Source organism: Aristolochia californica, unplaced genomic scaffold (assembly GCF_029961685.1).
Source record: "Aristolochia californica isolate CCGP_79_NKW_82.1479 unplaced genomic scaffold, dmAriCali1.0.hap1 SCAF_3, whole genome shotgun sequence".
NCBI lineage: Eukaryota > Viridiplantae > Streptophyta > Magnoliopsida > Piperales > Aristolochiaceae > Aristolochia > Aristolochia californica.
The window spans coordinates 6,489,443-6,547,935 of NW_027181992.1; the positions used below are offsets into that span (position 1 = coordinate 6,489,443).

The 58,493-nt window shown below is 39.3% G+C and overlaps 6 protein-coding genes across 8 annotated transcripts in view; 2 read left to right on the forward strand and 4 right to left on the reverse strand.

Moving 5' to 3' along the window:
* LOC137960394 (uncharacterized) overlaps positions 1–6,291 on the reverse strand; it is a 17,942-nt gene extending 11,651 nt beyond the window's left edge. For all 3 annotated transcript variants that reach the window (XM_068808008.1, XM_068808006.1, XM_068808007.1), the window contains exons 1-6: positions 6,135–6,291; positions 5,069–5,364; positions 4,825–4,933; positions 3,238–3,320; positions 2,795–3,018; positions 2,543–2,678 (exon numbers count right to left, since the gene is read on the reverse strand). In XM_068808008.1, coding sequence (XP_068664109.1) covers positions 2,543–2,678; positions 2,795–3,018; positions 3,238–3,320; positions 4,825–4,933; positions 5,069–5,364; positions 6,135–6,249 — 963 coding nt within the window. In that variant the 5' untranslated portion in view covers positions 6,250–6,291. The remainder of the gene's footprint in view (positions 1–2,542; positions 2,679–2,794; positions 3,019–3,237; positions 3,321–4,824; positions 4,934–5,068; positions 5,365–6,134) is intronic.
* A 7,261-nt stretch (positions 6,292–13,552) lies between these two features.
* On the forward strand, positions 13,553–16,546 carry LOC137958747 (patellin-3-like). The gene is made up of 4 exons (XM_068805849.1): positions 13,553–14,965; positions 15,046–15,170; positions 15,663–15,804; positions 15,894–16,546. The coding sequence occupies exons 1-4, from the start codon at positions 13,709–13,711 to the stop codon at positions 16,152–16,154; spliced, it is 1,785 nt and encodes a 594-aa protein (XP_068661950.1). The 5' UTR covers positions 13,553–13,708; the 3' UTR covers positions 16,155–16,546.
* Positions 16,547–18,519: 1,973 nt separating this feature from the next.
* LOC137960263 (uncharacterized) lies at positions 18,520–22,979 on the reverse strand. The gene is made up of 3 exons (XM_068807826.1): positions 22,536–22,979; positions 19,881–20,170; positions 18,520–19,156 (listed from the first exon to the last, which is right to left on the reverse strand). The coding sequence occupies exons 1-3, from the start codon at positions 22,752–22,754 to the stop codon at positions 18,631–18,633; spliced, it is 1,035 nt and encodes a 344-aa protein (XP_068663927.1). The 5' UTR covers positions 22,755–22,979; the 3' UTR covers positions 18,520–18,630.
* A 37-nt stretch (positions 22,980–23,016) lies between these two features.
* Positions 23,017–26,067, reverse strand: LOC137960262 (pentatricopeptide repeat-containing protein At4g37170). Its single transcript, XM_068807824.1, has one exon. The coding sequence runs from the start codon at positions 26,055–26,057 to the stop codon at positions 23,856–23,858; it is 2,202 nt and encodes a 733-aa protein (XP_068663925.1). The 5' UTR covers positions 26,058–26,067; the 3' UTR covers positions 23,017–23,855.
* A 10,009-nt stretch (positions 26,068–36,076) lies between these two features.
* Positions 36,077–38,462, forward strand: LOC137960094 (cytokinin hydroxylase-like). Its single transcript, XM_068807574.1, has 5 exons — positions 36,077–36,409; positions 36,513–36,742; positions 36,868–37,109; positions 37,368–37,743; positions 37,893–38,462. The coding sequence occupies exons 1-5, from the start codon at positions 36,118–36,120 to the stop codon at positions 38,313–38,315; spliced, it is 1,563 nt and encodes a 520-aa protein (XP_068663675.1). The 5' UTR covers positions 36,077–36,117; the 3' UTR covers positions 38,316–38,462.
* A 17,249-nt stretch (positions 38,463–55,711) lies between these two features.
* Positions 55,712–57,581, reverse strand: LOC137959718 (3-ketoacyl-CoA synthase 6-like). The gene has a single exon (XM_068807053.1). The coding sequence runs from the start codon at positions 57,518–57,520 to the stop codon at positions 56,030–56,032; it is 1,491 nt and encodes a 496-aa protein (XP_068663154.1). The 5' UTR covers positions 57,521–57,581; the 3' UTR covers positions 55,712–56,029.
* Positions 57,582–58,493: the final 912 nt, after the last annotated feature.

Here is a 58,493-nt window from a genome sequence, read left to right on the forward strand (position 1 = left end):
GAGTTACCTCGATTTATTTCCTTTGGGAGAAATAAAAAATCTTAATGTATTTGTTCAGCTTTTTAATGAAATAAAAACTCAATTTGGTGCTTCAATTTGTATTTTTTTCCATTTAGATAACGGTCTTGAGTTGAATCATAAATTTGTTTCCTTTTGTGTTGCCCATGGGATTATTCATCAGTTGTCACACGTGTACACTCGGCAACAAAATGGAGTTGCAGAAAGAAAGAATCGTCATTTTTTGGGAGAGGCACATACTCTTTTTTTTTAAATGGATGTCCCAAAATTGTATCGGAAGATGCGATTCTAACATTGTGTTACTTAATCAATAGAATGCCATCTTCGGCTTTGGGAGGAAAAATTCCATTGCAAGTGTTGAAGCTAGAATATTATTTGTTTAATGTTACACCTAGGGTGTTTGGTTCTTTGTGTTGTGTTCATTCAACTGGTCCTCAAATTGATAAATAATCTCCTCGGGTTGTAGAGTGTACTTTTCTGGGTTATCCCCAAACTCAAAAGGGCTATAAATGTTATGATCCTGTCAACAAAAGACCCTTTATTTCAATAGATTTAATATTTTTTTGCATCTACATCATTTTTTACTGTTTTACCTAAGTCGTTGTCTACTCCTATAGCGGCTAATGAACCCCCTCTTCCTCTTTTTGTTATGGATAGTTCCACCATACCTTCTACTTCTATTCAACAGAAATCTGCACAAGTTTATCAATTTAGAAAGGTGCACAAATAACAGTCTACGCATGACATACAACCTTAAACTCGTGATATGGCTCCCTCTGACATGGTCGAATCATCTTCCTTCAAGCCTGTAGGTCCTATCTTTGATGATTTACATCTTCCTATTGGCATAAGAAAAGTTACTCGTTATCCTATTTCCAAATATGTTTCTTTATATAGTTTATCTCCTTCATTTAGGTCTTTTGCTACTTTATGGTCTAGTATTTCTATTCCTACCAAATTGCAGGATGTCTTGTGTTTGCTTGAGTGGAAGGAAGTTATGGACGATGAAATGAATGCATTACAGAGTAGGAAGACTAGGACCTTGGTGAATCTCCCTAGTGATGCTACAATAGTTGGTTGTCATTAGGTGTATACCATCAAATATAATGTTGATGGAACAATTGAAAGACATAAAATATGTTTGATACCAAAAGGTTGCACCCAGACATATGGTGTGGATGTCTTTGATACCATTTCCCTAGTGGCTCGCATGAGTATTGTTAAAATTTTAGTATTCATTGTCATTACTAAGAAATGGCCTCTTATTTCACTTTGATATAAGAAATGTGTCTATTGTGACTTGCAACAAGAAGTTTTATGGAGCAACCTCCTCATCATGTTGCTCATTGGTAGAATGAGAAGGTATGCAAGTTACATAAATCAATATATAATTTAATGTAAAGTCCAAAAGCCTGGTTTGAAAATTTTAGTAAATTGTTGTAGCATCTGGGTTACCCCATATATCAGAACTACTAAACGGATTGGTGATGTATTCCCAAAACCTCTTGAAAAGAGATATTTCAATAAATTTTGTACCAATCTTGGATTACTAGATGTACATGCTCCATCTTGAGGGAGAGTGTTAAAAAATAGGGGTATTTTAGTAACTTCTCATGTTTGTAATTTGTTACCAAAAAGGGTACAAGTTAGAGCGCTTAAAGAGAAGTGGTTATTGTGCAAATCTAATGAGGTTAGAAGGGCGTTTTACAAGCTTATATTTAAGTACTTAAGGGGGGAATCTTTTTGTAAGAGAACTTAAGTGAGAAATAAAACCTGATGGGGGGTTGATTTTTCCCCCATCCAACGCAAGTTGTATGTCAGCCTCTTGTCTCTCCTTTCTCTTCTTCTTCTCTATTTTCTCTTCAATTTCTCCTCTATTTTCCTTTTTCATATCGTATTAGAGCAAGTTGCGTGTGTGGGCCAAGATTCAGTTTGTGCTCCCCAGGTTATTTGAATTATGGGCTCCATGAGGTATGAGTTTGTGTGTTGCAGGCTCCATGAAGTAGGACTCTATGTGTCTCATTGAAGGCTTGTGCCCATGTCTCAAACCCTCTATGTGTAAAGCCTGGACATGAGGGGGAATGTTGAGTGGGAAAAAGTCTCACATTGAAAAATGGAAAGAAGAGTTAATGGTTTATAAGGTTGAGCATTAGAGGCCTCCTAATGGTTAGTCATATTGGGATGGAACTTGGCTCAACCCAACACCCAACAAACTGTCATGAAGGATGTGCCTTATCTGTGAGCCAATTTATTATCAACATAGAATCTCTTTTAATAACGAAGGGAGCAGTGAAAAATTGCTTATAGAGCCTTAAAACATGGAGGAGAGCACAGCTCTCCAAGGAAAGGAGAAAAAACACCCCGGCAATAGACTTCCAATAAACATATTAGAGGAATGCTCTAAACACACTAGCCTCCATAAAGGAAATGAGAGATGACAATGATTAACAATGATTACAGTACAAAAAAAAAAAAAAAAAAAAAAACTGAAATGGGACTAATACTACCAACATGTAATACTTACGGAATCAGAAATATAACAGTCCCAAACTCTGGCATTATGTCCAAACAGTACTAGATCAGCTGAAACGTCAGTGGCACTGACCTCCTTCAGACAATCAGAATACTCCTTTTGATCATTAACATGCCAGATTAGGGCACTGTTCTAGCAATAAAAAGCTCAAGGTCATGGTAAAATTTAATCAAGAACTGAGAACAAAGATAAAGATACACTGTAAGTTTATGAAAAACAACTCAACATTAGAATACGGCGTACCTACGATCATCAGAGACAGATATGACTTTTGATCCATCCATGGACCATGATATATGAAAAATTGAACCTTCATGTCCCTTGAGTCTGCACATGTTAACAGCCTTGTACTGTTGCCCAAGAAGTGTATCACGATTTAAGGAAAAAGTGTTTGAGTGACCAGACTTCTCTGCTGAACTTGTCAAATCTGTAGGAAGTTCTGAAGCGACCAATTTCCAAGTAACTATCTGCCAGAAGAAAAGACGAATACTTTGGTGCAAGTACTAAATAGAGTGGACAAAAAGGAGACATTTTCAGAAGGCTTTTCAAATGCAAGTCAAGTCAGTAAGAGCAAACTTCTATCAGAGGAACATGCACAAGTATTTTTGCATTGTACAATGCTTTTACTGACTTTTCTGTTGGATTTGACTTTTCCATGCACTTCAGCAATAAGAGACTGTACTCACATCATTAAAAATGGTACCAGAGGCAACTCGAAGAGATTTAATACTGTTGCCCCAAAACCGCATCGAGTACAGAAGGCATCTTTCTGACAATGATAAAGAAGACAATTGCAAATAGTTGTCAAGAATCACAACAACACAAAATATAGATGCTAATTTGTAACTAAAAATGATTTACAATGAAAACTAATCCAGAACTTTCTAACAAAACAGCAATTTGAATAATATATATAAACTCTCCAAAAGAACTGTATGTGTTCCAAGTTTTAGATGCTTCTGTCTATGGTTCCTAAGTCCTAATTATCTTTACTAGTTTATAGACCTCAACCTTAAGGGCATTTCTCCTAATGGAAGGTTGATTTCTGGATTGGTTCCAAGTTATAAAACTGATACAGTAAAATGTTCTATCTTTGTTGATGACATAGCAGGTAAATTTGCTAGGAAAAGGTTACAAAGTTCACGTAGCTCTGGGAGTGGGAGTGGGAGTGGGTTTAATGCAAACATTGGAGGCACGGAGGCCAATGAAATTCTGTTTTAAAAGGGAAAGAGTTGCCAATTAAGTTGTTAGCAGTAAGCTATCTTTACCAGAATTTCACATCTGTTTTGGCTTGGAGCCATGAAGAGCACTTAAAGGTAAGACAAAGCAAAAAATTCATCTACAATTAGCAATTTGTAAAACTCTAAGATACATAAACCTGCGTCTTAGCTAGTTTCCATGTCAATCAAAGTGTTCACGCAATGGATGCTGAAATTCGTCAACTTTTGAAAGGAGCTCAGATTTATATTCGGCAATTTAATAGCGCTTTGACTGTTGAAGATAATTCTTCCACCGTCATATAGTGGTGCAATGGCTCCTCTTTACCATCTTGTATTTGTAAAGAATTTATTATTAGTTCAATGTTGCAAGATAAGCAAATTCTATTGCTGATGAATTAGCTAAAGTTAAGTGTTTCCATATCTGATTTTGTATTAGGGGCTTCTCTTCCCCTTGGAGTTTGAACCTTGTCTTTAATGAATATCACTATTTCAATAAATAAAATCTTAATTTTTACTATTTTTTCCTTTGCAAGTTGTCTCACATGATTGTCAAAATCCTAAGGCCAAGATGCAAATTTACTGCAGACAGATTCATGATTTGTTTGCATAGCTCTAAGTGAAAAATGAGTTCTAACTTTTCCCAATTTTTCCTACAGTTACACCAGGGTCCTCATATTGAGTAATATTATTTGTATAATACCGATTACTATGGAGACTTATGAACATTAAATGCAATTGGAAGCTCTAGATATAACATGTTTTCTGAAAGAAAAAAGCTCTAGGGTACTACTTTTGAGAGAGTTCTGTTATTTTCTTCCACAGAAAGCTCCAATTTTCTATTTTCCTAGTCCCTCAACTATACATCCAAAATATATGGATTGATGGGAAAGGAAAGACGATTGAAGCACTACAATCAATTGAAGATTATCTGCTAGTAGATTACTGAAAGTCATAGTTGGTCTTTACATTCACATACAAACATTAAATGTTGATCACTATAGAAATTCTAACTAAAACAGAATCCAAGTTTAGGTTCATGTGGAGATTGACTACCTGGATTTTTCACTTCAGTGAAAAGGAGCGATCTACAGATATCCCAGAACCATATTGAGTTGTTGCTCAGCCCAACAACAAGATGATTCTTCTCAAAACATTGACCATCCTACAAACAGATTACACCAGATATAAATTAAAAAGGAAAAGGTAAAGAAATAGAACTTTCACTGCTTGTTTATTTTAAGACATAATAGAAGAAGAAAAAAAAGAGAAAAGCTCATGAGAAAAGTTAGAATATTACCTCCATAAAGCAAATGTCCATCACCCAATGACTAAATCTGGGTAATGATTCAATCAACATCAATAATGCTGTAGGAATTTGCTGCCTCTTATTCAAGTTGAGATGCAGTCTAAACAACTTTACTCTCCTCTCCCCAAACACAGCTACTCGGAAAGCATGTTCTGTAAATGAGTCGGAGTTGGCTGAATCAAGAGAGCTACAGGAAATTCCATGGACTCGAATGCCCTCAAATACTTTACATGAGCTCAAGATTTTTCCTGTCTCAATGTCGTATAACAATATCTGTGACCCAGTTCCTACACAATAAATTCCACAATTTGAACTAAATAAGAAGCCTGGAAAGTACAAGGAGGTCACATATGATTCGAGATTAGACAAACACACCACAAGTTTTCGGTTTATGTGAATATGCTATAGAAAAATGTCAGTTCATTTGCTTCAATTTGCACAGAATTTCAATAATCTTATTTTTGTCATTGCTGAATCTCTATATGTCCAATCTCCAAAGTTAAACCACAAAATTCTAGCTCAACGTAAACTACTTTGCATGATAAATGCAGCTTCAATCCGGACTTTTTTTTTTTTTTTTGAGAAAGGAGAAGAGCCAAAGAAATCTTCGGGTACAACATAGAGTACAACATAGGATACAATCTAGACCAAATCTAACTAGAGGGCTAGAGAAGGTCCGAAACTGAGGGAAGCTTTAGATACACCAGCTTTAGCAAGGAGATCAGCTGCCGAATTGGCTGATTTAGGTACTTAGCTCCAGGCAAAATGTCATTCTGAACTGGCTTCAACCCGTACTTCACGCTGGTAATTTAGTTTTTCATTCTCGAATGATCAGTATCTTACATCAACATGATGAATAAACCCCATGGTTAAATCGGTAGGCCTCATACTCAAATGGAACAAGGATAAGCTACGGTTTCTTTCAGTTGTTTTCTTCCTATTCATGGTCATAATACAAAAATTACAACCATCCGTTGTCAACAAACGAATTTTTTGGGTACCATAAATAATTGCAATTTATCCTTCTCATACAGGCAGACAAGGAAGAACTGCTTACCAGCGAGGAGAAAAGGAAGGGAAGAGTGCTCTGGGAGAGAGAGAAAACAGAGAGCTGATATCTCCCCAAGGTACTGGCCACCGAGCAAACGCCATTGAGCATGCTTAGTAGCCATGAGCACTCAGGTCTGTTTTTTTTTTTTTTGCGCTCAGACGGCTATGACTTCATCAATTAAAGTAGTAAACTTTGAAAGCTTTTTTCTTTTGTCATAAAAAAAAAAAAAAAAAAAAAAAAGTTATAATGTAGGAGCTCTTCCAGTTCCCTAGGGTAGTAGGGTTTAGGGTTCTGTATGCACAACACGAAAGAAGGATCTCTCTGTCATTTTGATGAATCATGTTGAATCATGTTGACTCCTGACTGGGCCGGCCACATCGAGAGGAACACAGAGGGCCGACCCGACCCGCTCATTGGAAGCATCCTCAACCTTTAATTTTGTAGCTTATAAATATTAAAATATCAAATTAATGATATATTTATTATTATATTAATAATAAGGTCATTCATACTAGCCAATTAGATTCAAATTATAAGCTCAAGTTTGACAATAGAGGTTCTTATCATATCACCCACTTTAAAAAAAATAAAAATTAATTGATGCTTACCTAAGGTAGTGTATTTTAAGTATTTTTATGTATTTTAAGTATTTTTATGTATTTAGAAAAAATATTTGAAATTTACATTTTACGTGGCATTTACCTTGATTGCATTTTGAAATTCAAAACCAACACGAAGATTTCGGAAGACATGATGCCCTTAGTCGATTGTGACCTTCAAACACAGAGATACAAAACGAATGGCAAAATGAAGAACATCTTCACTATTTCACTTCTCATTGCCACCTTCTCTGCCGCTATCGTGGCATCTTACTGGGCAGATGATATGTCGGAATAGTGACATGGTAGTCGATGTGTCTATATACTAACGCAATACTGATGATGTGGTGACACGTAATCGGTCAAAACTTACGTGTTACCTTTGATTGTACACGTGTACAATGGACCGGTCATAGTTGGGTATTTTTCAAAACAAGTTTAAACTGATGTCATTTATCCAAAATAAGTTTTTTAAAAGTGGATAATTTGGTAAAAATCCCAAGAGAAAATTACTTTATTTTTTGGCAGATCCAAAGATAAGGCTGCTGATATGAATATTATTGACACGGAAGGAGCGAAAGATGGCATTAAATAACATAGTAGATAAAACCCGAATTTGATTTGATGGGGGAAGGACCCCAAAGATCGCAATGAATAAGATCTAACACACGAGATGACCTATGTTCATTTCTAGAATAGAGCAATCGATGATTTTTAGTAAGTTGGCAGGTACTACATAGTGAGGGAGAAGGCAATAAAGACTTAAGAGAAAGATGTCATTTTTTATTTAAATAATAAATAACAGAATGATTCACATAACCAAGATGAGCATGCCATTAATCATATGAAGCACGTAGAGATTTATTTTTAAGGATAGAAAGAAAAGCAAAGTTGCCGCGCTCCAGCACATAAAGCCCTCCATCTCTTTTACCGGTCGCCATCAACCTTCCTGTTTTACGATTCTGGATAGTGAAAAGAGTATTAGTAAATGTAACGGAGAGAGGAAAATCAGACGTTAATTTACTAATTGAAAGAAGATTTTTAGTGAGATGAGGGACAACCAATACATCTAATAAATGAATATTTGGAATAGGAGAAAGAGTACCAGTGTGGGTAATGGGTAGAGATGCATCGTTTCCTACGATCACAGAGTCTTTACCTGTGTAATTTTTTGACCGATTCAAAGTAGATGGATCAGTGGTCATATGGGTCGAAGCCCCAGTGTCAAAAAACCAGTCAGCAACCTCGGGTCCAGAGAGAGAACAAGATGTGTTGAAGGCTTCGACAAGATTAGCCGAGGAATTAGTTTGAGCATACTACTGATTGCAGCGGTCAGCATAATGACCCTCCATGCAACAAATTTAGTAGCGGGGTAGACGACGACCCTGACCAGAGTGGGTGCGTCCTTGGTTGGAAGAGTTGCTATCGTGGGAATGAGAACGACCTCCTTGGTTACCACGGGAAGCAGAGGAAGTTCCATGGGTATTGGTACAACCGCGATTAGTGGCTGTGAATGCCGCAGTGGTGGCAGAAGGCTTAAGGGACCACTGGAACAACTCAAAACTTTTTGCCTTATAAACTAAATCTGCAAAACAGGGGAGATTGGTGAGAGCCATCTGAGTGGTAGAAAAACTGGAAAAATCGGCACCCAGGCTACGAAGGAACCAATGTACTTTGTCAATGTCCTCGATAGGTTTCCCAATGGCATGAAGCTGGTCACAAAGGGCTTTGAAGGTACCAACGTACTCAGCAACTGGTTTGCTGTCGCGTTTTATCAGTTGCAAATCATCCTTGAGTTGCAGTTCATGGGCTTTCGAATGATAGCTGAAGGTATTCTCCAACGCGACCCAGACATCGCAGGCAGTGGAGAGGCCAACAACGGTAGCCATGGCTTCCTCAGTGAGAGAGGAGAGCAGTAAACTTAGAAGCCGTTGATCGGCTGATTTCCATGCCAGAAATTTGGGGTTGAGTGTGGTAGAAGTGGTTGGTTCAAAATGAGGTGGCGGGACAAGAGTTCCATCGACATAGGCCACTAGTTATTGACTCTCAAGGAGAGGAAGAAATTGGCTTTAATTGGAGGAAGAAAGCGTGATGGTGATCAAGTGGATTAGAGTGTTGAAAGGAAGAAGATGAGAAGAGGATTCAAAAGCCATGGGAGACGCAGAGCGATACGTGATCTTCGTTCTTGCGGTTTTCCTCTTTCTGCTCGATGGAGCCGATCTGATTCTTGAAGGCGACGGCGAACGATGGATGAACGACGGCAAATGGCGACGACAAACGAACAGGGGCATCGCGGTAGGAAAAAAAAAGAAAAATGAGCAGCAAAGCTTGATGGAAATTTCCGAGTGCAACAAAGATAGGGTAGAAGCTCAGCAAACGGTGAGAGATAACTTCGTTAAACATTTTTGAGAGCAAAAAAATCTAAAATCTCTAGAGTGTGACATAGACAGGGTAGAACGCCTGCTCTGATACCACGAGAGTATTTGATAAAAACCACCACACAATAAGGGTGAGTGTATTTCATTTATATAATCTGTTACAACCTAATTGTAGATAGTACGGAAGATTTGATTTTACAATGGATGGAAAGAATTGATCTGATTGAGCTAATTGAGCTCCTGAAATGGAGGGCCAACAGCATCATGTAAGGAAGGCGAATCCTTAACAGAGAGCACAACAAGTTATGGGAAAGAGTCGGTGGAGAAGGCCAAAAGGGTTGGGAAGGTAAAACGGAGAATGCGAAAAAAGTCGGAGAAAATCAGTTGAGAAGGCGAAAGGAATCGCAGAAGAATTGACAGCAAACATGAAGAAGAGAGGAAGAGACGCTGTGGAGAAAGTAAAGAACTTTGGACAAGACACTGTCAACAAGGCGAAGATTACTGGAGAGAACTTGGCGGAAAATATGGAAGAGGCAGGTAATCGTGTTCTGGAGAAACGAGCACATAGGAGAAGAGGCAGTTGGTAAGACGACGCGAGTTGGAGAAAAACTGCCCGAGAATATAGGAGTTAAAAGAGCCGTTGGGAAAGCGAACCAGGCGGTGGAGAAAACAAAGAGCAAGGGAGAAGACTTGGCAGAGAAGGTTTCAGATACGGTGGAGGAAGCCAGTGAAGGATTAATATAAGAAATTGGATCTCAGGTGGCGGAGGAGGTGAAGCGGAACTTGACAGAGATAATTCATCGCGCCCAGGACATGGTATATGATGCATGGATGTACCTCGTGTCTCCGGAGAGTGTGAGATCATTGATGGTTCATCTGTTGGCCTTCGCCACTACGTATGGAATATGGATTTGGGTTACCTTCATATCGAGCCATGTATTGGCAGGAGCTTTGCCCAAGCAGCAGTTCAGTATGGTGCAGAGCAGGATCTATCCCGTCTCTATTTCAGGACTGTGGCTTATGGAACCGGTTTATCGTGGCTGGGGCATTTCTTTGATCGAAAACGTAGCGTCGGCGACGGCTTTCAGGGTTATAATCTCCCAGCTTCACTTGCAATCGTGCTGGCCAACATGTTCTAGGAGACTCGGGCAAACAAGGCGAGTTCTTTAATAGTATTTTCCTGTTATCGTCTCTTTAGTGATTGTCCTTCCGCAGGTAATCTTTGAACAACTGAAACTGTTGAAGGAAGAAGGGAGAGGAAAGGACATTGTGGACATGACAACGGAGCCCGTCACCACCAGGTCCACCACCACTACAACTACATTCTCACCCGCTGAAACTAAAAGGCAGCCCACGACAACCTTCAGCACCGCTTCCACCACCGCAACAGTGACCCGGGAAGGAGAAGCACAGGAAACAGCCAAATGTCGGGTAATGAAGCTGAATCGAAGGATGAAGAGCCTCAACATGTACTCCTTCCTCTATCGTTCTCACCCTTATAAATCTGTCCTGGCACCTCGTTTACTTGACTCAGCGCCTGCAGAAGAGTTGCTCTTGAGTGGATACTTTCTGTTAGCGAGCGTCAAAACTGCAAATTAGATGTCACTTTGCTGTCCTGTTCGTGACTGAATTATCTACGAGCAGCATCGTTTACCGTGTTCGTGGATATAATTCCTACTTTTGACATTGTGACTTGTGAACTGCCAAAACTCGAGCTCTCCACTACTTTCTACTGTAGGGGTAAAGAAGGTTGTCTGTCATTCATTGCATGGACATGGTGAATTCAATCTTATACGGAACTTTTCGCTTTTTGGTCGATCCAGACTAGAGTATTGAACAAAAACTCGATCGATCGATGCCTCCTTATAACTATTATGAGACCGACAGTCATCATCGATCACCGAAACATCAATTAAAAGAGTTTGCCGCGTGATAGTAAATAACGGTGGTGCGACCAACTGCTTTCCGATTGAATCGATTAAAGATGGCTGAAAACCTTATTTAAACAAGTGATTCTGCGCCTTTGAAGATCAATTCGTTTTTCATCAAGGATTTGGGAGTGAATCGTGTTACTGAAATATGAGCTGGGATGATTACTTTTGGCCTTAATTCGTGCACACAAAAGTAATATGAACTGGAAGTGTTATTATGCGGTTTTATTGATTTTATGGGTTTCTCGGCGATGTCTTTAAAGCGGAATTTTTTTTTTCTGTTTAAATTCGCTGTAATGTAAAGAAAAAAGGATTTGTCACGAACACATGATTGATAATAATCATTGCCATCCTCTCGAAACGTGGACAAGAGACGACCGAGTTACGCCTCAAATGGCGGCGAGCTCGATTTTATCCGCTAAGCACAAAATCGCGACCGGTGCTTCCGTGCGCACACGATGGGTGGGGGTCCATTTGATGGCGGTGGGCCCACCACTTCCTATGCCAGCTCTCTCCCTCCTGCGACATCTCACATTTCTTACGTTGCAACTAGGTAAAGAATGTCCCGCTTTATGCGATGTTCATCATTAGATCAAGAAAACGGAATCTAATCCGAGTCGTGGTTTTTCGATTAAGGTTCCCTTCCGGTTGGCCCACGCATCGAACGGCTAGAACTTGGTTGGACCCCACGTAAGAGACACAGTGGTTGGCGGAAGAATCCCAAAAGCCAAGGAGCGATCCGATGGGGCCCGCGTGACAGGCACTATTATTATTAAGAAGAGGCCGAAGGTGCTGGTCACATCTTAGTGAGAAAATGTAAATTAATTTTTTTATTCAGGTTTCTAATTTAATGAGAAAAAAGGAGGGTTAGAGTTTGATATGATTCCAATAATAGAATCCGTGACAGCTGGCCAACGTTACCTTCTTTCCATCGATGACACCTCATTCTTTAAGCCCGCTTAATCATTGCTTCGCTCCAATGCTTCCCAGCATAAAAATAAAACTCCGCCCTTTGATCTCAGCCGTTGAGTCACCGAGTCTGTCGGACACGTTCCATGTGATCGCCGCGACTCGGGACAACCACGTCAGGGTTTCAAACAAGCCGCGGAGCACGCGAGTCGTGGCTTTTCAGTTTGTCGCCGCTGGCAGCCAGAAAAGATGGACTTGCAAGCGACAATCACGGGCCTGACCAGCTGATGGGCCCACCATTCTCTTAGGATGTAACGAAGGAAACGGCCAAAAGGGCCACCAGCGGAAAAAACGCCGTTACGTAATCATTTGGGGGGTGTCGACCACTAATGAGCTGGCTTTAGTGGAAAGACGGCGGTTATCAATGTGGGTTTTCCTTTTCCGTTCTATCTGACGTGGCGACCTCCGTTTCGTACGGCACGCAGCACCACGTCTCGACTACCGGGTGCTCATCTAATCCCATTTTAATCAACAAGCAAAAGGGTACTTCGGTAATTTTATAATTAAAATTAATAGAGAAGTTTTTCTTAATTCTTTCTTATTCTTCTGCAACACGGGGAAACTCCTTTCACGAACGTTGCTCTACGGTTCTCCATAGACGAACCAGGGAAAGAAGATTTGCTTGAAATGTGCGATAAAGAAGGCGAAAGAGCGAGAAGACAAATCGAGTAACGCAAAACTAGTTGCCCAAATTTTCGACGACAACTTCTGACAGGTTTCCGTAGATTCCAATCATAAAGAGGGGTAAAATGCAGCGCCCGGCGTTTCTCTAATTCAAAGTTGCAAACTTGTAAATGCTGATCAGTTATTCTTTATGCGGAATTAATAAGGTTTAGTGGGCGTTATCTTCAGAAAATATTTGTCCAGAGATTTAAGTGAACAGAAAAAAGAATTAATAGAGGTTTTTCTTTCTGCTGAAGTAAAAAAAATGGACTGGAAGGACCAAAAAGAACTTAGCTTTGGATGCTCAACAATGACGACAATACAACTCAGTGTAGGAAAATTCCTTTTTTTTTTTTTTTATACTGAAACTGAGTATTTCTAGACACGCACCGACTGACGAGCTCCTCGTTCTTCTCCATGCTTCACGAACAGGAAATCCCGGGCAGGCGGGCAACTGTGACTCTTCGAGGCAAATATCAATCATACGGAAAAAAGAGAAAATGAGGAACTATAATGACCAAGTTACCCTTCAGATCACCTTTGGCGACATACCCGTTTTTACTGGGCGTTTGCTCTGCAAGTTGCTACGGCCGTCATTTACGTAGTTGTTCTTGTTCATTCCCGACAGAAGACACAGGGTGAGATTTTCTTTTTTTCCTGTTTCTCTGAATAGAGGGGAAATTTGGAGAAAATAGAGGAAAATTTGGGGAGGAGATTTGAGTTTCCGGTGGGCGCCACCAACCGCCGGCGGGCGACGGCACCGATGATACTTCTACGGCGTTATATTCGGTAACGTCTGTGGGCCCCTCCAGAGTAGCATCGGCTGTACATCTGACTTGACAGACTGGTTCATTGCTTCTCCCTTCCATATAAGCTCTCTCGGTTCTCTACACCCCTCGAGCCCTTTCTCACACTAAACCCCCTTCCTCTTTCTGCTCTCTGCCGTCTGCTCTCCGCTCTGTGTTTGAACGACTTCATCTTGAAAAGTTCTTTCTTTCCCTATCTTCCAGCGTCTTCGATTGTAATACTCTTTGGTTTCGATGGCGGAGGAACCTCAGACGGCCGCTCCGACGCAGGCTGTAGCGGAGACGGTTGTGGTCACGGCCGATCTTTCGGTCGAGAAGGTGGAGCAGAAGGAAAAGGCTCCGGCGGCTCCTGAACCGGAAGAGGCCAAGCCTGCGGCGGAGGCCGCCGGCGAGGCTGATGAGAAGAAGCCCGCAGCGGAGGAGGTTATTAGCGAATCCGTTTCCTTCAAGGAAGAGAGCAACCGGGTTTCGGATCTTCCTGACCCAGAAAAGAAAGCGCTTGAGGAGCTCAAGCAGTTGATCCAAGAAGCGCTCAACAAGCGCGAGTTCACGGCTCCACCTCCCAAAGACGAAGAGAACCCTAAGGAAGAAGAGAAACCCAAAGAAGCAGAGAAACCTAAGGAGGAAGAGAAGCTTAAGGAAGAAGAAACGCCTAAGGAAGTAGAGGAATCGAAGACAGAGGAGGAGGCGTCGAAGCCGGCGGAAGCTGCGGAGGAACCGAAGGCCGAGGCCGAGGAACCACCTAAGACTGAGGTTCTAGCTGCCGAGCCGGCACCGGTCGCTGAGGTCCTGGAAGAAACTGTGGTGGTTGCGTCTGTTGTCGTTGACGATGATGGCGCCAAGACTGTGGAAGCCATCGAGGAAACAGTCGTTGCCGTTGCCGCTCCTCCTGCTCCTGCTCCCGAATCATCGGAGCCACCAGCCGAGAAGATCGAGGAGGCTACCGCCGAAGAAGCTCCGGCGGCCCCTGAGGTGCTTCCGGAGGAGGTTTTCATCTGGGGAGTCCCACTTATTGGCGATGAGAAGAGCGATGTGATCCTGTTGAAATTCCTGAGGGCAAGAGATTTCAAGGTGAAGGATGCTTTCACGATGATAAAAAACACCGTTCGCTGGAGGAAAGAGTTTGGGATCGACTCTCTTCTTGAGGAAGACCTCGGAAACGATCTGGCCAGTGTGGTCTTTATGCATGGATACGATAAAGAAGGTCACCCCGTATGCTATAACGTTTATGGGGAGTTTCAGAGCAAGGAGCTCTATGACAAGACCTTCTCGGATGCAGAGAAGAGGCAGAAATTTTTGCGTTGGAGGATTCAGTTTCTGGAGAAGAGCATCAGTCAACAACTCGATTTCTCTCCTAGTGGGATCTGCACCTTTGTTCAGGTAACAGACTTGAAGAACTCCCCTGGACCTGGAAAGAGAGAGCTCAGGCAGGCGACCAACCAGGCGCTTAATATGCTCCAGGACAATTACCCTGAATTTGTCGCAAAGCAGGTAACTTGTGCTTGGGTTTCTTGCATTATCGTCTTTAATTCTAGTGCTTTTGTTTAACTTCAATTCCATATGAATCTTAGGTGTTTATCAATGTCCCCTGGTGGTATCTTGCATTTAATCGGATGATCAGCCCATTCCTTACTCAGCGGACCAAGAGCAAGTTTGTCTTCGCTGGCCCTTCAAAGTCCACAGATACCCTCTTCAGGTTAGTATTTTTACGTCAAAGAAACTTGTTTTAATCTGTCTCTTTATCCTCTTCATCTCTTTTTTTCCTTTTCTAATTGAGTATGAGCTTCCCTTTTTTTTGTTTTGGTCTGATCTCGATTGCTTTGTCTTCTTTATTAGTTCAGATTCTTTCTCTGCTATTTTCATTTTGATTTCTTTTTTCGGTTGCTGGGGTTGCTATTTTTATCATGTCTGATCATTATTTTTAATTATATATTTGGTTTGTAAGTAATTGGTCCCTCTTATTGTTCCCTTCTGATTCCTTTGCTTATCCATGTGTTCTGTTAGGATTTCTATTCTTTATGGTTCTCCATTATAGATTCATATGCTGCCTATGAACTCCTCTATGATTAACACGTATCTCTCAGATGTTCTCTGGACTACAATTTGTTTGGTGATGAGTTTGTTCTTCTTCTTGCTCTTCATCTTTTTCCTGTCTCTCATATAGACCAATGACTTGTATGCTATTCAGATACATTGCTCCCGAGCAAGTCCCTGTTCAGTACGGTGGTCTGAGCAAGGAGAGCGATCCTGATTTTAGCACTGCTGATCCTGTAACAGAGATCACCATTAAGCCAGCTTCAAAATACACAGTTGAATTGCCTGCGACTGAGGTGGGTCTTCTATTCTTTCATCCATTGCTTGACATATGTGTTGAACCTAAATCAGGATGATCTAAAATAAGAAACAAATATTTTGCCAGGCTAGCGTTGTTGTTTGGGAGCTTCGAGTTGTTGGGTGGGATGTGAGCTATGGGGCTGAATTCATCCCAAGTGCCGAAGATGGATACACAGTAATAGTCCAAAAAACAAGGAAGATTAGCCCTACTGATGAGCCTGTTATAAAAAACAGCTTCAAAATTGGAGAGCCTGGTAAGGTGTTTCTCACCGTTAACAACACAAGCTCCAAGAAGAAGAAACTCCTATACAGATCCAAGACCAAAACATCTTCTGACTCAATATAAGGTGGCAAAGACAGAGGCTAGTAAACGAGAAAAGTGAAGTGAAAGCTGTGTCTACTACTACTACTACCTCAACTTCATCTTGTTCTGCCAAAGTGAAAAGAACATCCAGCAGAGGATGAGGATCTAATCTGGTTATCTATCTCTAGTTCTTTTTTTCTTTTCAATTTCTTAGAGAAACAGTTTGTCATTGCTTATTTATTTGTTATTTCTTTTTGGGGGTTTGTTTATTAAAAAGTGGATTGGTGTTGTTTTGTGAGATTTGAATTTATTGAGGAACATGGTTTTTGGGGAAGAAAGGGGGGATATATGGAGCTCTCAACTACCCTGTAAATTTTCATGTGTACATTGAATTGGTCGTTGTTACTACCATATGACAATATTACTCTCTTGAATATGAATGAGTCTCAGCTTCTTTTTATATGAATTATAAAGAAAAGAGGGAAAAAACTATCAAGAGACATAATGGGGTTAATGCATGACAACTATCTTGTAGCTCTGTTTCCTTGCTTCATTATGGCTGGAAAAAAACAGAAGAGGCTTTATTTTGATTGCTGTAGATGTTTGATGAAATTCCACAATGGTACGGCAAAAGAAAAATCTCTTGAGACTATCCACTGGAATCCAAGAGAAAATTGCTGTGATTGACATTTAATAATCCAAGAAATCCTATGAATTGTTCTTCATCCATCAACGGAGAACATAATAATTATACAACCCATTAGGAATCAAATGTCATCCTTCTGTATCTTCAAGGTCCCAAAGGCGAAGTTAAATAGCTCTTTTGAAAGGTCACTTCAGCCTGCAAAGTACAGTGGGCTCGACAAACATACAAATATGTCAAATACCAATTGGTAGGTAGGATTTGAAATTTGAAATTTGAAATTTGAGTTTGAGCCTATCCTAATGTGATTAAGATAAGGTCTTTCTCTTCCATTTGTTTCATTTCTTATTGTGTTAGAAGGCTTAAATTCAAGTTAAGTACAATGTAATGCATAAGGGAAGAGACCACAGCAAAGAATTATCAAAACAATGTCTTATACTATAAAGAAGTCAGTCTTCTAATTTAAGCTTTTAAAGTCCATTTGTCTTATCTATAAATCGCTCTCTTTCATGTCGATTTCGCCGTGTAGCGCCGTTCTTCATAATCCTTCTCATTCTTCCAAAAAGCTTCCAGCTTATTGCCGTCATTTATCAATTGGCCAGCTTCCACATATCTACTTGACTTTTTTTATTTTTTGTGAACAGTATATGAGTGACTAGTGGTGCCAAATGTTGACGACGAGAGCTCTTGCAGGTGGAGAAGCTTTGTAAGCTATTCACCAATGGGTGGCTGAATAAATGAAACTTGCTGGCAGATGCAAACTTTACGAACACATCTTGTTTGCCTAAATTCCTGAACTAGAGAATGTTTTGGTAGTTTTGAATTCTCTGGGTTTCTTTTGTGCTGTAAAGAGCCGCAAAATTTTCCCTTTCTTAATCTGCCAAACCGCAAATCAAGTTCAAAACCCAGAAGACAGAAAGTCCAGTGCATGTTCAATTTTTTTTGATTTCGTTGCTTTCTTTCTGACAGTATTTTTCATAACTATGGTATTCGCATCCAGACAAACAATGACTACGCACTCATGGAACGCACAAGTAGGTGACCGATGCACCCTCACCACCAAAACTTCTGTTTCCATCTCTCTTACGTTCTGCTCAAGTGCTCATACCCATGTTACCACTTTGACTAACTGGTTCTCTGGTTCTCTCCTTGAGCAACGGAGGCCACCCTTCAGGAACAGCCCATGTGTTTGCTTAACTTGAGGATCAGAACAAGCGATACCCATGCGTTCATTTGCCCATTGTTCTCCTTCCACGGAACAAAACAAAGCAAAACAGTCACCCATTTTGCCGATTCATGCAATTTGATTCATCTCCTACCTATCAAGTACTGAACAAAGTGACAATAATCCACCAACCAACGTCTTCAGCATGTGATTCCTTTCAGCCTCACGTCATTGTATTTCTTTCATCTGTCATGTTGGAAACCTCAGTTTCTTTATGTTTTGGTACCTGCAGATTATACAGTACTTGGTAGGAAAAAAATATAGTAGTCACAAAAAACACAATCTATCAGCAGATAACTAATGCAACCTAATTATTCTTTTATCTGTGGCTTTCCTTCCATTTATTCTTGTATCAAATATCTATACGGTTGGTAAACCATACAGCAGTTGGTCTCTGGTTTTTGTTTTTCACATTTAATTGCTTGTACATGCTGGATTATATATCTTTAGAAGTTCATAATCATAAGTCGGGGAGATCATGATGAGAGTTAGTGACGGTTGGTGAACAAAACGAATTACAAATCAGAGTTGGTTGTGTGTGTTTGGAATTTCCCAAATAGGATCAACTCGTTCATGTCAAGATAAAGAAATTCCCACACTAGTCTCAAACAGAAGTATATAGTACACACTTCAGGTAAGAAATTCACCTATTAATTTACAGCCACTAAACCATCATGTAGCCATGTCTTCATCAGTGCAAATGCATCCTCTGCATCTTCATCTTCTTCTGGAGATTCTGGACGATGGGCAAACCCATGGCCCCGTCCATGGTAGATTTGCACTCTAGAATTTTTTATATTTTTCTCCATATCATGTAAAACACTTACAGGGCAAAGAGGGTCATTATCCCCAGACACAAATAGGACGGGGATATTGATTTTGCTAGCTAAAGATGGGTCAATCCGTGTGCCATAAAAGCAGACCCCAATGCCAAAGTGAACCCCATTGTCTCCAGCCAAAGTCTCAATTAACTGCCTACCACCAAAGCAAAACCCAATAGTACCTAGCTTTTTGGAGATCCCAGCAGCTAAAAATTCATCAACCATCCATCTTGCTGAGGTTGCAATGTCTTTGGCAAGTCTCTCGGGGGATTGTCTTGTTAACCAGAGCTCAAACTCATCTTTGGATCGTTCTTTTGTCCATGGATCCCCATGGAACAAATCTGGAACTAAAACACTGCAATAGAGTTAAACTGTAAGAAAAAATTACAGTCAACACATTTAAGTTAAAATTAAAAGTTAAAGAAAGCCAAACCAAGGTTTGGACCCTGGAAGAAGGGAGGTCTCCCACTTCATAAGATGAATCATGTTCAAAAAAATTTCTAACAACAAAGTCCTAATAATTAGTAATTTTTTTCATAAATTGATAACTTTTTTCACCTTATTAAGGGAGCCCTGTATATAAATCTGGTGCATGCTCTGTGATACTTATTTATTTTTTGGGGGGGAAGAACTTGAAAGTTTTTTAATACGAAACTAACAGATGAGAGCTTTTTAAGGAAAGTAATGTAAAAAAAACATGTAAGCAAGGTAAAACAGCTCCAAAAGTTGTTCAGTGCCATGGGCTCTAAGTCATCAGCAATCGACTGTCAGGATTTTTATATTATTATATTTAATAGGGCTCATTTTATTGAAAGGGAAAAGAGAAGTCAAACTTGGTTTCAAATTTCTCACCAGGCACTGCAGCACCCTTGTCAGAAATATTTTTGAGAGCAGAGTGTAAAGTGGGAAGCAGTGGTGAAGTACTTTCAAATTTTGCCTATGTCATAGTAATACTTGAAATAAGTGACTGCAATAATATATGGCTTCAATCACTTAGAAAAGTGAAGTAGATGTTTATACTGATATAGTGGAATTGCTATAAGACAGAAAGTTAGTGCATTCAAGTTCAAAATACATACTTGTAACCACTGCAGGCCACACGGTAGGCAAAATCTCTTGTAGAGGAATCGGAGAACCCAAAGACATCAGATAATATTAACAGACCTGTTCCATTATTGTTCTTTACAGCCTTCAACAAATAAGCATGGACACTGTCTGCTCCTTCACCCAAAACAAGGTCAACTCCATTAACTAACTCACATGTTTCATCATCTATGCCCTCTTCAACTTGTACTTGGCCACAGAATACCTTGGTAACTGTTTTCTTGGTAATATATGAATATGTTTCACAGTATAAGTTGCATTTTCTCTGCACATCAACTGAAGTATTACAGTTAGAAGATGTAATCCAGTCTCAAAGCAGTAAAAATGGTTTCTTCATAAGTTATTAAGCTGTTCATCAACATGATTATAACTCATCTTCTAGCAAATAACTGAAACCAGTAGGCAATGAAACCTATGAATAAATAACTAGATTACCAGATCAGAAAGAACCAGTTAAAGAGAAAAGAAAAACCAAGGGCACAGAACACCCAAAACTCATACTTCAAATCACCAAAAGCCAATTCCACCATAGAAAATTATAAGGAGCAGAGTTTAAAACATGATTAAACAACCAAAAAAGATGTATACTGACAATGACTGTCGTCAACCTGTAACCGGTATAATTTTCACTTAAAAGCAACGTTTGAAGGATTCACTGAGAGATAGAAGACCTGGCTTCCTGACAAAGTTTTCAAACACAACAACCTTCAATTATGGCGAAACCTTTAATTGTCAAACAGGCTTACATCAGAGTGTTTTGTCATTTGCAATTAGGTGATCCATCAGCTTGATAAGAATAATATGCTTCTTCACAGGTTTCAGGAGGGAGAAGTTTAGCTTCACCTCCCAATCAAACTCCATACAAGAGAGTAGAGGCAACCAACCAATCGGGAACTACAACAAGGATACTGATTTTTTACAAAAACAGACATGTTTGTGCTGAATCTCACAGTCATGCATGTGGAGATATAGTTAGTAGAGTAGAGGCCAAAGCCACCTCTTCTAATAGGTTCAAGGTAAATGCGAGTACAGGGTATAAGCTGCATTTAATTTCAACAGACCTGAGCATGCCCATGAGCTTCTTACTACATGCTTGGTCCACTTAAAACTGGTTCACAAACAGTCTAGCATAATATACTTGTTTTCTACTCATAAAGCTCACCTCTGCTGCTATTATCCATCATATTTTAAATAAATCAGAAAGTCCAGTTTTCGTTTTTGTTTTAAATCAAGTAGGCTTGGTTTAATAGCTTTTTTAACTGTATATTTTGATCATGTTTACTATCCTTTTGTAATCCTCCTTTTCCATAGGGACTATTTATTCCGTAACAGGAAAAAAAAATTACTGGAAAATCATTTTCCCTTTGACCAATTTTCCTGTTGAAAATAAGTTCCTTTTGACCAATTTTGATGTGTTTGTGCATTTTGGTTTAGTTTTTGTTATTTTCTATTAGAGCAATAGGAAACTCAAATTTCTATCCCCGTCAATTTTTTTTGTGGGACAAGAAGAATTGAGGTGAAAATTTTCCTACCCCCCTAATCCAGCACAAACATCAGAAAATTTTGGTCAGGCAGAAAAGTTTTCATCGATTTCCTATTGACACAAACACACCCTTAATAAAACACTTAGCATTTTCAAAAAATACAAAATACACTCAGGTCAGTGTACTAATCCTCATGAAGATAGATCAGTACTTAAGTTCTTTGAAAGTAATCTATCAATGGGTCCATTATTTTAACAATGATTTGATTTCTTTCGTAGCATATTAATGCAGATAGCAGCACTGATCCCAAATGAAAGATGTACCAAAACTGTTTTACATTTATTGGCAATCTAATTTCACTGTCCACTAAATGAAAAGTACCAGTAACTAACAGACAGTCGTATATGAAGCATGGATTCTCAAGACAGTTTCTCTTGGCCCATTATGAGTCAAATTAAAGTGGACACAATACATCAAGATTGATTACAAATTTCTACCTAGGGAGGCCTAACCTAACTACATGTTTTTCTTTGCTATATCTAGCTGGCTTATCACAAAAGAGTACGACAAATGTTTCAGGTAACAGTCAAAATCAATCTTGCTACCGAACCAACTGACAGGAGAGATGGTAAAGTGGATATCTTTTTAACTTGCATTTTACTTCTGTCCAAAGCTTTTAATTTAAAACAAGTGTCCTATGTCCTATATGTTGCAGCTATTCGCAATTTATATCAACTTGCTTAATTGTTAGGCAAGGAGATTCAATATCAACAATTATTGAAAACAAAAACAATTGACCAACACCCAACATGCTGAAGAAATTCCCCCAGGAAATGAAAAAAACTGAATTTTCAGGTCAGAGGTCCATGTCTGTTAAGTCAAACAAGCCGTAGAGAAAGAGAGGTACTTCTCCTAATGATACATGGGAATCTAATCTTCAAAACAGAAACAGATAGTGGAACATTCAAGAACCAAACTTGTAGCCCAAAATCTCTATTTTCTCCTGCTCATTTGGTGGGCATCCAACCAACAAGACAACGTTCTACGTGGTGGTAACTAATACGTTGAAAATTTGATCAGCCCACGAATGGGCGGAAGGACATAAAGCATCGGAGAGTGGAGATACAAAAGAGAAGATTTACTTACAGAGGAACGTCTCCAGGAAGTTGGAAAACTGCTTATCTTGAGATTTTCTCTATGGGAGAGGAAACGTGTCGCAGACGGCGCGAATGACGCAGAACTAGCAGAAACAGCCATGGCAGGCGCCGCCATTTTCTCAAGGTGCGACGTTCTGGAGTTGTGGTGGACTGGGGGAGTTCGAATGGACGAGAGATAGAGAAAGCGCCAGTGATGGCAAGTGGCCATCGTCGTCCTCTCGTTCGTGAATCAAAAATCAAAACCGCAAGCCTCACGGCCTCACCTTTAATTATTATTATTTAGATTTTTCAGTTTTTTTTAAAGCGTATAGTCTTCATTTCCCTATCAGTATAGGGTGGGCGTATACATATCGGTTTATGTGGCCGCTATGGCCGACACGAGGAGTGTATCGTCCATAAGAGGAAGGACTGCATATACAAGCAAACGAGGACAAGAAACTTCAGCTTCCAATAGAAGATGATTCCGGCCCTGTGAACAAAATACATAAACAAGTAAAATCATCTGCATATGTAAGCCTTCACAAGACCTGTAACAACCCTTCAAATATTAGAGGAAGGACTGCATATACAGTACTGGACGCCTTGTTTTTGGCCTTTGTAATGGTTGTCGAAGAAAAGATATTCTAGGTCACAAAATATATGCGCTCATGGCAGATTGAAGGCCAAGTCCCTTCGTTATCTAGGCTTGATCTTTCAAGAGGAGGAGGTCTCGAGCAGGGTGCAACAGGTAGGATAAATATAAGACAGCTGAAGAGGAGACAGGAGACTATAAAAGGGATTGCCACTGTAGAGGCATGTGGCGAAAAAGGTGGAGGTAAAATTCAACAAGAAAACTTTTACCCATGTTTCCTGAGCAAACTTTCTGGCAGTAACGAAGAACCACCATAAAAGGTGGAAGTTAGAGACTTGGAAAGATACAATTACAAATGATATGTTAAGAAACGAGCAGCAGTAGCATTCATAGACCCAAAGGAGAGCTGATTACAGTTGTTTAGGCATGTTTTATGAATATCTCGTAATGCACCAGTTAGAAAGGTTTTGTCCTAGGAGGATTCGGATGAACAAGCTTGAAGAAAAACATAGATGAAGGTGACAAGGAAAGGCTTGATATAAATCAACAGGCAAGATGGAGAAGATGGAGCAGGTGGATTCATATAACGGACCTCAACCTAGTCAGGTAGAAATCTTTGATGATGATATGTGAGCTTTGTCTGTTTACTTGTAGTCTGTCATTACTGGTGCCTTCTTCACAGCTAAACCCTGAAGCACCAGCACCTTAAGGTCCATTGAAAATTTTAACTATACTATATCACCAAAAGTCTCCACATGAACAGTTTCCTTTCAGGAAGCGATGGAAGCGACTCGAATCCCTGACCATGATCTCTCTCTCAGCAATTCTTGATATAAGCTTAATAGCAGAATGGCAGTCTCCACAAATCCGCAGATTCTTGAAAACTTTTATTGGTGTACCAGCAGGAGCCTCAAGAATCCCAAAGGCAACTGCGAGCTTCTCACTATGGTATATCAGATTCTGCTCCTTCTGCTCTTCTTCTACATCATGCAGCACAAAATTGGTATCTGGGACATGCCCCTCCTCTTTCAGCCTTTTTGTGAGCTTGTCCAATAATGCATAGATATTCTTTGCTTTGGGGTGTGACTTATCTCCCACCAAAAATACATGAACCTGCCTTTTGATCTCAATCCAACTGGAGCCAGGTTTCTTCACAACTCCTCTGTCATCCATCTTCTTTCGAATTCTTGCCACTTCTTCCCACATTCCAGCAGTGGCATATATATTGGCCATCGTAACATATGTTGCCGCATTTTCGGGTTCTATTTGAAACAAAGCTTCTGCTGCTCGCTTTGCAAGTTTGAGATTTCTATGAATTCTGCAACCACCAAGCAACGATGACCACAAGAACTTGTCAGGCTTTATGGGCATCCTGTCAATGATCTCTTCTGCTTCTTCCAATTTCCCCGTTCGTGCAAGGAGATCAACAATGCATGCATAATGATCAGCTGTGTGTGTCAACCCATGCTTTTCACTTATTGAATGGAAAATCTCTAGGCCTTCATCAGTTAATCCAGCATGAGTACATGCAGAAAGAACTCCAACAAATGTTATATGATCCGGTTTTGTACCTGAGTTCAGCATCAAGTCAAAGTAATGTAGAGCTTCCTTTGATTGGCCATTCTGTGCATATCCAGCAATCATAGAAGTCCAGGAAACTATATCCGGCTGAGGCATTGCTTCAAAGACCCTTCTTGCACTTTCAATGTTCCCACATTTCGAATACATGTCAACGAGTGCACTTGCCGCGAAAGAGAAGGGATCAAACCCAACTCGAGTCATGTGGCCATGAACTTGCTTCCCCAATTCTTCTGCAGCTTGTGCTGAACATGCATTCAAAATGCCTGCAAAAGTGAACTCATTCGGTCTAACGCCTGATCTCAACATATCAAAGAAAAGTTCAAATCCCTCTTCTCTCCTTCCCCCTTCCAGGTATCTACCAATCATGGTGGTCCAAGTAACGACATCCTTTTCTAAAATTGAATTAAAAACAAAACGAGCTTCTTCTATGCTTCCGCACTTGGCGTACATATCGGAAAGAGCACTCCAAACTACAGCATCTGATGCAAACCCTGTCCGCAGTATATGAGAGTGGATCTCCTTCCCGTACCGCAAAGATGTAGCAGCGGCAGAAGCGGCAAGGCCAGCAGAGACTGTGAACTTGTTATCTTTCGAGCCCTCGTCCCTCTGCAGTTCCCTGTAAAGTTCCAGAGCTTCTTTTGGCCTATCATGGCGAACATACCCTGAAATCATTGTACTCCAGGAGTAATGATCTCTTTCAGTCATTATGTTGAAAAGCTGGCGAGCATTTTCTAGTTCGCCTTTCCTAGCATAGCCGGCAATTATTGTGTTCCAAGAGCAGAGGTCGCGCTCATCCATCTCCTCAAAAAGTTGCCGGGCATCAGTTAAGTTGCCGCACCTTGCGTACATGTCAATGAGGCGATTAGAAATGACGGCCCCAGGCTTGAAGCCGGAGCTTCTTATGTGGGAATGCACAATTTTTCCCTCGTGAAGAGCTTCTTGCTGAAGACAGAGCTTTAAAAGGGTAGAGTAAATAGCAGCAGATGGGCGCGTTCCGGACCGATCTATGTCGTCCAGGATTCGCACAGCTTCTTTAAGGCGTTTCTGCCGGCAGAGGATGTCCACGGCCTCTTTGAATTTGTTATCTCGGCACAATTCCGTGATGGAATTACGGTCTTCAGTTTTGAATTTAAAGGAAGGGACTGTGGTTTGATTCTCCGCGCGGGAGTGCAATGAAGGAGAAGAGATAGGTTTGCTTCGATGCATCGCAATTATAGATGCATTAGAGGAGATTGATGTTTTCGTTTTCTCCGGCGTATGAATGGAGGAAGACGAAGATGCCAACAAGCGATGTCCAACGTAGTACATTTTGGGGGTTTGCCTCAGCAGATTTACAGGAAAAAATGGCTTCTTCCTCATCTTCGCGGGAGTGCGGAGCTTGAAGCCTGAAGGCTCTGCAGTTTTTTTTGAATATAAGAGCAACAGACATTGAAAATGGGCCTGAACCACCGGATAAGGGGCCTGTGTTCTATTATATGTATCATCCCTACTTCTGGGCCGATAATTTTACCCAATTAATGTTCTATCAATCTACCTAGTAAAACAAATATAAAACCAAAATTCCTATTGTATATGGATTAATGCCTACTATGTTATTATTCTTGCCACTTGCTCGACAATGGGAAGGTGCCCCCTCTACCTAGACATGGTGGTTAGTGGGAACCTCTTCCCCTCTATTCTAAGGGACAGAAAACTCCCCCTCATCATCATAGATGGTCCTCTTACCTTTTGCATAGAGCAATGGACCTCCTCCAACTATCGGTGGTGACGGGGAACTCCCCTTTCCCTTTATAAGGTCTTGTTAGTGCACATTGAGGGGAATTGAAAGTGAATTTCACTCCCCTTTTCCTTCGTAAAGGTTGCAGAGGGGGTGAACATCTTTCCCGTGTGAAGGTCTTTCCCTTTGTATATAGGTAGTGTGGGATGAAGCTCTCTCATCATCAATATACCACTTGCTCGACAATGGAAGGTCCCCCTCTACCTACACATGCAGACTAGTGGGAACCCCTCCCACACTATCATAAGGGATAGGAAACTCCCCCACATCATCATAGATGGTCCTCTTGCCTGTGGACCTCTTCTAACCATCATTGGTGAGGGTATCCTCCTTTTCCTTCACAAAAGTGGCATGGAAGAAGACTAGAAGTTGTTACTTCAGGTGTATGTCTCGATGTTTCTGTTAAGGAATAATCTCATAAGGATTAGTGAGATAAAATATTTTGAGTTTATTAGTTGATAGAAGAGGTTCCCTGAGTGGCTAGTCATTTTGGGTTAGGCCTTGGATCTAATTTAACATGGTATCAGAGCAACCACTTAGTATGTGGGCATTCCACCCAAATTATCCACGTACCACACATGAGGGCCTGTGGCTAGTCATTTTGGATAGGTCTTGGACCCAATTTAACAGTTTCAATTGCAAACTTACTTGGAAAATGCTTTCACTAATGCTACTTTTAGAATGCCTCATTAGTGACAGAACCATGTAGTACCTCCATTTTGAGGTTTGCCCTCTATTAATCTGTTTTGGATTTTATAGGAGGATAAATAATTACAAAGGAAAATACTGTCTTCAAAACTCAGCTCCTCAATTCAATCCAATGAAGCAGAAATAGATCTTCAACCTTGGGCATTTCCATAATGATCAATGGGCTGGTTCCTGTACCATGCAAAGAAAATGTTCCTACAAGGACGTGAAGAGTTTTAAAGATAATTTTAGAAGTGAATCAATGAAAACTCTGGTTAACAGTTTAATCGAGTTAATAATTGGATCTGATTCAGCTCCAACCTTGTTCTGGACTCGGAAGCTTTGATCAATATCCCATTGATAGACAACACTACACTGGCATTTAGCTGGACTGTGGGATGTCAGTGCAGAAACCTTGAAGGAATTAATAATGAATGCTCAGAGTTCAATAGCAAATGTTAGCATTACAATCCAAAATAGATCCTGAAGATAAGTTACTGAGAGACACTGGCTATGCTCTGCAAGAAGACCAACTTAAAGATGTTGCAGATTTCCAAAGGCATTCATATTTGCTCTACTAGAAACATCACAGCCCCATATTTGACCAATCCATTTTTTCATGAATTCCTTGAGCAACTGGCTATTTGGGTAGTAAGATAGCCAACTCTCCAGATAATGCATTTCCAGAAGAGAAGCATTGCAGAAAGGGCCACAGAGTAGTGTTGAGGTTCTAATAAAGGAAGCATCTTTGAGTTGGGTTGAACATTGTGACACCACTGTATTCCTTGAGAAAGGGTGGTGAAGTAAGAAACCAGTCACACTCTTGTCTATTTATATATGGAAAAAAAGCACTGGAAACACGCCGACCATCGGCCACAATCGCACAGTATTTGATCGGTTTTCTTGCATGAGTATCAAATCAACATTTCTGTTAATGTGTGAGACAGATAAAGATAAGCATATCTTTCACGTTTTTTGGGTCAGATAACGATAGTGCTCTCCATGATCAACCATTGAACAACTTCCTTGAGTGGGAAACTTTGCTAGTAAGGTGTCTTGAGTCATCTTTGGCAAGTCTTGGATCCCACTCTGTTTGCATAATGTGTTCCATGTACTGTTTCTTGCCACAATGAAACCTATTGATTTGATTTCCAGTTACTCTACAACATGTAGTACTGTATGTCCACTGAAATTTTAAAAAGAGAAAGAAGACATCACCCAACAGTTTAACAGAGATGAACTGAGTTAAGAAAACACTGCAATCAATGGCCAACAGATGCTATCTTTTTTATTGAACTTCATGTGTCTGCACTTGTTATATGCAAGAAACAGAGGTTTCTGGTTCTATTGTATAAACCAATTTGGTAGCAGAGGGAGACATCATCAGGGAAACTGAGAAGAGGGGTGTCAATTCTTTGCTGATCATAAAATTGCAAAAGAGTGAAGTAGTTCAGAGTCACAGAGTTCCTCAACTTAAACAGTTGCAGAAGAGATGAATTAAGTTTCTTCACTTTTGAGGAGATTCTAAGATGGTTTACTATGCGAGAAAACAAAAGACAAAGTGGAACAGATTTTAATTTATTCTTGTTAGAGAAGTTAGTTTATTCTTCTTTTCTAAAATGACACACTGAAAGGTGTGAAAAGAGAAGCATCATAGGCCACTAAAAGCCAACTTGTGCAGAAGAGGTTGGCTCAAATAAACTGCGTATCTGTTTGCCGTTTTTAGTTAATGGGTCCCTCCCCCCGCGAAGAAAACTAAAATCACTCAAGAATACACTCAAATGGCTTCTGAGGCACCGGAGTTGAATGAGAGCCACAAAACAGTTTGATTCTCTTTCCTTTTCAGTTTGATATGTTTTATCGAACTCTATAAAAACAGACTCCATCATAAGCCAGCTTTCTGAGACTAATTTATATTAAACACAGCATATCAGCCATGGCTGAAAATGATAGAACTGATCCAGTAAGTAAAGATTAACACGCAGAACTTTGAGGCTGGAGGTGGCGAAAGCCGAAATATCTACTCGATTCTGATAAGGTTTGCATGTGTTTCTCTTCTTGTAATCACCATGATAACATTCTTTAGCCTTTCTTTCTGCTTCTTTAATCTTACTCCGCAGCCGAGATTCGATCAGCCCCGGCGTATCGAAACAGAGAGATCTATGACTTTTGAGTGCATCCGATAACTGCTTTACTTATCTTCAGTGAATATATATAATCTGCGTTTCTGTTGGTAGAAAATCCAGAAGGGTTTGACTTGGTTAGAGAGATGATCCAATTAAGGAGGAGGAATAAAGGGATTTTTGGATGAGGATGAGCATCCACGTAAAGCACATGGTTGAAACTTGAAACTGCCGGGTCATTTCAATTTTCAGCTGGAATCGCTCTTGTACGTTTTTATATCAAGTGGCCTTCCCAGTTGCCTGCTTGGGAGTCTGAAGAGATGGACAAGAAAGCTATCAAATTCCTAGACCTCTAAACGGTACAAAGCAGCCGTCGTTTTGTCAAAAGCAGAGAGACTTTTATATGAATACGATAAAGAATCCTAAATTTTTCTGTGATGAAAGTTGCCTATAAATGATCAAAGGAGAAAGCTACCATATCAGTTTGATACTTTAGAATTTTATATCCCAAATCCTCCTTTCAACTTTTTTTTTATCTTTCCTCCTGTCTTTTTAGTTAAAGCCAACATTAAAGATAGGAGGGTCATGGGAGGAGAGGGTGAAGGTGGGTGTAGAAAATGAAAGTGAAAGTGAAAGTGAATTATATGGGGAATTACTTTTATGGGTTAGTATGCTCAATAGAAAGTGTAGTATGAAGTCATTTATTATGTTCAATGGAAAGTACGGTATATAAGTAATTTCTTGTATTAGTGTACACAATAAAAATTTTAGTGGAAAGTGGAGAATGAAATTATTTATAAAATACCCTGAGAGTTTTAACTTTATTAAGATAGTTTTATTTAAATTTTAATTAACAAAATAAGATAAATAATTTTATATTTTTAAATAAAAATAATAAATTAATTAAATATAAAAAACAATATACCTAAACAAAATGGTTACTTTTATAATGTCTAGATACCTACTCAAATTCTTAATTTTACAATATCTAAATTTAATAATAATTTTTTAAACTTTATTACATGGAGTTGCATTTCCAATCTTAAACGATTCAACAAGATGATAAACAAAGTAGACCAACAAATAGAAAAACAAAAAGAACAACTCTTTTTCTGAGTTAAAATCTCAGCTTTCTAACCAAAATAACCCAACAAGATAAGTCAATTGAAAATCCGGCCAATGCATTTGAGATCGGAAATCTCATCCTTTCAAAAGGATCGATGGCATTATCAACTTTCTTAGTATGAGGAAGCTGTACACTCTTTTCATTGTAGGAACCAGAAATTTTGGCCTTGGTTACAGTAGACCCAGGTCTCCTGCACTTTGTCCCACATACTTCAAATTAACAACTAAAGAAAAGATATGCTATGAAATTCTCGGAGTAAGTACAAGAGCATTAGAAGCAAGTAAAAAACAGATTGGCTAGAAATTTGCAGGACCTTATACACAAACAATGCCCAAACTCATCTTTCTAATAAACAAATTATCATTAAGCAAAACTTAACAACTTCAAACACTAATAGTAAAGACAAATTCAATGCTAATACGTAAAGTTTTCATACTCATGGGGCATCAAATAATTTTTTTCAAACATTTTTATGCAGATTTGGTAGGTATAACCGAAGACAAGAAGATCCATTCCATCTAGTTTGCATTTGTTCTCTAGACTTTCCTATGCATTGTAGAAACGGATTGGAGCTATATACCTGAATTATAACAAGAAACAACCTTATAACCACAACTATTTATAAATCAAGAGCATATCAAAATCCACTTTCATGAGTGACAAGAGTAGAGAAGACCAAAGTGTGTTCATGCTTCAACCAAAAGTTTGACCACGACACAATTGAGAACTTTGTTGGCAAGGCTTCATATCCATAGACTTTCAACTGAGTTGGAGTGAAAGTGTGAATCATTCATGTTAGGCATATATTTAAATCATTAAAAATTTGGGATACTACTAGGTTAAATGAGATTAAAATAATGTAGCATTAACTTCTACATCCATTTGTCATATGACATAAATTAAAAGCAATAAAGATGAATTTGTATTCTCAAAATTTCTAATTACAAACTACAATGAGCTTTAATTTTTTTGAATTTTCAGCATTAACCTACTTTCAGATTTTATTTAAGTTGCCGATATTGGATTGATCTTATAGGGTACTTCAAGAGCACATATGTGGCCTTGGAGACCAATCCCCTGTTTGCACCAAATTGCAATTTCAAGCAGACACCTATCTTCAATAGGTGAACAACTCTTTTTACCTAAATAAGCTGGTATTTGATGAGGAATGTTAACTTGAGTTATTTGGTTATATTGTAGTCAATTCTAATTAAAATAAGAAGTCCATAATACATGCCTAACATGTAAATCATAATGTTGATAAGCATATATGGAAGAGTCTTACATGATTCTCATAATAAGAAGTCTTATAGAGCTAAAAATATTATCGAAGAAGGTCTAACAGAAGAGTTTTAATTAAAATGTATTTTAGTTATGTTAATTTTCTATTTATGTTCAGTTGTTTAATTATGTTAAGACTTGCCTTTAAGTATTCGACTTTGGGTGTAATTGGGACAAGGGTAGTTTAAATGTAATTAGAGTCTACTACTTTCCTCTATTATAAATAGAAGTTCATGTACTCAAATTATATTAAGTTAGTCACTTCCAAAATATTTTGTTCACCCTCATGAAATTATCTTGACGCCATACTTGGTCAATTTTTTAAAGTTATTTTTCTATCGTTATAGTTTCCTTTTTTTTATCGAGGTGGTTATTTTTCCTTCGTTACATTCCCCACATACCTTTTTTGTTATCGATTACCTTTTTCCTACCATCCTTTTTTGACTCACACATACCCCCTTTGGGCCAACTTGATGTGCGTTGCTTTGGTTGATTTTTCTTTTTATATACATATGGGTATTTTAAGTCCATTGATACTTTTTTATGAGTACCCTTAAGTAGGTTTTTATCATCGTCCTTTGAGTGACTAGCGTTATTTTTTTTAGTTATTATTATCACTACTTTTGTTTGTAATCCTATGAGGTTGTTTGGACCTTTTTTATACACACTTCACCCATCTTATTTTTTGAGAGTGTGTCTGATTGAGTTCTTATCCTCGAGACACCTTGATGGAAGAGATAATACATACAATTATATTTTTTATTTAAGGTGGTATTACACTGATACTTTCCAGCTTGAGGGGAAGAAGCAGAAGAAAAAATATAAGGAAAATATATTTTATTTCACATATTGTGGTAATTTTTATGTGACCAAAATATTCAAGAAAGAGGGAGCACAAAAGATGACGTTTTTGCATCTGTGAAGAATTTTTTTAGCAAAAGAAAATTGAAGACCAAAAATATTTTTCATTGTAGTTGAAGTTATAACTCTAGTTTGAGGGAGAATGTTGAAGAGCAGATATGGAAGAGCCTTACACGACTCTGACAATAAGAAGTTTTAAAAAACCATAATTATTATAAAAGGTCTTACAAAAGAGTTTCAGTTAAAATGTGTTTTGTCAAGAGGTTGGCCAATACAACCTAGAATACTAGTCGGTTAAGTACAGAAAGCCACTACTCACAAGAGTGGACGGAGTGATCAGAGTGGTTCCATCCACTCTTGTGTGCGGTGGCTTTTCGCACTTAACCGACTAGTCTTTTAAGTGCGAAAAACCAACTTAATCAAGAGAGGTGGACAGGAACCACTTCTGACACCCACCCCGCCCTTTACCGCTCCCTGCGGGATTCGAAGGTGGGACGTGCCAGACCTGGCTCTGATACCATATTAAGAGGCTGACCAATACAACCTAAAAGACTAGTTAGTTAAGTGCGGAAAGCCATCGCTGTCAAGAATGGACGGAATCACTCTGACATGTTTTAGTTATGTTAGTCTTCTATTTTGTTTAATTATGCTAGGACTTATTTTTAAGTATTAGACTTTGGGTGTAATTGGGACATGAGTAGTTAAATTGTAATTGGACTCTACTACTTTTCTTTGTTATAAATAGGGGCTTAGGTATTCAGAATACATAAAGTTAGTAAAATATTTCTCTTTTCCAGAAAGTTAAAAAAACATATAAAAAAAGGAAAGAGAAATCCTTTTGGTAAACAATATAACACTTGTACAAATGTCAGGAAATAAAATTTATTTTTAGAGAATGCACTAAAAGCAAACAAGCATATAATTTAAGAATGACCAGTTTGACACAAATAAAAAATAGATTTTTAAAATATAATAATGAAAATAGTTTATGCGGAAAAAAAACAAAAGAGGCTCATTCAGTTTTATAGTTCAAGACCAATAGAAATAGGGTATCTTGAGCTTTTCATCATCAACACTCGTTGAAAGATGTCTCATTAAGTTCAATTGTAGTTACCAAAATTCTCCTTAGACAAAACTTAAGTAAAATTAATGAACTTCAAACTATGAACCACAAGCTAAAAATTAAAGAAACAACTATACCCTACCAGTGAAATTTCACATATTCCAAAAAACACAGCAAAACACTCAAGCACCCAACAATAGGCAGAAAGAGAAAAGAAGACCCTGACGTAAATTGATACCTTTACAATTTTGCAAACTAAGGATGCGCAAGCAATCAAAACCAGCAGCAAGAACAAAGAGATCAGAGTCGATAACATCTCGATAAAACGATCTAGATATGGACTGAGAGAGATCCAATTCCAAGAGACAAGTAGACCTGGCGACCAATTTCCAGAGCGTGAGCCAACCGGCTCTGGTACAAAGCTTCTTTTGCTTGGTGCTCTTCAAATTGAGCCAACACTTACAGACATGGCCGAAGACATCCTTATCCTTCTGGGTATTTAACTTGGCAAAAATCATGTGAAGCTGATCTTCTATTAGGAATTTGTTGAGGCAGACGATAACCCTTTCATGTTCATCTTTTTGGACATCCACCATCGGAGTATAGACAAAAGGAGATTGAAGGGGAACCTTGATCTATCGAGGGTCTATAGTGGTAGGCAGGCGACAACGAAAAGAAGGGGAATTTCGAGTTTCGACCCTGAGTTGTCCTTTTCGATCTTGCTTTGGTGTTGGCACGCTACCTTCAGAAAAATATTTGTGCTACAAAAAAGAGTCAAATGGGAACAAAAACAAGGACAAGGAGTGATAAGACGAGTTGGAAGAAGAAAGAGGAAAAAAGGAGTCTCAACGTCGAAGTGAAAGTGAATTACATGTGTAATTTACTTTCACTCGATACTTACCGAGTGTACTAACACTTTTGGAGCCACTTTCCCTAGTGAAAGTGAATTCACTTTCACGTACACTAACATGCCCATATATAGTGCTAGCCCTTGCCTTTTCTGGTGGAAATGACGGGGCTCCACCATCCTCACTGACCTTTGCCCTTGACGAAAGAAAACTCAAGGTGGTGCCTTTGCCCCAAAGTTCTGCAACACAAAGTTCAGTAGTGGGGGATTACAATGCTTGCAGCTAATGGAATATGCCATATCTTCAAATACTATTTAAACACTTTCTGCAACACAAGGGAAATCTGCAATATCTATCACTATTTATATCGATACTGTTGTTCTCTGTTTGCCATGTTAGACTCAGAGAGCAACAATGCAATGTGGCATTGTCTCCGGCATGAAAACCCCATTTGAGATTTGGAGGAGATGCAGCCATTAGTTAGTTAATACACCTTATAATCGACACCAGCAGTGAAACGAAATATGCAAGTGAGATTCAATACAAGTTTCAGCAGATTTTTTTTTGGGAATTTAGTGCGGAAGAATAATACGGAAAAGTTTGTTAGTTGTGGAGTGATTGTTACCGTCCAGTCAATCCAAGAGCCCAGAAATCAGCTTTCTTGTTCTTGAGGGGCTGAAACCACCCTGTAAAGTACGATTATTGATTAACTATAAGCTAATGGGGATTACTTAAGAAGGAATAGGACAAGAGTCGTAATGAGAAGAGGGCCAAGTTAAAAGAGAGAATTGTTGACTGGGAGTCAAAAGAAAAGAAAGTAGTTTTGAACGCGTAATAGTTGAAGAAGAAGAACCTTGTTCCTACAGTGGGGACGAACATATTCGCCGTAGGGAACCCTCCCAGTAACAACGGCAGGTAGGAACCGAATCTCAGCGGTTCAAGCTCTAAGAGGATGGACGGTCAGGTCGAAAAGGAAAACGTGAAAGGCTACCGTTTCTCTTCTTCTGTGTTTGCGATTGTGTCGCTTCAAACCGAGAATAATGAGAAGAGTAATAGGCGGCACGCCTCCTGAGATTTCTCCACCATTTGTAACCTTATTTGAAAGAAAGAAAAAAGGAAAACAGAAATCGGAGACAGGTTACGTGGTTCTGTTGCCCCTCTCGGGGATTTCTTTTTTTTGGAAAAAAACGTGGTGGGTCTGGAAGAGAACCTTCCAAATTCCCTTTCCAAGGACGACTCACTCTCGTTTTTTGAATAGGAAGGTAGAAAATTCCGTTCTGGTTCATTCAGACTTAACAGTAGAAACGAAGCAGCGCAGACGTTTACTTAGTGTAATTAACGGAGATTTATGTCTCTGATAATGGTCTCTTAGGCGCTTCTCAAGCTAAGGAAAAGACTGGGTGTCCTATCCCATGAACTGCATGCCATTCTGCCTGTAAATGAGTTACCAAAAGAAAATACAGGACCGTAGATGCCAGATGTAACGTTAATTGTGACTGTTAAAGAGGGGCCAGGAGGCCAGGCGGGGGGAGAGATTCTGGTCACTGTTCCATTGATGTGCTTATTTAAAGGGGATTAGAGGTCACAGAAGAAGCACCCATTGATCCTTCTCCTTGCCAAATCTCCTCTTTCTCCACCGTTTCTGCTACTATTATGGCCTTCACGATACTGCTGCTTTCTCTGTTGCTGCTTCTGCTTCTCTCTCTGCTTCTCCTGCTTAAGGTTGTCTATGTGACCCTCTCTTGTTACTGGCTGACACCCAGAAGGATCCAAAAGTTTATGCAAAGACAAGGAATCAATGGGCCCAAACCCAAGTTTCTCGTGGGAAATCTCACGGAGATGGCGTCCATCATCTCCAAGACTACCTCCTCTGATTTAGACTCCATTCACCATGACATCGTTGGCCGTCTCATGCCGCATTATATCCTCTGGTCCAGACAGTACGGTGAGTTCCCTTTTTATCTTTTGCTTTTTTTGATTGATCGATGTGTCGGTTGTGGCGACTGGAGATCAATTTTGAGGTTTTTTATTCACGTGTTGCTGCACAGGGAAGAGATTCATTTACTGGTGTGGAAGCGAGCCGAGGATGTGCCTGACGGATACAGAGATGATCAAGGAGCTGTTGTCAGCCAAGTACACCAAAATCTCCGGCAAGTCCTGGTTGCAGCAACAAAACTCTAAGCATTTTATTGGGAGGGGTTTGCTGATGGCTAATGGAAAAGACTGGTATCATCAACGACACATCGTCGCGCCGGCATTCATGGGTGACAAACTCAAGGTTAGTACAGGCTCCAGACGCTCGTGTTGGGTTGGATATCTACGAAAGTCGTATTCTCCTTCTTTCAGGGCTTCTGTTTCCAAAGTTTTTCAACGGAATTGATACGTCAATGGTTGTGTCTGCAGAGTCATGCAGGATATATGGTGGAATGCACGAAGCAAATGCTCCAATCTCTACATGCAGAGGTCGCGTCCGGCGGCGCGGAGGTGGAGATTGGAGAATACTTCACCAGGCTCACCGGAGACATAATTTCTCGGACAGAATTCGACAGTAGCTACGATAAGGGGAAGAAGATCTTTCATCTTCTCAACTCTTTGCAACACCTCTGCGCTCAATCCAGCCGCCACTTCTGGTTTCCCGGCAGTCGGTGAGTCTTCCTCGCTTTGGATTCTCTGAAAATTAATATCTCCCATCGCATCTCCACATGCCTTTGCCCGATCTCTTTTCTGATACTCCTTGTGGCATGCCATGTTGACCCCTCTTTTCTCTGAGTGACACTTGTGATGCTTTTTGCCTATCACTTTCAGTCTGGCAAACGGTTCAATCGATAGTGGGTTCTCTTCTCTCCCCTTAATTGCCTCACCACATATATTTGTAGTCATCCAAATCTTAATTTTATCTGCAGGTACATTCCCAGCAAATATAATAGGGAGATTAAAGCAATGAAGATGGAGGTGGAGAAGTTGTTGATAGAGATCATCCAGAGCAGAAAAGACTGCGTTGAGATTGGACGAAGCGAGTCTTACGGTAATGATCTTCTTGGGATGCTTCTCGCTGAAACCCAGAAAAAGAGAGAGGGATTTAGCTTCAACCTGCAACTCATAATGGATCAATGCAAGACATTCTACTTCGCCGGCCATGAGACTACCGCGCTTCTACTTACATGGACTGCAATGTTACTCGCGACCAACCCAACGTGGCAGGAACGGGCACGGGCCGAGGTGCTACAAGTCTGTGGAGGGAAAAACCCCTCCCATGATGATCTTCCCAAGCTCACTCTGGTACTCAAAAATCTACAAAACTCCATTAATGATCTCAGTTGTTCGCCTCGTAATCTATCCATTTTAACTAGATTCTGTAAACTTCATTTCAAATTCAAATACAAAAGGGTAGGCGGGTTGTTAATTCGTAATATGATCTGCTTTTGCAGCTTAACATGATAATCAACGAATCACTGCGGCTGTATCCGCCGGCTTCTCTGCTTCCAAGGATGGCATTCGAGGATTTCAAGCTGGGTGATCTTCACATCCCCAAGGGTCTATCGATCTGGATTTCAGTGCTGGCTCTTCACCACAGTGAAGAACTGTGGGGAAAAGATGTGCATGAATTCAATCCCGAAAGGTTTGCGGGGAAATCGTTTGCTCCTGGCCGCCACTTCATGCCCTTCGCGGCAGGGCCTCGCAACTGCGTGGGCCAATCCTTCGCCATGATGGAAGCAAAGATCATCTTGGCCATGTTTCTCACTCGGTTCAGCTTCACCATCTCCGACAATTATCGGCATGCGCCGGTGATAGTGCTCACCTTGAAGCCCAAACATGGTGTTCTCATCAAATTGAAGCCTCTCACCCATTGAAGCGATGAAGACCCAGAATTCGAATCAGTTCATACAAGAGTGGCAGGAGAATTGGTTACTGGAGAGGCTTGTAGGATGCATTTCTTTTCAACAGATATGAGAAACCGATCAATAAAAAAGATTATAGCTATGAGCTGATTAAACAGGAGAAGCATGAAATATAAATAGTATTTTATGTAGCTATATGATCACTATCCAATTTATAATTTTATCATCATAAAATGTGCGCATTGGAGAAAGCAAGAGACACGATGAAGCGGATAAGCCTGCAATCTCCATGGAAATGAATTTAAAATAGGTTTTGAGATTACTCCCTCCTCGATGCGCCAATTGCAACCAGATGCTTCACTACTCTGCAACTGCTTCCTTTCATTTCAGCTCTTTAAATCTACACACTAATTTTGAAATATAAAATAATTAAAAAACAAAATAAGTGGTGGGATTTGATCATTTCATCGAAGCAGAATGGAGCACCAGCTCCCAATGCCTTAAATATTGAAAGAGATCACACTGGTAATAATGATTTAAGAGGGATCAGGAGGCTTTAGTTATTCTTTTCCTTGTGCACGAGTGATTTCGAGTGCTCCAAAAGTGGGTTTGGTCTTTCCTTATTCACTTATCGATATGAGACCAATTAGGGTTGTAAGTCTCCTCAAAATGATGATTCTGATTGTAGATCTATTTACTTAATGTATGTGGACCATTATATACAATCATCAAGTTTTTGTGTTGTTTTATGATTTTATTTGTCATAAATGATTGTATATGGGCAAAGGTTGAACTTCCAAAACCTCACAAGTTTTCATGAGATGGGTTCTAGGACGGAATTTGTCGAGTAGGTTTCGATTCTTAAAAGAATTACATTGAACCCGAACTGTGTTGTTAGGTGTAGTGAGAAACAAACCTAGAGGAGGGTCGAATATGTTTGTTAACTTTTACCCTTAATTTTAACTCATTTTTGCTTAATCCTTATGTGTGTGCTTATCTTTTTAATTAATTCAAAGTGAAAAATCAATTTTATAATTTACGTTCATGCAGAAACAATCACATACAAAGTGCATACAAGATTTTTAGTTGATTTATAATCCTTTTGTGCATTGCAAGTTCATCTTCTGAGATATTTTAGTGCATAGAGGCTCCACTAGGCTTGGATTGCCCTATGACATCTACAACAAATTGTTTATAAGGCCAATTATAATGTTGCCTAAAGAGGAACCATCACTACTCAATTGACTACAATAACCAATTTATAATAGCACACCCTTATTTAGATTTATAATAGCAATTTAGGTACACAATCTAGACCCACAAAAGTATTTCTCAATAGCTAACTAGGCTATATAAGCCTAGACCCACATATGGATTTTTACCAGCCTAGACCGACAAAGGGATTTTCAACACTACCCGCCTATATGAGGTCTTACAGTTCACACAATAATAAATACATTTTTAACCTTTACTCAACCAACTACTCTCAAACAATTTGTTATGGTCTTGGGTTAAGTACATATGCCTTCCGCTCCTAACATGCCGGTCTTTTGGGTAGTATTGGCTAGGTGCATAACATTTGGTATCAGAGCAGGCGCTACGTCCCGACTTCGAGTCCCCGCGGCATGGGAGGTCTAGTCTCCCAGACTGCGTGCGGGACCGTGGACGTCGCTAATAGTTTTAAGCCACCGTGGGCATTGACTCAGCTAGTTGGGGTGTGATGTTATGGTCATGGGTTAACTACCTATGCCTTCCTCTCCTAACAGGCTGGTCTTTTAGGAGCGGAAGGCATAAGTACTTAACCCAGGTCTTTTGGGTAGTATTGGCTAAGTGCATAACACAATTGGAAGTGAGCATAGTCTTGTCTACCCAAGGCTTGAACCAATTTGAAGGGATTACTTGTTTACAATATAGCCAAATATAAATTGCCTTTGAATAAGTAGATTTTTCAATCTAAGCACAAAGAAATAGGTACACCAATACTAAGTACTTTTTTTTTATATGGAAAACCAATACTAAGTACTTACTTAAAATAATCACCAATTCAAAAAAGTCCTTAATGACTTAATTTTAGATTATAGGCCTAAAGTAAATCTAAGATTAGTTTTTTCAAATAGAGAAAAACATATTAAGTAGCTCAAATCAATAAATGATCTTGAAATATAGATCATAAGTAGTAGTTTGAACTTCAATAAATGATTTGACACTAGTGATCAGTATACTCGATCAAGTATAATAGATTTCACACCAAAGCATCTAAGTATTTAGATTTTGAAAGTCTAACCCCAAATTCTAATACCTATGCAAAGATCATTTCAAAATCAAATGCTAGAGTGAATACTACGATTTCATAGTAAAAGATTAATTTCTTTAGCACGAGTGATGCTAAAAAAATAAAGGTTTTAAAGTAAAACTAAGCTTGAAAGATTGCAAAGGGGTTTACTCATTCCTTCTATTCAACTCATTATGATTTCCCTTAAGTTTTTTTTGAAGGGATTGACTTCTATGAAAAAGGGCCAACTCCTTGATGTGGTTGACTCCTTTTTAGCTCAAAATCTATCAATTTTTAGTGGTTGACTCCATTCTTACTCAATGTAGTTGACTCTTATGCTAAAGGGTCAACCCGTTTGCTAATGGCTTTGACTATTTTCATAGGATCAACTCCTTTTCCTTCTTTTTTATATATGCTTTTTTTTTTTTTTTTGTCTTTTCTCTTTAGAGTTTCATCTTTCCTAGTGATATGATTGATTCATATTCTTGAGCTTGATTCTTGTAACACTAGACACTTTAATTCTTCAAATCTCTAGCCCAAGTGGTTGACTCTTTGATATGTCATTGACTCTTGTCCGTTTTACTCTTTTTACCTCTTTCGTGTCCGTTGGTTATACAAAATAATTCTTTCTTTCTCTTATTTAATTCAACGGTATTGTTAGGCCTTTTGATAGTGTAATTTTTTAACAGGGTCAAATGGCTAGGCTAATAGAAATCTCTTTTGAGTTTATTTTAACTGCAAGATATACTTAATGCACATCATTAATAACTTAAATATTTATTATTATTATCACCCAACCAATCAAATGGTCAAAAGTATGAAGGCAAGAAAAGAAGTATCACTACCGAAGGTCAATCGACCAACTTTCCTCCATGAACAAGAGAGGAGAAGCATTGTTACAGTCAGTTTGGCTTGTTCAAATAAAAGATAGCATGGAAAGGAAGGACACAATGTCTATCGAAGAAGGCTGTCTAAATGGACTAGAGAGAGAAAGGTAATTTAAGCACCCATTCTCCTATTTGACTGACCAACCTGTACCTTAAGAAGACCGTCCAACCGGACCATAGCCATTTGAATGATTTGTTAAAAAAATCATGAGGACGAAACTAGAGATTCAATTCAGTCTAGGTCACCAAAATTTATAAGTGACCTACTATTATCATTAGCAGTTCAAATTGTGGTTTTTTATGCATTTTCTAAGATATTACATTCATTTAAGCTAACTTCTCCTTGTATTTCCAAAAAAATTTAAATTTTGATTAATGAGCTTCCTAATCTCTCTCTACTCATATTTCAATTTTTGTTATTTGATAGTCAATTGAATTGTTAATTAACGTCCCCAAGGCGAGCCGATGAGCCTCTGCTTTGATAACTCTAGCCTTGACCGTGACAGAGGCTGCCGATGCCCATACGAAGGCTGTGGCCGCGGCTACGCAAGAGGGAAAAGAAAGAGGAGAAGAGGAAGTTCAGAGTACTTTCATGGCTGACATGACTATGTCAGGCCGCATCATCGACCACATTGTGTGAAAATTTTGCGGTTAAGAGGATCTCCTACCGCAAACACAGACAATAAAGAAATCGATTCGAGGGCAAGCAAGTGCATAATTCCAGAGGCTGACTTTGCATCCAATGGAGTCACTATCTCGTTTTTCGTCAAAAGCTTCTCTAATTACCGTCACTAGCGTTGAAGTCAAAACGAAGTACCTCCAGCATGAGATTGACCATCTTGGGGAGATACGGATCTTGATATTCAATCCTATCATACAGAAATAATTGAAGATTATGACGAAAGATGTTGAATTCTGTACTGGGTTGAGAACTGAGGAGATTCGTATCATTCTTTCTTCCTCCACTTCTCAGCCCTTGTAATCATTCTTTCTCCGAATTGGCGCGGCTTTTGAGTGCTCCACAAATCTATTTCACCGTTCTTGGGATCTCCTACTGGCTTCTGTTTTGTCCAAATTACTGAGGTCGGTTAAGTAAATGATCCGTTGCAATATCTTAGGAAAGAACATCCAACAGAAATGAGAAAGTAGGTTGTCAAAAAGCCAGTGTTATAGTGATCCATCTTCGAGATCGGAAGAAGGATAAAGTTTTCGTCAGAGAATACTGCTCGCACTTGTTTGCCTCTTGTTCTGCTTGATCCTTGAAAGAGATCACTTCACCAGATGAACAACAGATCAAGAATGCCGATATTCATCAATTGTATTGTCTATTGTTTTATCATTCTCATCTCCCAGTCTAAATCAGCCGTGTGAATTCTGTTCATCGTTCTGCTATGTCTTTCTTCAAGTCATCCATCTACTATAACGATCAAGCTAAAAATCCGGCACATTATAATACAGAACTCTGCAGCTTCTTGATAGAGTAGAAGAGTTGTATCAAGTAATATAATATCTGTAAATTTGTATTCGTTCTATCAAATGTTTCAGGAGAAATTCTATGGTGAAGTAATTGAATCTTCCATGGCAGAACATTCTCCCAAGAAGTACAGAGAAAGTCACATGATCTCACTCTGATGTAACACAACTGAACTCTCACGATTGTAATGAAACGTTGACAGAGAACAGAAAGTGATGATCGGGTATGATTTCGGAACTTGAATATCTTCCTTTGACTATCATTTTAGAGTAAGAAAACCAAGGGTTAGTGAAAGTCTTAAAGATCGAGAACGTGAGAGACACGGGACCATTAATATTTAAACTGGTGCGGTATATTCACACCGTGAAAGATCGATCATTTGGAACAGGAAAATCAGAGAAGAAGAAATAAAGAAGAGCATAAAGCTTCGGGTCATTTTCGTCGGAGTCGTTATCATTTTTGAGATCATTATCGTCAATATGATTAGTGTCAAGGAAAAGGTAGAGTTGAGATTATGAGAGGGAATGAAGTACTAGCAGGCAGGTCAAAGATCTAACACGAACAACCCATATTACTCTGAAACATATGCCCTCCACGTTGATTTGATATGAAGGGAAATCCTCATTTATGATTAGAGGATCGAATCCAATCCAATCTACGGGAGCAGTGAGCAGTGCGAGGCATTACGTCCAAATGCTCAAGCCACTATACGGGACCCAACCCAAGTTGGTGCGCGCATTAAACTCAGTTTTGTTTCGACTTCTGACAAGGGATCGCAGCCATCGACTCTCTGGTCCTTTTGCGTTAATATTTCATCTGCTTGTCATTTTCGATCCGCTTGTTGGTTTCTCTGTACTGGGTGTTGGGCACTTCCTGTAATGTTCTTCTCGCAGGAGCAGGACGGTATTGGCTCTTGAACAGAAATTGTTTCTAGAAAGCAAGACAACCTGCAGGCCTCCTGTCGCTGTAAGCAAGGATTGGCATCTCAGGTGGAAGGGATTCGGAGCTGAATATGAAGCTCGTGATGAATTTCAGGTGGATACTATGGGAATTCAACTGCCTAGATGATATAGTTCTTATAGGCTGATATGGGAATTCAACGAGTTAGAAGAGATTTGGGTAAGGTTTCCCACACAAAAAAACCTCCGTTTACTTAAATACTGGGATAGAAGTTCTTCCATCTCACTATGGTATAGTTCAAAGGAAGTATGCTTTGGTTCTCTTGAAAGAAATCGATATGCTTGGATGTAAGCCAGTAGATACTCCTATGGATCCAAATATGAAATTATGTGTTGAATCTAAAAATAATATTCATGTAAGCAGATTTGAACGATTACTTGGCAAACTCATTTATCTCACTATTACCAGACCTGATATTTCATATTCTGTAAGTGTTGTTAGCCAATTCATGCATCAACCCAAACAATCTCATTAGAAAGCATTAAAAGGAATCCTATGGTAAAAGAAAAATTTAGGTTAAGGACTCTAATATAAATATCATGGACATATTAAAGGATTTGTAGATGCAAATTAGGATAGTTCATCTAATGATAGAAAATGTACAACTGGTTATTGCACAATGATAGGTAAAAATTTAGTCACATAGAGAAGCAAAACACAAAGTGTTGTGGCAAGATCAAGTGTTGAAGCTGAGTATTGTACCATGGCACATGCATCATGTGAATTATTGAGGCTGAAATCCTTCATGTCTGAAATTGATTTTTCTATGAATGAGCCCTTGCAACTCCATTATGATAACCAAGCAGTTATTCGTATTCAACTAATCTGGTATTTTATGAATGATCCAAACACATTGATATTGATTGCCATTTTTTCGAGAAAAGTTATAAGCTGGTGTCATATCGATGCATTACATTCCATCCAAAAATCAGCTAACATGTATTTTCACCAAAGCTTTAGTAGTTGTTCCTCTTGACTCTATATTTTCCAAGCTTGGGAGATTTGATGTTTTTGCACCAACTTGAGGAGGAGTGTTGAAAGACGTAATGGCACAACTTATAATATTTAGATTTCTTTATCCTTCATTATACATTAAGTATGAGGATAGATTACATTATAAATAAAGGATGGAGGAGAGAGCTCGATCTAAGCAAGGGAACAGTCTCTCCTCCTTGCTGCTCTAATTCCCTCTCTCCTTCACACCACCTTCTCTAACCTAGAAAGCTCATCTTCTCTCTTTCTCTTTTCCTTCTTCTTCTCCAAGCATGAAACCCTACAATCTAACACTCTTTTATGTTATCATGGGCCAAGTTCCATATGTAAACTAAAATTGTCAATACCAGTAGGAATGTATCCAAGATACTACATTATTATGGTCACACAGTAGGAAACCTGTGGGGCCAATTCAAGTATAAGGAAAAGGAGGAGAGTAGGGGAACCTTTTTTAAAAGATTCATCCCTTTGCTTCCGCGTAATTAATTCACTAGTCAATAACCTAATTGTAAGTAAAAAAAGAGAATGTAAAAAGACATGAAGCAAGAGTAAGGAGAAAGCGTGATCATCAGGCCTGCCGTCTGCTATCTATGGTAGTACCAATCTGAGTTTCGGATCCGCTGCTTGCCCGAAATCATCTAGCACTTAATCACTTCCGGAATGTGTACCGGGTACCTGTCGATGCAGTCGGACCAGGCGCAGTCTGCCGGCGGCTGAATGTTGTGGAGGCTCTTCCACACAGCGCTGTTACATTTGAAGCCGCTACCCAATGCGATCTGCCATGCTCGGTCGCCCTTCTTCATCCGTCCTTTTGGCCTCTTGGTAGCTCAGCTCGTACCAGGGTGAGGAGGAGGAGATGTTACCAAAGCGGTGGAGTGTCATACTCGACGGTTCGACGTGCTCCTCCGAGTGGTCTAGCTTCTGAGCCAGCTTCTTGTCCCATTTTCGAGAAATTAGCCATCAAAAATCGATTATTCAATCAGGTTTTGGATGATGTTTGGGCCTCTGTGTTATATGAGGGTTTGAATAAACTTGGTTCAAACATTTAGTAGAACTCTGGGTTTGATAACACTAGGCCCTCTGCATTTTCTTCCCCCAAAGAGAAAAGTCACCCTTGGTGTCACTTATTACAGAGACCATGTCAGCACTTCAGTGTCTTCCCAAGGGCCTTACTAATGCCTAAGTGAAATCCTTTACCTTCAAACTACACTCATATCTCTCCTCCTAATTGTCTTGAGGATATTCAACCTACATTGCCTCTTATCACTAATGTTTTCACGTTGGAGTTAATTCACTATGTCAGGGTTGCCAAATGGCACTTACATCAAATTATTTCTTAGACCCTTTACAATGATGTCCTTTTATGGACTTGATTATGCCACTGAATTGACCATAATGGCCGATTTATAAAGCTCAACCTCAAATATGAATGCAACAACAAAAGCAGGCTATTTAACCTAGAACCACAAAGGGAATTTTCAGTAGCCAACTTGGCTATACAAGCATAGACCCACTCAAGGATTTGCAACAGTTCACACTAGGCACAAAAGGCCTTGACAAATCAAGGGATTTTTATCACTGCATGCCTTCTCAAAGACTTACGACTCATGGTAGCAAATAAGGCTTAACAATCTTTCCTCTATGGCCACATGGTCCTCTCTCAATTGAATTAAGTTGAGGATGATCTTGCCATTTGATGTGAAACATGATCAACGGCTATCTCAGCCATCTGATCATGATCGGACTGTTGAGGTAGCTGTTGATCGGACGGATGAGATAGTTGTTGATCATGATTTGACGGCTAAGACAGTGTTTCACATGTTTCGCACCAAATGATTTTTCATATTGGGTCAGCCTTCTACATATATGGACACACACACACTCACATAACATTCTTTCTTTAGACCATTTTATTATTTCACTTCATCTCTTCAGTCTAGTTTCATTGTGTCTATTACATTTTATTTGCATCATTGCTTGTACAAAGAACATTTTACATAATGTAGATAGGACGTGCTAGATGGATGGGCCACTTTCCACTTTCACTACAACATCGTCCAAAATTCCATCATACTACAATATAATTTTTGTGCCATTGATGACACCAAGCATAAGAAGCCCCCCTTCACAAGATGGAGGTTCTATCATGAAGAATTACAAGTTGAAGTGGATGTTAACACAAAAATAATTTTGTAAATTTTTAATTAATTTATGTAAGAAATTAGCATATACATAAATTAGAAAAATCAATGGCAAATAGATTGATTTATCTTAGTTGTTAAAAACAAGAGTAATTCTCCTGATTCCTTGATTATGCAAATCTAGTAATTAATTGCATAGCATGGAAATTTGAATCCTTTAGGATTCAGATTTTCTCTCTCTTCTTAGCCTATAAATAGGCATTAATTGATGTAAGAATTCATCCTAACTCAATAAAATTCCTTCCTCTCTTTACGTCCATGGATTAGGCTGCCAATGCCAATCTCATAGTATTCTTTCCCTTTCTTGTCTAAATCTTGCTCGAGGATCCAAGATTGGGCATCCAACTGCTAGTCTTGCTTGAGGATATTGTTGGTCTTAACATCCTCATTAAGATAATTTTGATCATAACAATACTCAATTACTAATGATGTGTGTTAAAGTATATTGTGCAGCTCAATAAGCTCCGAAAGAAAAAAAAAAATGATAGCATATCCATTCAAGTGGCAAGAGAATGTTTTAACAACTACATACATCAAAAGGGAACAAACGCCTCATGTCAAGAAGCACACCATCCAAACAGCCTAGCAACATCGTTTGCCCAAACAATAAGAAGAAGAATCATTTTAACAAGAGAAGGAAGCAAACCTGCCAAAAAGGTAAGAAAAGTAAAACAAGTGAAAGAAGATGATCAAATGAAGTGTGAAAGGTTGAAGGAGTCAAGTTCCCACATAGAAGTCAAGCACATTAGTGAAAGAAGACGATAAAATGAAGTGTGAAAGGCTGAAGGAGTCAAGTTCACGCATAGAAATCAAGCACATTGGTGAAAAAAAATGAAGCTTTCTAGTAAAAAGACAAAAGAAGTCAAACATATGGTAAAAATTGAGCAAAAGGAGTTGACCATTATGAAGGATTCCCTTGTCATGACAAAGAGAGTAAAAGATTTATGTGTAGAGAAATAGAAAGTTCTAAAAAGGAAGAGGAGTCAAACCTATGGGAGCATTCGAACCCAAGTGACAGGATGTGAATCCCCTAGCAAGCAAAGAAAATAAAAAAGGATGCAAACTCTAATTACATAAACTTTTGGAATTAAAAGTGGATTTGAACTGTATTAAAGACACCCCGGGTATGTAGAGAAATAGAAAGTTTTAAAGAGGAAGAGGAGTCGAACCAATGGGTGGATTTAACCCCATCTGAGTTAAAAATAACAAAAAGGATGCAAACCCTAGTTCCAATTTTTTTTACACATGATGAATTTGACCCTTCTAGGAAGCATAAGTCTAAGGAGGCGAACTCAAGGGTGGATTCGACTACAAAATCATACCCTTAGAAGGAATGCATTCAAATCCTTGACACAAGATTAAAACTCTTACTACAGAAATTCAACTTTTAAGAATGTGAGAAGCATATTCAAAGGGCTATAGGTCTCCAAATTTTTACAACATGTTTAAGCAGCCAAAATAGGATATAGTAATTATTTTTAAAAAATGAACCTAGTTTTCACCTATTTTTCCTAAATACGAAAATAACCTTAATGACTAGTTTTATGAACATTGGGAATCATGCTATTTTAACATGAACTCGCCCCAAATGAGTTCTCTTTCTTCAAGCAATGAAAAGGAAGTCTCCCAAGCCTTTTGAGAAGTTTTAGCTTCCTTCAAGCCTTGAAAGGAAGAAAATTATGGAAGTTTTCTCTATTGAGCTAAGTATTTTAGTGCTTATCTTTTAAATCTTAATTGAATACTTAGAACTCAATTTTTTGAACATGTGTCGTATATTTTTAAGAACATACTTGATTTAGTCATTGTATTGTGTGTATCTATGAGATTAACTACCACTCAAAATTGATATTTGAAACTTTCTTTATTTTTAAATCATATCTTATATGCTTATATGTTGATTTATTGGGGCAATTGAAAGGTGTTTTACAAAACATTGAGATTTGGGGATAAGATTTCAAATCCAAGTATTTGCATGCGCATACTTTGAGATATGTATATTATACATGGTCGAACACATTGAAGTAGTGTCATAACACTTTGAAATCATTCATCATAGTTCATATTACAACTTGTGGGTTATACTTTAAAATCAAACATTAAATTTAATTATTTTGTGTATATTCCCTAATTTGAAAAAACAATCTCAGATTCCTTTGAGCTAGTATTTTCAAATTAAATCACTAAGGACTACCTTGAGTTACCTATATTTTTCAAATAAAGTTACTAAGGACTATATGAGTTGTCTATATTTCAAATCAAATTATTAAAGGCTAGTTTAAGTTGATGATTATATTGGTAGGTGCTTGACATTGGTATACTTCTTTGTTTGTGTTTGGATTGTCAACTCCACCTATTGGGAGGCAATTTACATCGGGTTACATTTTAAACAAATAATCCTTGCAATTTGGGTCAAGCCTTGAGTAGGTAAGACTGTTTACACTCCAAATACTTTAAAAGAAGTTGTGGTGGTTAAGGTATAGGGGTTGGTAAATTGAGTTTATTGTTACGTGAGCCATAAGACCTTGTGTAGTAAGTGTTGTTGAAAATCCCTTTGTGGGTTTAGGATTGTGTAGGTTAGTGAGTTACTAGAAAATCCATTTATGGATCTAGGCTAGTGTGCATAGTTGGTTGTTGTAAACCTAAGTGAGAGTCTGTTATTATAAATTGGTTGTTGTGATCAATTGAGTGGCGTAAATCCTTATGTGGGCAGCATTTTAATTAGTATGAAAGACGATTTCTTGTAGATATCGTATAGTAACCCAAACTTAGAAAAACCTCAAAGTGCTAAAACATCTTGGGGTCGGGCTAGCCATACACAAAAGGATTGTGAACCACCTAAAAATCCTTTGTGTATTTGATACACGATTGCTTCCTATTATATTTGGATCATTGTGGATAAACACAAATTGTAAGATTGACCTTGCACTTTTATTAATTGAAACGATAAATCCACATATAAAGATTAGTAAAAAAAACTAAAACTAGTAGCAAAATTCAACAAACTTATTCAGCGCACCCCCTCCCCACTGGACCTTAAATGTGAGATCGTTCCTAGACAAAAAAGTAAAAAAACTAAATATGAAGAATTATGTCTTTTAAGGGCCAAAAACATGTTATAGTCGGTGTTTTTTCTTGCACAAAAGAAATTTGATTAGGCTTGAACTTTATACTATTCTAATAATTGAGCTTTATAGTTGGAACTTGACAAGATCAATGAAAAGGGGAAGAAAATGAAGGGAGAATGGAAGAAGAAAATAGAGAGGGGAAGGAGAAAATTATAGAAAATGAGATTGAGATAAGAAATGAAAAATAAGAGGGATGGGGAAAATGAAGTTACAACAACATTCATGAAGAAGGAAACTCCTAGCGACGGCATAAAAGAAGAATTTTTACAATTAGAAAACTCTTATGTTGTTTATATATCATAGTGCATTCAACATATAGAAGGATGATTGGATAATCTCTCTCTCTCTCTCTCTCTCTCAGTTTTCTGAGATGTTTTGTTCCCTTAAGATCCAAGACATCTTGATGGAAACATCTCACACTATGAAAATCTGATATGCCTCGCCTCTTAAAAAACTGAGATACCTTGCTCCCTAACTATTTCAGACATCTCATCTAAAACATGGGACACCCACTCTATTCTTTCTCTCTCATTGTTTAGACTTAGTTAAGTACTAGTACTAACAACTGCTTAGCTTAATGTGTACTCTCGGTTCATTGCAAAGGCCTCTCTTTACTAATGCAAATTGATCATAAAGATGCGAGCAGTTACCTCAGACTGCAGCCTACACACGACGAAATCAAAGTTATAGCCCTCATTTCTGCATGACGGCATTGAACTGAGCAGTGCTTGGTTTCAGTGAGTTTTCTTCCTCAACCAACTTTCCCGGCTCTGTGTGTGACTTCTGGCAAACAAAGAAAATGGGGGAAAACACTGTAAACTAAATAATCCGATTAAAATATCCACCCAGAAAAAGAAAGAAAAGGTCTGATCTGTGACAAATGTAATTATGACGCGAACCTTGATCTAAAATGAATATTTTACTTAGAATAAGGGTGACTAAAGTATACAGGAAAGATTCATTAGAGTAGTTTATATTTGGATAATAATTCATAAACCAATTCGAGGTTGAGATGGAACTTTGACTAAAATTCATTAATAAGCAAAGTAAGTTTAAGGTAGAGATGTGACATGTAAACATTCCAGAACTAATGAAGTTATTGAAGTGCCTAGTTTGAACTAGGATCATGCAGTTAATATTTCTTCCTGGTCTGTGTGTGATCTCCATCAATCCTATAAATTATTTACGAAAAAAATTAAGAAAATCATGATCAAGAACCAAATCAAGCTTCAAATTCATGAATTTACATGTAAATCTCTTCAATAAATAATATATTTTTGTCAGACTTCATGAGCTAAGTAAACATTTCAACTGTATAACAAAAAAAAAATCGAAAGATGAAGAAAAAAAATTAATGCCGGCTAGCCAGAGCAAACCTGATCAGTATGGGACACGATATAAGAAACAAAGAAGCAAAGTTGGAGAAATATGAACACTGGAGAGACTCGCCATTAAGGTTCAGTCAAGTTGAAACTCCCGGGCGTGGTAATGTATCGCATGCAGAGACGAAGACAGTTGCCTTTACCCATCACTTCATAATTCGCTCAGGCGACGGTGGTTGCAGCCAATACAGAATCGACCTTTACCAACCCTCGCTAATAAAGCATTGGCTCAGGTTTTCCGGCCTGGCAAACCCATCAGAAGATTACCAGTCTATTGAATGTTCCCGACAGGCAAGAACAGTGGTAGATGGCACTTATGTTTCGCAACTGTATTCCTCGTCTGATGGAGGATGCCTAACGATCGGTTTGACTACAAGAGCTGTAGAGAATTACATTCAACTGTTTCTTGATTCTTCCTTTCGTGGACTGAGGAAAGCCTAGCAGCAACTCTTGTGGCCTAGGTTGGTCACTGAGACGGTCTCAGTTTAAATGAATAAATTGACAGGACTGAATTGGGAAGTGCACGCAGTCGTCGTCCTCTTTCCAAAGTGGTTGAGCACCGAGGTACTGCAGTTATCCCCACTAACATGGTCCTTTCTGTTATTGTAAGTTGTTGAGGATAGTTCCGCCAAAGATTTTATTCAGAAATGGAAAAGATAAGACTCCATGGACGAAGACGGGATTTATGGATCGCTTGATCCCGCAGATTCCTAGACTGATCATCCCCGGGCCTAGGCATTATCTCAAACAAACTTAATATGGTAGGGTAGATCTAAGTGGGTTTCTGCATGTGGGATAGCTTCCTCCCTGTCTTTCAGTACTGAAAAGGAGTACTCACAAAATGAGCGAAGGAGACATGCAACTACCTCTCCCTGTGTGGCCACACAAAGGAAAAACGAGACCCCGCCCCACTTCTCTCTTTTTTTATGGGTGAGATCTCCCACTCCCATGATGTCTTCTGGGTGTTTTGAAAGTAACGCTACATTGGTATTCAAATAAAGCTCTTAAAGGTGATGCTGGTTTTTGGCCGTAAGGGTCCAAATGCCCTTAGATTTGAACCCCAAGAATAGGAAGATGTGGTTTTAGTAAGAGCAACTTCCATAATATTTCTCGTCCTGAGCAAAGCAAGGAAGTAGTTTGAAAAGAACCATCTGTGCATTTATTATTAGTCAAGGAGGAGATCTATTCAATTGATTCACATCATAGCATCCCGATAAATGCAGGCAAGAGGCCAATTTTCATCCTAACATGATAAAAAAAAAGTCCTTTATGTTAGGAATTAGATGCCTTAATTCAATACTAACACAAGATTAATCATAGAATAAGAAATAATCAAACACGAAAAATACAAGATTTATACAGGTTTGTATGTCCTGTCTTCCGTTGTTGCATTATCTCTTCATAATGATGAAATAGTTTACTAAGTGTATTTCTCTAACCTCTCTCAGCCGCAAGTGATGATCCTCCTCAATGATTACCCTAAAAACGGCTCCTCCAAATATAAAGAGAAAACTAGGGCAACAGAAATACAAATATGAAATCCCCAATCTACCCTTAATGAAACAACAGTCAATATATTGTGGACTCTGAATACCGAGCATGCGTAATGAGTTAATTAAGCTCTACAACTTAACACATTACACCTTCATTCTCCCCTGATCTAGAATTATCATCGTCTCCATCAACTTCACCACACATGCCTTCAAAAGGTCTTTTTCCTCTATTTTTTCCTCAACCACCAGGAGAACCTCTTCCTCTACCTTCTTTAAATCTTCAGCTCGTCTATATTGGCAACATGTGTGAAGATGCAAGTCTGTGCAACGTAACACAGACCCTTAGTTTTCCTTCCAGAGGATGTTGTAGCTGGAAGAAAACGGGACCAAAGAGGTCGACCCAATGGCTTCCTTACAATGAAAGACCCATTGTATTGCTCAAGCAACTAGTGATACACGCGTTGAGATTGTCTTAGTCCTTGGGCAAGCATTAGGGCTGGCCCATTCAATTGACACTCAACCTGCTTATGTAATTTGAATGGACTAACACCAATGTCAGTCGTTAGAGTGACAAACCCCATCCAGTAGGTGCTCTCTCACGTCTTTCTGGGTTCAAATCGGATCTCTTGGATATCTGAGAAAATGTGTCCAGCTCAAGTATCAAATTTGAGTACAGATGTCTTCATCAACTGCCAAAATCGCTTAGACACGAATCCTCACTCATCTTGGTGTTTTTCTAGAAACTCATGCCTTAGCTCTATTGCAGTAATCTATTTCGTTGGCTTCCAAACCTGTAAATTGTTCCATCGTTAGCTTTTGACTCACAATTAGCAGATACGAAAATTACAAAATACATACGAAACATACGAAAATGAAATAAAAACTGTTGGATCATTGCAAATAATCGATCGACGATCAAGCCTGTATTTTCCCAAGTTGACCTTGACCTAACTTTTTTTAAACGAATCGTCTCCCCCTTCCTCCCACCTGACAGAGAAGAAAGAGAATATCTTGTAGTCGTTCTCAGTCCTCTCCCTCTTACAGCCCCATTCCTCTCTGTCATCACCCTTTATTGTCACCTTCTATTTTAATGGTTATACTTAAACAAGTCAAAGATGCAATTCAACAATCAATCACAAGTAATTCAACTATTTTTATCGTAGCTCACAACTTGACACTGCCTCAGATTGTTAATCTACTCCCAACGTGTTTGTACCTCAGAGTTTATCCACTGTGTACTTAAGTCGCATCTGTAAGGAAGATCGCTTAGGTCAATTTGTAAGATCTGGTGGGGGATACGATAAAAATGTTTATTGAATTTAATTATTACACTTCAACAACCCAAACATGTAATTAAACAATTAATCATAATTAACATAGCTATTTTTATTGTCGGCTCCCAAGTTGTTTGCACCTCATAGTCAATTTAAGCCACATCTATAGGAGTAGACCTCTTGGAACAATTTCTAAGATCATGTGAGGAACAAACTTAAAGGGGGGTGAATAAATTTGTTCATTCTTAATTTTAACTCTTTTTGCTTAGTTCCTATATGTTTTAGATCACTTTAAATTGTAAGGTCAATTGTACAAATTATGTTCATGCACAATGATTAAGGTATTTGCGGAAGTAATTCTATAAAAAGTACATACACAATTGTAGGTGGTTCACAATCCTTTTGTAGATTTCTAGTCCGCCCCGCCCAATATGTTTTAGCACCTGGAGGATCCACTTAAATTTGGATTTTCCTATAGCATAAAAAAAAAATCGCCTATAAGACCAATTACTATGTTACCCTCCACATATGGACTTACTGTACATACTAGCCTATGAAAGGTCTTACAAGGATAAAACTAGAGAGCGATGATTATGTTTATTAAATTTCTATGAAATATATTAAAATTGATAACATTCACAAAAAAAATAGAAAACAAAAATTATCTACCACCAAGAATTTTTATAGTGGTTCAGAACCAACTTTTCAAATTGTTACTCCACTGCTAGGGCCGATCTTGCTTACTTGAGGTTTGACCCAATTGCAACTATTATTTGCTTAAATATAGTCCAACATAAATTATCTCTCAATTGAAGTTTTTTTAACAATTTAAACACAAATCTTAATATAGACTTGAGTAGCAGATTTTCATAATCGTACTTAATGACTTGATTTAAAAATATAGACTCAAATTGTATAGAATTTGACATTCTTTTGTTTATCAGATTGAAAACCTAACTTAAAACGTACTTTTAATTTCATATGCATCCATCATTTTCCATAATCAAGGTTAAACTAAGACATCCAATAGAAAAGATTTTTAGTAGGAGAAGTGAAAACAACGGGCTAACATCCTCCCATAGACAAGTGTGGTGGTGACTGTCGGCCTCTTAATCACATTTAAGCATATCATAACACCTGACTGTACAAATTTATGAATTTACAATTAAGATAAAAAGGGATTCAAGCGTCTGCTCGTATCTGCCAGTGCCAACCCAATTACGCCATTAAATGACCTTCACTAAACCCTTTTTATCTATTAGGTACAAAAGTGGGAGACCCTTTTAGCCCACCTTCACTACCACTGGCACCTGATACGTCGTATCAAAGTTGAAAAAGAAAGAGAGATGATACTCATCTGTGATACAACAGATCAGCAGAGGTTTCTTCTGGAAATATCTCAATTACAGATATCCTTAACTATTTGTTCCAGTTTATGACGAAATTGAGAACTATATTGAAATCGGAATTCAGTTTTTTGTTTTTTGGTTGTTGTTGTTGTTGAGCAAACTAATGGAAAAGAAGGGAGTGGACGCCGCTAAAAAAGGGAGATTAGGATTGAAGAAAGAAGCATGAATAAGAAAAATAAAGCTTGGTGAAGGTGGGCAGTTGGCAGTAGGGAATGGGATTGCTTGCTGATTTGATCGAGTTGAGAGAGGTCTGTGTTCACAGCTTGACGACCTCAGGGATGTGAACTGGGTACTTGTGAATGCTGTCCGCCCAAGGACCGTCCACCGGAGGCTTGATGGTGCGATTGCACTTCCAGACGGCGCTGTTGCATTTGAATCCGCTGCCGAAGCCGATTTGCCAAATGCGGTCGCCCTTCTTCATGCGTCCTTTGGATTCCAGGTAGTTGAGCTCGTACCAGAGGGAGGAGGAGGAGGTATTTCCAAAGCGGTGGAGAGTCATTCGGGACGGTTCGACGTGTTCTGGCTGAAGCTGCAGGTGCTTCTCCAGCTCGTCGATCACCGCCCTTCCGCCTGCGTGGATACAGAAGTGATCGAACGCCTGCTTGAAGTCGGGGATGTAAGGCTTCTTCTTGGGGTTGATCAGCTTTCGTCCGATAAGGCTGAAGAGAAAGAGCAGCTGCTCTGACGCCGGTAAAACGAGCGGACCCATGGTCGTGATGTTGGATTTTAAAGCCTCTCCGGCGATAGCCATCAGGTCCTTTGAGAGCGAGATGCCCGAGATACCTTGAGGATCTTCCTCCTCGTACACGCACCGGTAAGCTTTGTCGTCGGCGCCTTTGTGTGTCCTCACCACGTGCACTAGTCTGTACTTCGCCCGCCGCCTGTCGTGCCTCCTGTTGGAGAGAAGGATCGCAGCCGCGCCCATGCGGAAGAGGCAGTTGGGAAGCAACATGGAGCGCTGCTTCCCTTTGTAGTAGTTGGGCGTAATGATCTCCGTGCTGATAACCAGCGCGTTCGAGTTGGGGTGAACCTGGAGAAGGTCACGAGCTAGATCCAACGATATCACTCCCGCGCTGCAACCCATCCCTGAGAGGTTGAAGCTTCGGATGTTGCTTCTCAGTTTGTACTTGTTCACCACCATCGCCGACAAAGATGGCGTCGGCGAGAACATGCTGCAATTCACGACTAGTATGTCAATATCCTTGGGCTTGATTCCGGTTTTCTCCAGGAGGGAGTCGATGGCCGAGAAGATCACCATCTCGGCCTCTTTTTTCGCCGCCTCCATTGTGGGGTTGGGAGGTATATAGTGATTGGCCGGCGGCAAGTACGTCTCCTCCCCCAACCCCGAACGCTCCAGAATCCTCATCTGGAAGTCCACGCTCTTCTTATCGTCCGGGTCGATCAGCCTCGAGTGCTCCATAAATGTGGCGAAGGGCACCCTGCACGTCACCGGCGGCTTGAAGCAGGCGTAGTCGACGAGATAAACCGGCCGAGGCCTCGACATGAAATATACAGTGACGATAAAGACGATCAAGAAAATTGAGCATATAATCTGAACGAGATCGAATTCAAGCGACCTCCAAAGGTTGACCATTTCCTCCGGACCCATCCGCAGTACCTCGATAACAATTCCCACCATGATTGGTACAAGCAGGAAAGTCAGAAAATGATTCACCAGGTACTGATACCCCAATTTCACATACTTGAGCTTCACAGAGTTGGAGAAGTCTGGCAACGGAGTCGGCATCTCTTCTTCCTATCTGGATCGAGAAGGACACAGGTAAAGCGGTGGAGAGAGAGAGAGAGTGAGAGAGAGAGAGAGAGAGGGAGAGAAAGAGAGAGGAGAACAAATGTTTGTGAAGACTTAGTGGAGCTGGTTGGAGAATTTAAAGGCGCTGTAGCGGCAATCAATGTGGGCAGATGGCTCAGTTAAATGAAGCTCTCACGTCACCAACGGTACCGCAGCTGGACCATCTTCTTTCTTTTACTTGTGGCCATGTATTTCCTTCGCCATGTTCATTATCAGTATAACGTCTGAACTACCTCCAACTCTCCCAAATTACAGGACTCGACTCCCTCTTTTAAGTACTCCTTAATTTGCCACAAGCAAAATTTTCTACTCTTAAAACTTTCTCTTCGGGGACTTCCTAACTTGAAGTTTCTGCTATAACCGTTGGGTAGATGGATTTATACACAGAGAACAGTCAACATATTCATTGCTCGTATTATTTTATACTCACAGAATGAGTCAAACCCAATCTGAGAAGCATTTCTCACTGTAGATCAAGAAGGAACTAATTATATGAATAAAAAGACTGATTGATCACCAAACTCAGGAACGACTACCAATCTCACGCATTGCTTCTTCATCTTAATCAATGTGATCCCAGAAGAGAGAAGAGGGTGGGGGAGAGCAGGTGGCTCTTGCAGCAGAGAAGAAGCTATGAGTAGTTGTCTCCATTTTATGAGACTGTTACACCAAATACATTTTTGCGGCATTGAACTCTTGTGCTGAAATGAAAGCCACAAATTCAGGAAGAGGGTGAAGCAGTGGGTGGGGAAATTTAACGTAAGAATGCTCGTTTTGTCATCAATGTGAGAGAAGATCAATGTGCCGCCTGGTTTGGTTGAGTAGAAGCCTGGGACAGAGCATCACAGCATCTGGTGTCCAGTTACAGAAGATGCGGCATTCTTCTTTGTGGGTATTCATATCAAAATTG

What these genes read in the sequence shown, in the direction of transcription:
- LOC137958747 (XM_068805849.1), top strand. Translation starts at nt 13,709, where the DNA reads ATGGCGGAGGAACCTCAGACGGCCGCTCCGACGCAGGCTGTAGCGGAG. An exon ending in TCCACAGATACCCTCTTCAG is followed by an intron (nt 15,171 to 15,662) that starts GTTAGTATTTTT and finishes TATGCTATTCAG; the next exon opens with ATACATTGCTCCCGAGCAAG. An exon ending in TTGAATTGCCTGCGACTGAG is followed by an intron (nt 15,805 to 15,893) that starts GTGGGTCTTCTA and finishes ATATTTTGCCAG; the next exon opens with GCTAGCGTTGTTGTTTGGGA.
- LOC137960263 (XM_068807826.1), bottom strand. Translation starts at nt 22,754, where the DNA reads ATGGCCACTTGCCATCACTGGCGCTTTCTCTATCTCTCGTCCATTCGA. An exon ending in CTTCCTGGAGACGTTCCTCT is followed by an intron (nt 20,171 to 22,535) that starts GTAAGTAAATCT and finishes GTTGATGTGCAG; the next exon opens with AGAAAATGCAACTTATACTG. An exon ending in GTGGCCTGCAGTGGTTACAA is followed by an intron (nt 19,157 to 19,880) that starts GTATGTATTTTG and finishes ACTCTATTGCAG; the next exon opens with TGTTTTAGTTCCAGATTTGT.
- LOC137960262 (XM_068807824.1), bottom strand. Translation starts at nt 26,057, where the DNA reads ATGAGGAAGAAGCCATTTTTTCCTGTAAATCTGCTGAGGCAAACCCCC.
- LOC137960094 (XM_068807574.1), top strand. Translation starts at nt 36,118, where the DNA reads ATGGCCTTCACGATACTGCTGCTTTCTCTGTTGCTGCTTCTGCTTCTC. An exon ending in TCATGGGTGACAAACTCAAG is followed by an intron (nt 36,743 to 36,867) that starts GTTAGTACAGGC and finishes TTGTGTCTGCAG; the next exon opens with AGTCATGCAGGATATATGGT. An exon ending in ATCTTCCCAAGCTCACTCTG is followed by an intron (nt 37,744 to 37,892) that starts GTACTCAAAAAT and finishes CTGCTTTTGCAG; the next exon opens with CTTAACATGATAATCAACGA.
- LOC137959718 (XM_068807053.1), bottom strand. Translation starts at nt 57,520, where the DNA reads ATGCCGACTCCGTTGCCAGACTTCTCCAACTCTGTGAAGCTCAAGTAT.